General features: G+C 50.2%; 2 protein-coding genes across 2 annotated transcripts; both read left to right on the top strand.

Annotated features, from left to right (window-relative positions):
• The first annotated feature begins 26,330 nt into the window (after positions 1 to 26,330).
• LOC147412390 (olfactory receptor 14C36-like) lies at positions 26,331 to 27,299 on the top strand. The gene has a single exon (XM_086481380.1). It carries the CDS (start codon positions 26,331 to 26,333, stop codon positions 27,297 to 27,299), a length of 969 nt encoding a protein of 322 aa, XP_086337506.1.
• Positions 27,300 to 31,334: 4,035 nt separating this feature from the next.
• On the top strand, positions 31,335 to 31,877 carry LOC147412389 (olfactory receptor 6F1-like). Its single transcript, XM_086481379.1, has one exon. It carries the CDS (start codon positions 31,335 to 31,337, stop codon positions 31,875 to 31,877), a length of 543 nt encoding a protein of 180 aa, XP_086337505.1.
• The last annotated feature ends 27,627 nt before the right edge of the window (positions 31,878 to 59,504 follow it).

Genomic DNA, 59,504 nt, shown 5'->3' with positions numbered 1-59,504 from the left:
AGACAAAAGGCATTGTTCCCTGTTTCATTGGCCCATGTTACCCACATATTCTGTCGGATGTCAATTCTATGCAGAGCAGTTGTCATCGTCAGTAGACTGCAGGCTATCACTGTTTGTCTCCACATCCTTGTTTGTGTCCGGTATATATGGCCTCACCCACTTTGCTGGAACCCACAGTGGTCCATTACCTGTAAGTAAGCACATATATCCCCTACCCATTACTTTTAATTCTGCTGGTCCTTCCCATTTTCCTGTTTTTAAATCCTTATAGAGCACTAGGCCTCGTGTTTCTTCCTTCCAGCACGAACCCATTCCTCTGCCGTGCATTAACATAGGTGGCTCCTCACTGTTCCCTGCTAAACGTAAAAAATTCAAAACATACAATGCTTTCATTAATCGATCATTAGGTGACCAACCCTGGGTTCCTCCTTTTTGTTTTAACAACATCGCTTTTAGTGTCTGGTGAGAGCGTTCAACAATTGCCTGACCGGTAGGAGAGTGAGGTATACCTGTATGATGGTTAATACCCCAAAGATTGCAAAAGCGTGCCAAGCGAAGTGAAGCGTAAGCAGGTGCATTATCTGTCTTAATTTCAAGTGGAATACCTAAAACAGCGAAGCATGCATAAAGATGTCGCTCAACATGTCGTGTGGTTTCTCCAGTCTGTGCGGTAGCCCAAATTGCCATAGAGTAAGTATCTATACAAACATGCACATATTTCGAACGTCCAAATTCTGCAATATGAGTTACATCCATTTGCCATAGCTGAAGCGCATGCAATCCTCGTGGCTTGACACCTTGACCCAGACCAAAGCCTAATTTCTGACATGAAGCACAGGATTTAACTATACCTTGTGCATCTGCTAAGGGAATATGGAATTGTTTGTGAAGCACTTTAGCTGACTGATGGAAAAAATCACGAGACATGCGAGCTTGTTGAAATGCATCTACAGGTGGTCCTGCCCATACAGGCGCTACTAACTGATCAGCACGGTTATTTCCTACTGCCAAACCTTCATTAGCTAGATGACTACGAATACGCATGATAAAGTAAGGATCAGAACGCATGTTCAATAAATGCAGTAACTGACTTAACAATTTGCCTAAAATTGGATTAGATACTGTTTTTAACATAGCTCTCTCTAAACGACGCACTATACCTACTACATACAATGAATCAGAAACAATATTAACAGGTTGTTGCGTCCAGTTTGAAAATGTCCGTACCACCGCTTGTAGTTCAAGAGTCTGTAGTGAATCGTTTGAGTCTCCTTGGATGATGTGTTCCTCCCAGGTACCTGTAGGTGATTGCCATGTACTGACAGCCTTTTTTGATTTTCGTCCTGCATTGGTGAATATTGTAAGTCCTTCCACTGGAACCTCAGATAATTTTGGAGTTGAAACAAAATCTTGATTAGTTAAAAATGTTAACATTTTGTGAGCAGGAAATTGATCAGTTAATTGGCCTGAAAAGTCACATAATGATGTTTGTGATTCCATAGAATGTCGTAAATTCCAATCAAGCCAGACAGATGCTACTGGTAACACTATTATTTCTGGATCTTTCCCTGAAATCTCTAGTAGTCGTGATCGTCCTTTCATAATCAGAAGAGCAAGTAATTCAATTCTTGTTACAACAGTTTTATGTAATTGCCTAGGTAAGAAAAGCCATTCCAAAATTGATAAAGGGTCAGTTTTTGATTTGTCCCATTGCATAATAAAAGCAAATGGATATTTTCTGTTTTGACTAGAATTAACAACCATTAACAGAATTGGTTCGTTCTTTACAAATCTTGATCCATAATGAGATGTTAATTTTGCTGAAATTGTTTGTAATGCAGTTTTTTGAGATGGGCCGATTTCTCTAAACTCATTTGCATGATTGCTCGTTCCCAACAGTTGAATCAGAGGGCTTAAATCATCATTAGTAATTCCACAAATATTTCGTACCCACTGGGTGTCACCAACCAATCTTTGTACATCTGACAATGTTTTAATGTCTGTTTTCAATTCAATTTTCTGTGGCCTTATTTGGGATTCAGTTATAATCCATCCTAAATAGTACCATGGAGCTTTTTCTTGAATTTTTTCTGGAGCAATTTTCAATCCTTTTTCTCCTAATTGGGCGATGAGTTCAAATATGAGCATTTTTGTGTCCAGGTGTTCCCCAGCAATTAATATATCATCCATATAATGATATATCAAGTACTGTGGATACTTTTTCCGAATTGGTTCTAGCGCCCAGGCCACAAACATTTGAGACATTGTAGGTGAATTTTTCATGCCTTGTGGCAGCAAAATCCAATGATATCTTTTTGCTGGTTCAGCTCTATTCACAGAGGGTACTGTAAAGGCAAAACGTTCCGCATCATCTGGATGTAAAGATATTGTGAAAAAACAATCTTTTAAATCTATTACCAGTAAATTCCATTTTTCTGGAATCATGGATGGCAATGGTAAGCCTGGTTGTAAGGCTCCCATATCCTCCATTACTGCATTCATAGCTCGTAGGTCATGTAGCAATCTCCACTTTCCATTTTTCTTTGGTATTGTAAAAATTGGAGTGTTCCATGGACTTACTGACTGCACAATATGGCCTGCACACAATTGTTCTTGTACTAATTCCGAAATTTTGAGAAGCTTTTCACGGGTGAGCGGCCACTGATCAATCCACACTGGTGTCTTTGTTTTCCAATGTATCTTGAGGATAGGCTGCTCCCCAGTAGCCGCAACTAAAAAGGGTGAGTCACAATTTGTGCTTTCATTTGGCTTAGTAGGTCTCTACCTACCAGTGTAATTGATGTATTCATGACATAGGGCCTAGTAGATACCTGCGCCCCATCTGGAAATGTGAATAAAATTACTTCTTTGCTAATTCTAGTGGATTGTGTCCCTCCAATACCAAACACACCCAATTGAGAGCTAAGAGTTGGCCAAGTAGTGGGCCAATTGTGTGCAGCTATGATTGTAACATCAGCGCCAGGATCAATTAACATTTTTCTAGTTATTTTAAGTCCATCTGGTCCTGTCATCATTATCATCATTTCAGGTTTTGTCCGTTTTAGATCCAAAGCAAAGTATACGTCTGGTCGACCAATAGAGCTGAACCCTCCATCGTTGCGTTCGATGTCATTGGATGAAGGTACACAGGCATGGAAAGGCACTTGTTGAGCAATTTTGCCACCTTTTGGAATAAGAACAGGTGGAGTTAATGTATATACCATGATTTTAATTATCCCTGTGTAGTCTGCGTCAATAACTCCTGGTAATACAAAAATACCTTGACGTGATGTGGATGACCTGCCAATTAATAATGCTGATAGTCCCTTTCCTAATGGTCCCTTTAAATTTGTGTCTATTAAGGCTACTTCAGTATTGAAAAGTGTTGAATCTATTGTGGTTTCCAGATCCACTCCGGCACTTCCTGAGGTGGCAGCATGGAGGGAACTGATTCCGGATTTGATTTTTGAGTCAGAATTGGAGAGTGTGCAGGTAATCCCTGATTTACTGTCATCACACGAGGGAATAACGCGCTCGATTTCCAGTTTCCCTGCCTATGGCAGTCACGAGTGTGGTGATTATCCTTTTTGCAATTTACACACCAGTTTTTACCAGCGTGTTGAGCGTGCTGTTTACATTGGCTCACAAGGTGACCCATTTTTCCACAATTGAAACATTTCTTTTGCTTACTTCCTGCCATTCTATTAAAGAAGGGTCGAACTGCACTGTATACCACAGCAGCAAGCATAGATGCAGTACCAGTAGTGCGTTCTACAACTTCAAGCATATCCGCTACTTGAGCATCTCTAGGTAGTGTACTTAACACTCTTTTTGTTCTATCATTAGCATTTTCAAAAGCAAAAATTTTAAATACCTTTTCCTTCATTGCCTCATCCAAATCTGGATGACTTTTAATAACCTGATGTAAACGGTCAATGAAAGCAGAAAAGGTTTCTTGTGGATTCTGCTTAATATTGGCAAAGGAATATACTTTTCCTGGTTCCCTGATTGAAAACATTGCTTGGTAAGCTAACCGCTGTGATAATTGTAATGCCTCTCCTAAAAAACCTTGTTGTAAAGCCGCGTTTGCAAAAGGACCTTGGCCTGTTAGCATTTGTGCTTGTACCCCATACAATGGATCCCCTTGCTGCCTTGGTCGTGCAGCCTCCTGGTCACAGAGTTGTTGCCAGGCCTTGGAGAACATAAGCTGCTGAGAAGGGGACAAAAGAATGTTAGCAATCTGTTGTGAATCAAGTGGTAACAAAACACCTGCTGTAAAAATAGTTTGTAATAATTGCTGAGTATAACTAGATTGAAGCCCATATTGTGATACTGTTAAACGTGCTTTTTCAAAGATTTTCCAATCAAATGGTTCCCATTTTCTACCTCCTGCTTGATCTGTAACAATAGGAAAGGCAGACGGAAGAAAATTTCCTTCAATTAAAGCATCACGAATAACTCCTTTCCATCTTCATCCTGGTTCTTGTTCATTTAATAACGTATTTGAAAATGAAGTAGTTGGCACAGGCATTTCTGACAAAGGCACTGGTGGTGACGATGGTACAGCAAAAGAATTATTTTGAATAATAGTGTCCGGAGACTCTTGTGGATGTTTTTTATTATCATCTTCTCTAGTGTTCAATTCCGATAGCTTGTTCACGACTTACCGCAAAAGCTCATCAAACAGCTCTTTTTTTTTCTCTTTCGTTTTCCGGAAGAGAAAACTCTTCCTGTTGGCGAGAGGGGCGGGATTCTGGGTGGGATTCTGGGTGGGATTCCGGGTGGGTCGCTGTGATGCGGGGATAAGGGCGGGATTCTGGGCGGGTCACTGTGACACGGGGGTAAGGGTGGGATTCTGGGCGGGTCGCTGTGACGTCGCCATAAGGGCAGGATTCTGGGTGGGTCGTTGTGTCGTCAGGATAGGGGTGGGATTCGGGTGGGTCTGCTGGTTCTCGTACTTCCCCCTTTTCTTTGCCCACGCCCCCTGGTAGTTTTTCCACGTTCTCTTCTGAGTCCCTTCTCACTGCGATCGGGTCGGCGCCATTATGGCGCACCTCCTCCTCCGAGGGTGCGGTCCCCGCAGAGGCCCCACTAGCCCCCAAACTCGCTGTCTGTGTCTGATTAGCAGGGGTCAAGGGAGGTGGAACAGGAACAGAAATTCACGTAGAAAAGGTAGAAGTAGTAGTTGTTGGCAAAAAATCGCCTGAGGAGGGGGTAAAGGCAGCAAAGGCAGAAGCTGCAGCAGCCCTTTCAGCTTTCATACTATGCAACATCTCCATAAGCAATTTCCATAACGTGGCGTACTTGCTGCTTCTTTTGCTCTTGCTCCCCCCGAGCTTATATCTTCCCATAACTCTTTCCCTATGGCCTCCCACATAGCGAGTTCAAAAGCAACTCCCATGGAAGAGATTAAACTTCTATTCCATGCCCATAATAACAGCCCTTTAAGAGCCGAGGATTCATACTTGAGTCCTCTCACTAAGAGTATGTGCTGGAGCAGATTTAGGACAGCCTCCTGTTGCTTGTCCAACCCCATCTGTCTCCCCGACCGCTCACCTGGTGAGGGTGAGATTCCATAACCGTTTCACGATGAGGTGCGCACCTTCCTTTTCTCTCCTCCTTCCTGGTAACTATGTGACTCACCGCTTAGCGACTGGGCGGATCGCTGATACTCTTTGTATCTTTTTTTTTTTTTTTTTTTTTTAATTACTCCGCCGGGGCAGCAGATCTCTTTCGGTCGGCCTTCCACCCTCTTCCTCTCCAAGTATTGCAACTTTGTTCTGAGGAATCTGAGGGTCTCTGTTCGGGCACCACTTGCGGGAGCTGCGTGAGGACACTGACACGATCAATGTGATCTAACAAGTGAACCTTTATTTCCGTGTTTCCAGTGCAATTTATAACCCTCCACCACACCCAATAAATACTGATTGGCTTCATCGCAAATAACGGCCCATAGTCCAACCCGACTGGCCACATTGCGAGTCATGTTCAAGTCACGTTCACAGATGTTCACACCCATCTTCTTCAGGAATTAAAACTGCGTCATTAATGGCGGCTGTCTCTTCTCCTGCCCCTGTAAGATGTTCATGCCCCCTGCACCGCAAGTTGTTTACGCTTTCAGCAGTTCCGGTACGTCCCAGCTCGGATTCTCTGGAAAGGCTGGATTGTTCACATGTCCCTTATTTCATGAGTGTCCTCCCACACACACCAATCTTTGTCATTAAGATAAAGACTGGGAAATGACACTTGTTACATGACCTGAGGCAGATCAACGCTGTGATAGAAAGTATGGGAGCCTTACAACCCGGAGTCCCCTCTCCCACAATATTTCCATCAAATTGGCCGATAATAGTAATGGATCTAATTGTTTCTTTACAATTCCCCTCGCAAAGCAGGATTGTTTTCGCTTTGCTTTCTCCGTTCCAGCTATTAACAATAGTGCACCCACGCAATGCTGTCACTGGACTGTCTTGCCTCAGGGAATGAAGAACAGCCCTACTATCTGTCAAATGTGTGTGGCAAGGGCACTCTCTGGGGTTCGTGAACAGCCCCCGCAGATACTGGTGTATCATTCTATGGACGATATCTTGATTGCAGGGACTGAGTTGACAATTTAGAAGGAAGTGGTCAATGAAGCGTTGAAGGCCCTACAGTTTTATGGACTCCAGGTAGCACCTGAAAAAGTACAAGAGGAACCCCCTTGGCGCTACCTGGGGTGGAAAATAATGGAACGAACTGTAGAACCCCAGAAGGTGGTCTTGAAATGGGAAATCACAACGCTAAATGATCTGCCAAAAATCTTAGGTGCTGTCAATTGGGTTAATCACTACTGGGAATCAATAATGATACTTTACAGCCTTTGTTCATGTTGTTGAAGGGTGACCCTGCCTTGGATTCGCGACGTAGTCTAACAGTGGAAGCGCAACAAGCTTTAGCCCTTGTTGAACTTGCAATTCAGTCAAGGCAAGCGGGCCGACTAAGGGAGGGTCCTGGCCTCCAACTTTTTATTATAAACACATCCTCTCAACCCATGGCATTATTAGGACAATAGGTGGAGACTGAAGCAGACCCCCTCATCCTCATAGAGCGGATCTTCCTGCTACATCAGCCAACAAAGACCATTATAACCAGGGCAGAGATGTTTACAATGTTAATTTGTAAAGGGCGGAAACGGGCAGTACAATTACAAGGACAAGAAGTATTAATTCTCTATGTACCATTTACAAAAGACTGTCTGGGATGGAGAATGGCAAATAGTCTACCCCTTCAAACTGCGCTGCTGAATTTTACTGGAAATATCAGTATTCATTTCCTGTCACACAAATTATTCGTGTCTTTTAAAGACATGCACATCATCGCCCGACCCTGACGCAGCCCAGTTCCCGTACCTGGGCGCACAGTATTTACCGATGGCTCAGGAAAATGAGGACGAGCAGTGATAGTTTGGAAAGAAGGATGAAAATGGGAGAGGGAGATTCGTACAGTCTCAGGAACGTCCCAAATTGTAGAACTGGTTGCAGTTATTAAGGTGTTCCAAAGGTGGAGTGAACCTTTGAACATAGTCACTGACTCACAGTAGGTTTGCAGGCTCGTTCAAAGAATAAAAAAAGCTTCATTAAAAGATGTCAATAATGAGCAGTTATTTTCCCTGTTTAAACAACTATGGAGTTTGGTCAACAACCGGGTAAGTGATTTTTACGTACTACATATACGAGGCCGTACTACTTGACCTGGAGCTATAGCAGAAGGGAATTGGGAAGCAGACAGATTGACTGCCCTGGCCTGGGCGGCGCCTACACCACAAATCTTCAAACAAGCCCAATTATCACATGAATTTTTCTACCAATCTGCTAGAGCTCTTCAAAAACTACTTTGTTTCTCCTGCAATGATGCTCGTGCAATTGTGCGTATGTGTCCTGATTGTCAACAATTTGCGGCCGCAGGCCCAACTGGAGTTAACCCTCGAGGTCTCCAAGCGCTTAAATTATGGCCATCAGATGTGACACGTCTCAGAATTGGGAAGCCAGAAGTGGGTACGTGTTTCAGTTGATACCTATTCAGGGGCGATATGGGCAACAGCTGAATGCAGGGAAAAAAGCAAGGGACGTTCTTAGACACGGGACTGCTGCCTTTGCAGTATTAGGAATACCAGCAACTATAAAGACAGATAATGGTCCCAGATATAACAGCAAAAAGACACAAATGTTTTTACAAATGTGGGGTGTAAAACACGTCATGGGCATTCCACACTCTCCACAAGGACAAGCAATCGTTGAACACACTCACCAAATTGTAAAAAACATGCTGCAAAAACCAAAAGGGGGAATGCAGGGGGAAAGCCCGCAGATAAGCTTATGGAAGCTGGTCTGTGTCTTGAATTGTGTAGACCTTAGAAACGACATAGGGGACCAACAACCACCTCTAATTAAACATTTTTTAAGCCTAGGTTCCAGAATGTCAGATACACTAAACCCAAATGTGAAGGTCTGGGTGCGTTCCCTAGAGAGAGGGAAATGGGAAGGACCATTCATGTTAATAACGTGGGGTAGAGGGTATGCTTGTGTTTCCTCAGATGAAGGACCAGAGTGGATTCCAGTGCAGTGTGTAAGGCTGTGGCTTGAAAAAACAAAATATGGGGATGGCGATCTACCTAATCACGCTGCTGGGAGTGGAAGTGTTGATCACATCAATACAGACTATGGGACATATGATGAAGACGCTGACACCGACGCTGACACCCCAGAACAGCAGTAACATACGGGTATCTTTGGCTCATGCCTTGAACCAGACAGCCTTCTACGTCTTGATGGCACAACCAGAACAGCCTTTTCACACGTGCCTTGTTGGACTACACATAGATAATGTAGAAGTAATTGGGAAAGAAGTAACTGCATTACGAGGGTTGATAGGTGTGCATTGTAATGCAGCTAGCATCCTCATGGCTCCTTTGGCTACCTTATTAAACAATCGGGGCCTGAGGGAACGGTTGGAGATCTTAATCAAGGTTGGGTTATTGATTTTATGTATAATCACATGTATAATTTTAATATTACCATGTTTCTTATCTTGCATATAGGGAATGATCCTCTGAACGTTAGTAACTGTCTATACGGTAGAAAAACGAAAAGGGGGAATTAAGGAGGAACAAGGGATGGAAAGAGTTGACAGGATTCAGGCAGGTCCTGCCCTGAGCCTTGAAGAAGAATAAAGGAAGAGAACAGGGAAGTAAATAGGTGCAGACCGTTAGACTCGAGAAGAACACAAGCCGGCAGGACAGCACCCAACGGTGCTAGTGGTAGTGGCGCATGGACAATGCCCGTACACCAGTCACAGCTTACTTAGTGGTGGTTGTACTAGTAGAGAAAAGGATATAATGATGCTGTGGCAAACAATAAAGGTCTTCAGTTTCTCCCCAATAGGAGTCCGTGCCCTAAATCCGCCCCAGCTCAATGCTGTTTCCTGTCGGGGGCACTCGCCAGCCCAGCCAGCCCAGCCCTTCCCTCAATCTTGACTCCTTTCTGCCGTCTCCCCAGTCGAGCCCAGCAAAGCAGCTCTGCTAGGACTGGTGTCACAGAAGGAAACGGAGGCCACAGAGAACCTTCATCCAGCCGGCATGCTGAGGAGATCCCCAACCCAGGTACCTTGCAGACCCACGTGCCAAACTTGCTCCCCACGACAGCAGGAGACAACTGGCCTCAGGGATCCTCAGGAAGGTCCTTTTGACCCAGGGAAAGGGCAGCCTGACCCAAGCTGTCACCCACACCACAGGGTTTCTCTTTCCATGTCCCCCCTGCACACACACACGGTGCCCTGCTCTTCTCCCAGGACATCCCATCTCCCCACAGAGACTTTTCCCTACAGAGCTCATCTCTGCTGACCTGGATGGCCATTCCTGCACCCCCTCCCCAGGCTCCCCACAGACCCTGAACTGGTGGTGCTGCTCTGCAGAGACAGTGGGCTGTGGTGGCCAGGACCATGCTGGTGAGGATGAGAGGCAGACCCAGCTCAGGGTGGCTACTGCCCCTTCCACCTCTGCACACAGATGCTGTCCCTGCAGCTCCAGAAAAGAACTTGGAGAAAGGAACTCAGACAAACAAGTCGGTGCAGGGTCCTTTATTTGGTTTAAACACGCAGACAGCACAGCTCCTGATTTACACAAAGTCTCTGAGGCACACAAGGCAGGCAGAGACTGACATAGAAATAGGATGAAGAATGGCAACATTTTTGAGGACAGAATACTCCCTGAGCAAGCTAAACCCCAAAGAAACCAAATCAAACAACCCACCAAAGAGAGGCTGGGCCTGTAATGAGTTCCATTACTAGTGATATGCAGGGGAAGATGGGCAGTTCATTGGTGCTTCTGCAAAGCAACCAGTCATCAGTTTCCTGAGGGCATCCTTGAGCTCCTGGTTCCTCATGCTGTAGATGAGGGGGTTCACTGCTGGAGGAACCACCGAGTACAGAACTGCCAGCAGAAGGTTCAGGAGTGGGGAGGAGATGGAGGGGAGCTTCAGGTAGGCAAACATGCCAGTGCTGACAAACAGGGAGACCACTGCCAGGTGAGGGAGGCAGGTGGAAAAGGCTTTGTGGCGTCCCTGCTCCGAGGGGATCCTCAGCACGGCCCTGAAGATCTGCATGTAGGACACCACAATGAACACAAAACACCCAAAGCCTAAACAGATACCGACCACAAGTACCCCAACCTCCCTGAGGTAGGTGTCTGAGCAGGAGAGCTTGAGGATCTGGGGGATTTCACAGAAGAACTGGTCCACAGCATTGCCTCGGCAGAGGGGCAGTGAAAATGTATTGGCCGTGTGCAGCACAGCATAGGGAAAAGCAGTGCCCCAGGCAGCTGCTGCCATGTGGACACAAGCTCTGCTGCCCAGGAGGGTCCCGTAGTGCAGGGGTTTGCAGATGGCAACGTAGCGGTCGTAGGCCATGACGGTGAGAAGACAATACTCTGCTGTGATCAAGAAGACAAAGAGAAAAACCTGGGCAACACATCCTGCGTAGGAGATGGCCCTGGTGTTCCAGAGGGAATTGGCCATGGCTTTGGGGAGAGTGGTGGAGAGGGAGCCCAGATCAAGGAGGGAGAGGTTGAGGAGGAAGAAGTACATGGGGGTGTGCAGGCGGTGGTCGCAGGCTACAGCAGTGATGATGAGTCCGTTGCCCAGGAGGGCAGCCAGGTAGATGCCCAGGAAGAGCGCGAAGGTTAAAAGCTGCAGCTCCCGTGTGTCTGCAAACGGCAGGAGGAGGAACTGGGTGATGGAGCTGCCGTTGGACATTATTTCACTGCAGGAATAGGAGACTGTTGAAAGAGGAGAAGACATTGACAAGCGAGGACAGATTTCATTGAGCCAGTCTTATGCAATTTCTTTCTGATAACCCCCATAATGGCTTCTTTTTTAAGGGTAAATTCAGTCATTTCCTTTTTGTGAGGTCAGGATTGATGAGCAGGGGCTCTGCCCATGGGCTCCAGAGAAGTCAGACCTGTGCTATTGCAGAGGTGACAAACAGCCCGTGCATTCGGTAGGTGTTCCTGGCAATGGGTGCCTTCAGTCGAGTGACAGGCATTTGCCTCAGTGACCATGTGACAATTGTCCTTATTTATTGCAGTGTGATGGAGTCAGCACCCAGACCAGCTGTGTCTGAGAGGGAAGAGCCCAGGGAGGGACCCAGCCCTTCCAACTCTGCTCTCCTGAACAGCAAAGTCTGGGTCGGAATCACTCACGGCCAACACAGAACCTTTCTCACAGCCATTTTCCATCTCCAGGCTCTCTCCAGACATGGTAACAGCACCGTGCCTGTGGGGGAGAACGGGGCTGTCACTAGGTTCCCACCCTCCCCTGCTGAATTGCCCCGAGCACGAGGGAAGTGCACTTCAACCTCTTCACCTCAGGGATGTTCTGAGGTGCCGGAAAGACAGTGCCCAGCACCTCCCGTAGGGAGGATCAACTTGTTTCCAAGTCCCACACCCTGCATTGCCCACAGCCCCCCAGGATCAGTGACTCAAATGCATCTGAGATGCCTAACGCTCCCCCCACAACCCAGACCTTCCAAAAGCAAGAAAAGGAGCAGCAGGAATTGGAGAAAAAAATGCAGAGCAATACCCTGATCCTTCTGCAAATGGGGAACAGGAGAGGAAGACAGCTGGCACTCGGGAAAGCCTTCTCCTTACACAGCAGAGCACAGCACCTCCACGTTGGTGACATCCCAGGCCGGTTGCTCTCAGTCCCTTTTCTCTGCACTAGGAAGAGGTTTATGTGTCAGAAGACATGAACCTTTGCTGGGGATCTGTCCTTCCACTCACAGCTTCTCCCCACAGCTCCATGAGGAGCTCCCAGGGGCAGGATGAGTGCTGATGTAGGCTGGTGACAGAGTCCATGCCCAAGGTCACAGACCCCCATGGTGAAGACCCCCTGCTTGGAAGGGCAGCCCTGGTCACCCCTGGGTCCACACCCACCTTCACACGTTCAAGCCATCCCCACCAGGATTCACACCCCACAGCCATCCCCATAGAAGGCAGCCGTCACGCCCTGTCCCTCTCACACTGCACTAGGGAAGCCCTGCTCTGCAGCCCGTCTTCCTCTTCTCCATCACAGACAGATCCCAGAGGTTGGACACATTCAGGAGATCCTGCAAGGAACCACCGACACATCGCCCTGCACCCAGAGACTTACTGTGTCAGAGGCTGGGAAGAGTTCTCCTCCAGTGAGCTCTCACCCATCCTCCCACTCTCCCCTGTCTTTAACATCCCTTTGCCTTGCTCCTTTCTCCTTGGTGCCCACAGGCAGCCCCCTCAGCCCTGCTGCGCTTGGCAGAGCAGCTGCTGCTGGGCAGAGCTGTCTCCCTGCAGCTCTGCCTGCTTGCTAGGAGCTCTCTCTGTCCCAGGAGCTCAGCCCAGATCAGCAGCACAGGAACAGCCCAAGAACTTTTTAATTATCTCTCCGGTGGTTTAGTGTGAAGTTCATGGATCACAGAGACTGAGAGGAAGTTGAGGAAACCTCTGGAGGAGTCAAAGTCAGATGCAAACTCCAAAGTTTCTTGGAGCACTAATGGGTTCCACAGAGGGATGTTACTGACAAATCTTCCTTCTGGGCTGGTTGAAGAAGAAACCTGGATTCAGTGAGGACAGATAGGCAAAGGCAAGGTGAAGGTGGCTCTGATGCTGAGTAACCCTTGGTGTGCTTTATCAAGCCAAAAGAAAGCCCTGACTCCCCAGCCCCTGCAAGGCAGACCCTGTCCCTCACCCATTCCTCAGGGTTCTTCCTGGGGCAGGGTGATGTGGGGATGTGCAGTGCCAAGGGCAGGGCCAAGGTCCTCTGCTTCTGGGGTTGTTCTGGGTGGGCTGAGGAGGCACTGAGGGGCTGGTGCCATAAGGCTGAGGTGTCTTCTGGTAGGCCTTGGGGGCTGAGACAACAGCCCTAGCCAAGGGGAGAAAGACCTCGGCTCTCTTGGGGGCTTTGTGTCTTGCCAGAGCCCTTGACCATCTCCACCACAGGATGTCCTACAGTGTCCCACACCCGCGCTTGCCATTGCACCGTGCAGATCAGACTGTGCCCAGGAGAGGCCTGAGCAACACCTGAGGGACCTGTTCTCCCTTCCCAGAGGCTGGAGGTCAGGACCTGTAGCCTTCATGGAACACCCCCAGGTTTCCTCAGCATCAGAGCCACCTTGACCTTGCCTTTGCCTGCCTGGGACGAAGGGAGCTCCTGGCAAGAGGGCAGTGCTGCCGAGAGCTCTGCAGTGTCCCTCTCCTCCCAGAATCACAGAACCAAGGAGGCTGGAAGGCAGCCAGCCATCACCTTTTCTGGGCTTCCCCTTCATGCTTGGTTTTAGCCAGCAGCTCCTTTTTCAACCATGCCAGTCTCCTGCCACCTTTATGTGACCTCTAGCATGTCACGACGGAGCATTCTGGATCGAGAAGAGGAGATCCTTGTCATCAAACAGCTCTCTGCACCCATCTTCTCTGCAGCATTGTAGCCCATGGATTCTTCTAAGAAGTTCTCTCAGCAGGCCAAAGTCTGCTGTCCTGAGGTCCTGCTCTTTGCTTTCTTCCTTTTTCTCAGGATGGTCCACTCTACCTTCTTACCCCGGACTTTTCCATTCCTCACCAGCTCTTCTTTGTTTGTAAATGTTGTGGGTTTACCACAGCAAGAAATTAGCACTGTCCTGCCGCTTGCTCTCCTCCTTTTCCCAACATCAGTGGGACAAGGGATGAGGAAAGAAAGAGTAAAATCAAGAAATCTTGGGGGTTAAGATGGTCACTTGGGGTCATTGGCCAGATTATTTCTCCCCCCAACCTCTTGCACCCTCACCCCGCTATTCACTGCTGGGGCACAGTCAGAAACAGAGAAGGCCTTAACACTTTTCAAACACTTTTCAGAAACTGATAGGTCATTAGTGTGTTTTCAGCATTGTTTTGGTCAACAAAACTGAGACATAGCGCCATGGGAGCTTACATGAAGAGAAGTAAGCTCAGCCCAGCCAGACCCAGTCCAGTTTCCACCTGTTATTCCATCCCTTTTGTGTCATAGTCCGGTCCCACAGTATCCAAAAGACCCTCATATACAACCACCCCCTACCAATCACGCTGTTTACAGACAGCTATCATTGCTCTAACTATGGGCCACTCCTCTTAAATGTCCATGAAATTGTCCGTGAAGTGTCCACTGAGTTCATGTCATCCATAACTTCAGTTCTCTTAGGTATAGGGATTATGCAGGTTGGGAAAAGTGTGTTATGTGGAGTTACTGGTCACGACAACTTGCTCAGGTTGGATCAAGATAACTGGCTGGACAGCCGAGAACAGGGTAGTGGTGAACGTAGTTCCATCCAGATGGTGACACAAGCAGTGTCTCCCAGGGCTCAGTATTGGGGCCGGTCTTGTTCCACATCTTTATCAATGATCTGGATGAGGGGACTGAGTGCTCCCTGTGTGAGTTTGCAGATAGCATTAAGTTGGGTGGGTGTATTGAACTGCTTGGGTGTAGGAAGGACCTGCAGAAAGTTCTGGACAGACTGGATTGACAAGCTGAGGCCAATGCTATGATGTTTGAACACGACCATGTGCCGGGTCCTCAATTTGGGTTACAACAAACTTCGGAGGAGATATTCAAAACCCACCTGGACGCAGTCCAGTGTGACTTGTTGTGGGTGAACCTGTTTTAACAGGGGGGTTGGACTAGACGATCTCCAGAGGTCACTTCCAACCCTCACCTTTCTGTGATTCTGTGATTCTGTGACCTTGAGGAGAGGAGCCCGGGCATGATGAGGGAAGCCGCAGTAGCCAGTGGCAAATGCTGACCATGAATAAGGCCTGCTGCACACAGGGCTGTATTAGGGGGAGAGTGGCCACCCAGACAGGAGTTATCATGGCCCTTGACTGAGCACTGGTGTGGCCACATCTGGATTAGTGAGTCTGCATGTGGGGCACTCTGTTCTGGAGGAAAGGGAAGGAACTGGAGAAGCTCCAGACAGGAATTGCAGTATGGAGCTAGGGGCCTGTGTGGAGGGCTGAGGGACCTGAGCTTCTTTAGGCTGATGAAGTGCATGCCCAGGGCTCTATAATAACTGCTTGAAGGTTTCTTCCAGAGATGATGGAGCTTTTCTCCTGTAGTGGGAAGAGAAGGAAACCTCCACAAAGTGCCGTTCGGAAGGTTCAGACTGCATGTGAGGAAAAAGAAATCTCCCTCCAAGGGTAGCCTTGTGGTTGAAGTGATGCTCCATAGGGACTCTGGATTCAGCCCACGGCTTTGTGTTTCAAGGAACAGGCGGTGAGGGAGGAGAGACATCAGTAAAGGTCTAGAAATGCTGAGGGCAGAGCTGTGTGGGAAAGCAAGATGGGTGTGTGCAGCCGGCAAGGGAAGAGGGGCAGGCGTGGCAGAGTGCAGGACAGCCTGCAGCAGAGATGGCCGAGGGCTCTGGCAAGGCTCAAAGGCCCAACAGGAGCAAGGCCTTGGGCCCCTTGGCTATGGCAGTGGCCTCTGCCACCAAGGCCTCCCAGGCAGAACTTTCCGTTTCTCCTTGCCCGTTGCTTGGGGAAGGCGGGAGGGCTTGTCCAGTTTCCCTGCCTTTGGCACTGCTCCCCCTCACACCCCACTGCCCCCGGGAAGAGCCCTGAGCCCCCCGCGAGGGGCAGGATCTGCCTGCCCAGGGCCTGAGGGTCAGGGTTTGGACTTTCTGCTGGGTGAAACCAAGCCAGGGTTTTCTCAGCACTCCAGCCCCCTGCACAGGGCCTTTGCCTGCCTGCAAGCACAGCCTCCAGTTCTCTGCTCTAAGGAGTCCCTGGGGAGGCTTTGTCAGCAGTGGCCCTCAGTGGGGCCAATCAGTCATTCTAGGGACTTTGGGGTTTGCTTCTGACTTTGACGACTTGAGCAGTTTGCTCAGTTTCCTCTCAGTACCTGAGATTCCTTTTCTTAAGGCCAAATACCCCATGGGGCTCATTAAAAGACAGAAAGCTCTAAGGAGCTATTTCTCTAACTTTCATTTTCTTCAAGTCTTCGAGATTTCTACAGCTAATTGTAGTTCTTTCAGAATGTAGTTACAGAGGAAAATTGAATAGTGCACCTTATTGAAATTAATTTAAAAGTGTATTTTTAATAAATTGTCAGTTTAGAGAAGACGTGATAGTAGGATTCTGTAATTGATATAGATGCAGAATGTCTCCTCAGCAGGTCTGGACGGCTAGGAACAGCAGTCCCTTGAGGTCTGACACTGTACGGACAGCTTTGCTACTCACCTCCTCTACCTCCTCATTGCTGTGTTTGTTCAATGGGGATTTACATCCTCTCTTAGCTCAGACTTCTCCACTCAAGTCTGCAGACAAATGTCACATCTCCATTGCACCAGCTCCCACCTGCTTTCCTTAGAGAACTGCCTGCACACAGGCACAGAAGGACTTCTCCCATGTGCCAACAAAGAAAAGGAAAGCAGGACCAAGTCTCATCAACAATAAAACACACTCCTCAACCGTGTGCTAAGTACAAGGTGTTTCTAACGAGGTGCCTTAGACAAGGGATATTCCTATGAGAAATGTGTTAGATCAATAGATACACAAAGGTAGATATAAACATAATGAAAGAGTTGGCGAGAGAAAACTAGACTACTGAAATTCTGTTAGTCCCAGAAGCTCAAAGCAGCTGCGTTGGTGAGAGGTGTTTGAAAGTACAAAGAGTAAAGGAAAGAAAAGCCTGAAGAATAATGAAAAAGGCCTTTGCCTGGGCAGTTGGCTTCTGAAAAGATGACTTTACAAATGGTCGTTTTATCAGGACAGGTGAAAATACAAGAAAAGGCAGAGAAATCAAATACAGCGTGTGACAGGCAGAGTAGTGGTAATGCAGTTCCAGGGGAAGATCAGCATTGCTTTGGCAAAGACCCAGCTGGCCCCTGGCCTCACGCCTCCTCACCCACCATGGCCACCACCAGCACCAGCACAAGCCAGCTGCCTGCTCCTGCTGGGACTGACACAAAGCCTCCAGTGACATCCCCAGCAGCGGCACAAGCCTGCTGCACACTCCTGCCCTAGCAGCTCCTGAGCCATCAGGGACAGCAGGAGGAGCTGCACAAGGCAGGGGCTGCTCTTGACCTGTCCCCTGTGCAGCCACCTATGACGCCACCCAGCACGACCCATTTAGCTTAGTATCCCGTTTTAATGTGAAGCAAGAACAGCGTGGGTAGCACTGACCCAAATATTCTGAATTTTCCTTCCACAAAGGAACCTCAGAGCACTCCGGAGAGTCTGGCGGCTCTCAGCGACCCATGCAGTACTTTAGCCCTCCGGCAGCCTGTTCTGGGCAATAAAAGCCTTCATGTCTGAGCTGCGAGTGTAGTTCACTCACACGCACCTCACTCAAAAAACCAGAGGTGGGGAATGCTCCACTTGCACTTTTGACACTGACACTTCCTTACGGAGCCGGTTACCACGTCTGCCCCAGCCAACCGCAGCTTCTTCCGAGCAGTCATGGGGATGAGTTTTCCCCCAGAGAAGTTCTTCAGGCAGCTCAAGGGATGTTTTACTTCATTGCTGGGCGTCACATGTCAGTGATTCACTCCAAAGGTTACGAGCTGACCCCTGTTACACGCCCCACAAACGCAGACACTCCACAAGAAGCGGACACCTGACTAGGATGAAAGATTCCACAGTGAGGAATGATTAAGGCCCTTCCTGGAACCTCCTCTGTTACTCCTGAATTCGACGCCAAATGGAAGGAAGAACTAAGGCTAAAAACACGCTCTGCTACCAGTCGGCACATGCACGAAGTTTCAATGTAATAAAAAGCATTACAAAAGAAAGCTGACAAATCCTTCATGCAATTGGGATTGGAGAAGGAATATGACACTGACCAAAGCAGAGCTTTCCTCCACTATTTCTCATTCCAAAGATCCATTTCTTCCCAAAAAATGCATGAAGAAAGTGTAAAGAAGTAGCCACCTCAGTTCAATACAAAGATTAGAGTAGTCATAAAACCAAAAAAAAATCCAACAAAAAAATCCCCCCACACTCAAGGATTTCAGGAAATAGATACTGTCAGCAAGAAATCCATCCCTACAAACAGGAAGGCAGATACAGAAAATGACACTCTGGTTACACAGAACATGACATGACATTTTCTAAAGAAGAAACTTAAACATATTAAACATCAGTCGCTGAGATCAGCTGCTTGGGGTTGGGCGCGGCCAGCAGCGGATCTCGGTGTTCAGGAGCTTTCCTGAGGTTTTCCCGCTGTAGGGAAACACCAGGGGAGCGACGAGACCCGCCCAGAGCCGGCAGCTCTTGCGGGGAGAGGCAGAGGGGCTGTTGGCATGGCCAGAGCAACGGCTGTCCCCGGCTGTCACTGCCTGCCCACAACGGGAGCCTGTGGGGAGCAAAGGAGCGGAGCGAGCAGCTCCCGCGGCATTGTGCGGGGAGGGCGCTGAAGCTCCGCCAGTTGGAGAGGCCGAGGGCGCTCATCCTCCCTGACCCTCGAGGCAGAAGGGTGGGCACTCGTGGCAGAGCCAAGGCTGCAGCTCTGGCTGGACACTCTGCACCACCGGCCCCGGCGGGGACCAGTGCCTCCAGCCAGACGGAGCTGCTGAAGGGAGAGGCTGCGGTTCAGCCCTCAGCCTGGGGGAAGGGCCTAGACCTTCCTCCTGGGGAAGGGGTGGGGAACAAACGCAGCTGCAAAAGCTGTGCTCAGGTGGAGGACCTCCTGCGGCAGGCGGCTGAGCTGCAGGAGATGGTCACGAGGCTGCGGAGCACCAGGGAGGCAGACAAGGAGAGAGCTAGCTGGATGCAGGGGAACGCAGCAGCGGAACCACAGCCTCTGGCCAAAGAGCCTGAGGTTCTTCTACCAGCACACCCAAAACCGCTCCCTCTGGCCAAAGAGCCAAAACTCTGCCACTGGCACACCCAAAACAGGGGGAAGCCAACCCTAGTGCAGATTGCGAACTGGTGCAGGGAAGATGCAGAAGGAGGAAGAAGCCTTCCTCAAAGCCTGAGGTGCTCCTGCAGAACCACTTCATGGCTCTGCAGAATGAGGGGGGACATAGACAATGCCTCAGAGTTGGGGAAGGCGGATAGATTGGTTCCCTGAATTATAATCAGGGCAACCAAGAAAAAGTGTTGGGTAATAGTAGTGGGGGACTCTTTTTTGAGGGGTACTGAGGTGCTTGTTTGCCGACCCGCTGTCTAGAGAGGTTTGGTGTTTACTGGGGGCTGGGATTAGGGATGTCACAGAGAGACTACCAACCTGGTACCTCCCACAGAGCACTCTCCGTTGCTGCTGTTTCCTGTGGGTACCAGTGACACAACCAGAAGCAATCACAAGAGCATCAAGAGGGATTCCAGAGCCCTAGGAGAGGCAGTGAAGGACTCAGAGGCCCAGGTCTTCTTTTCCTCAGTCCTCCCAGTCACAGGAAAGGCACTTGAAAGAGCCACCAGATTCAGGAAAATCCATGAACGGCTGAAGGAATGCTGCCATAACCAGGGCTTTGGCTACTTGGACCACAGGAGTCCCTGTGAGAAGCCTGGTCTCCTGGCGGCTGATGGGGTATATGTCTCAGAGAAGGCGAGAACATCTTTGGACAAAGGCTAGCCCATCTAGGAAGGAGGATTTATGTTAGATTGGCTGGGGGAGGGGATCCTCAATCCATTCCGCTTCGATGCCAGTGCCAGAAATAGATGCCCTGGCCCTGGAGACGGATCGCACACCAGTGAGAGAGCACATCAAGTGTAAGAGAAGGAATTCCAGCCAGCAAGCACTCCAGCTGGGAAGTTGGCTTCACTGCGGGGAGGGGCCACACATAAATGCCTCTGTGCACCTCATGGAGCGTTGGGAACAAACAAGAGGAGTGAGAGGTGTGTGCACATCTACAAGGCTGTGATGTTACAGGCATCACTGAGACGTGGTGGGACAGCTCCTATGACTGGAGTGTAGGAACAGATGGGTGTAGGCTCTTGAGGAAAGACAGGCAGGGGTCCTGGAGGACAGCAGGATGACCATGAGCCAGCCATGTGCCCTTGTGTGGTACAGAGGGTATGATCTGTTGGCAGTTACAGAGACATGGTGGGACAGCTCACATGACTGGAATGTGGTCATGGATGGCTGTGTCCTTTTCAGGAAAGACAGGCCAACAAGGCGAGGTGGGGGAGTTGCTCTTTACGTGAGAGAGCAACTAGAATGTGTTGAGTTCTGGCCAGGGGTGGATGAGGAGCGAGCTGAGTTTGTGGGTGAGAACGAAGGGGCAGGCTAGCATGGGAGATATTGTTGTGGGTGTCTGTTACAGGCCACCTGACCAGGATGAGGAAGTGCATGAGGCCTTGTACAGGCAGCTGACAGCAGCCTCACAATCACAGGCCCTGGTTCTCATGGGGGTTTTTAACTCCCCAGATATCTACTGGAAGGCCTACACAGCCAGCCATTCACAGTCCAGGAGGTTCCTCTAGTGCATCGATGATAACTTCTTGATACAATTGGTGGATGAGCCAACAATGAGGGGAGCACTGCTGGATCTCCTCCTCACTAACAAGCCAGGTCTAGTTGAAGCAGTGAAGGTCAAGGGCAGCCTTGGCTGCAGCGACCATGAGATGATGGAGTTCAGGATCTGGTGTGATAGGAACAGAATAGCAAGCAAGATCACAACCTTGGACTTCAGCAGGTCCAACTTTGCCTTTTCAAGCAATTGCTTGTTGAAATCCCATAGAACACGGTACTAGAAGGTAAACAGGCCCAAAATAGTCGGTTTATGTTCAAGGACCAGTTCTTCTAAGCTCAAGAGGTGAGCATCCCAGTGGGTAGGAAATCAAGAAAAGGAACAGGAGACCCGCGTGGTTAAACAGGGAACTAATGGTCCAACTCAAGTGGAAGAAGAGAGTCTATAGATCCTGGAAAGGGGAATGGCCACTTGGGAGGACTGTAAGGCTCTTGGAAAGCTAAGGCCCCCTTGGAGTTTAGCCTTGCAATGAGGTCAAGGACAGCAGAAAGGGCTTCTTCAAATACACTAAAGATGAAACTAACACCAGAGGCAATGCAGACCCACCTTTGAATGAGGAGGGTGCACTGGTGACAGAGGTTATAAGGAAGGCGGAGCTACTGAATGCTTCTTTGCCTCTGTCTATACTGCTGGAGACTGTCCTCAGGAGTCCCAGACCCCTGAGGCCCCAGAGGAAGTCAGGAGAATTTGCCTTGGTTGATGAGGACTGGATTAGGGATCAGTTAAGCAAGCTGGACATACATAAATCCATGGGCCCTGAGGGGATGCACCCATGAGTGCTGAGGGAGCTGGCGGAAGTCATTGCTAGATCACTCTCCATCATCTTTGGTAAGTCGTGGGGAACAGGTGAGGTGCCTCAGGTCTGGAGGAAAGCAAATGTCACTCCAGGCTTCAAAAGGGAAAGAAGGAGGATTTGAGTAAGTACAGCTCTGTCAGCCTCACCTCCATCCCTGCAAGTGTTCAAGATGGGGTTGGAACGAGCCTTGAGCAACCTGGTCCCGTGGAAGTAATCCCGGCCATAGCAGGATGGTTGGAACTCGATGATATTTGAGGTCACCTTGAACCCAAACAATTACATGATTCTGTGATTCTGTTTCCATCATTGACTTGTGCAAAGTCACTGGGCATCAGCAACTTGTGTTTCTCTTCAATGTGGATCCATCTGTTACTTTTGGGAGAACAGAGGTGTCCTTTTCTTTGTTGCACACTTGTTCTTCTCAGTAAGGGGAGGTGATAAGTCTTGGGTCTCCAGATAATTGTGCAGAAATTATATGGGAACAGTGTTCCTGTCTCCTAATGCCTGTGCAATCAGGTGTGGAATTGTGGCATCAGAGGAGAGAAGTTGTTGGTGAGGAGATCCTGAGAGATGCCCTGAGGCAGCCAGTCCCTGGGTGTCAGGGTGTGTGGGCAGGTGCCTAGGGTGGTTATCACCTCCCAGTGCCTGGTCTTTGCAGCCTGAAAAGGCAGGTAATCCCGCTACATGGACACACTACCTAACAGAAGTGTGCCTTGCCTACTCCAGTGAAACCCATGAGCCACTGTTTGGTGCTGTCAGAAGAGCATGGTTGAGATATGGACCCAAGGCACCTCTGAGGATTCCATGATTGTGACACAGACATAACAATGGAGGACACCATGGTTGGGGTGGGAACCCAAACCACACTTGAAGGCATCGGGGATGAGATAGGGACCCAAGCCCCAACTCACTAGAGGAATCACCCCAGCAGATGTCCAGATGGGCTTGAGATCGAGGGGTGGACTTGTCCACTGAAGCCATTGCAGGTGTTATTCAGGAGCGTGACACATGCACCATAGTCAAGTGAGCCAAGTGAGCAAAGCCTCTCTGGTGTGAAGGATGGTGGCTGCGATATCAATCCAGAGAGGCCTCACAGATGGGTTATATCACACTGCCACGAACCTGCCCAGGCAAGCGCCATGTGCTTACTGTGGTGGAAGTGACAACCAGATGGTTGGTAACATGCCCCATGACCCAAACCACCCCCCAAAACACCATCCTGGGCCTTGAAGAGCAAGTGCTGAGGCACCCCAGAAAGACCTGAGGCTGACAGCAGGGTTCATTCTGAAACACCCTCAGAAGCCCCTGGGCCAGGGAACGTGGCAATGATTGGGTGTGCCACATCCCCTGTCACGCACCAGCCTCCGGAATGAGTGACCGAGAGAAGGGAATGTTAAGGGCAAGTGTGAGAGCAAAGGGGGTTGGGAAATACAAGGGGTGGGATGCAGCCTGGGCAGAAGCTGTTGCTGAAGATTTTTTGCACAGTGTCAAGGACTGCTCTGTTTCTGACTTTGCCCCACCAGTGAATAGACCGGAGTAGCGAGGCTGCAAGAGTTTGGGGGGAGACACAACCAGGCCAATGACCCCAAATGACCATCTCAAACCCCAATTCTTCTTGCTTTTTACTCTTCCTTTACCCCCATCCCACTGAGGTTGGACGAGGGAGGTGATCAAGCTGCAGGGTGGTGCCTAATTTCTTCCTGGGGTTAACTCACATCATCTATAAACAAGGAAGAGGTGATGAGGAATGGAAAAGTCCACCGTGAGAAGTTAGAGTTGAGGATCCTGAGAAAAGGGAAGAAGGCAAAAAGAGAAAAGACTCTGGCCTGCTGAGGGATCTCCTTGGAAGAATCTCATTGGCTACAGCCCTGCAGAGAAGACGGGTACAGAGCCTTGTTTGATGCTCAAGGATCTTCTTACCATGATCCAGAATGGTCCACCTATGACATGCTGGAGGTCACATAAAGGTGGCAGGAGACTGGCATGTCTGAGAAAGGAGCTGCTGGCTAAAACCAAGCATGAAGGCGAAGCCCAGAAAAGGTGGCGGCTGGCTGCCTTCCAGCCTCCTTGGTTCTGTGATTCTGGGAGGAGAGGGACACTGCAGAGCTCTTGGCAGCACTGCCCTCTTGCCAGGAGCTCCCTTCGTCCCAGGCAGGCAAAGGCAAGGGAAAGGTGGCTCTGATGCAGAGGAAACCTGGGGGTGTTCCATGAAGGCTACAGGTCCTGACCTCCAGCCTCTGGGAAGGGACAACATGTCCCTCAGGCGTTGCTCAGGCCTCTCCTGGGGACAGTCTGATCTGCACGGTGCAATGACAGGTACAGCTGTGGGACACTGTAGGACATCCTGTGGTGGAGACGCTCAAGGGCTCTGGAAAGACAAAAAGCCCCCAAGAGAGCCGAGGTCTTTCTCCCCTTGGCTAGGGCTGTTGTCTCAGCCCCTAAGGCCTACCAGAAGACTCCTTAATCTTTCAGCAACAGCACCTCAGTGCCTCCTCAGCCCACCCAGGACAACCCCAGAAGCAGAGGACCTTGGCCCTGCCCTTGGCACTGCACATCCCCACATCACCCTGCCCCAGGAAGAACCCTGAGGAATGGGTGAGGGACAGGGTCTGCCTTGCAGGGGCTGGGGAGTCAGGGCTTTCTTTTGGCTTGATAAAGCACACCAAGGGTTACTCAGCATCAGAGCCACCTTCACCTTGCCTTTGCCTATCTGTCCTCACTGAATCCAGGTTTCTCCTTCAACCAGCCCAGAAGGAAGATTTGTCAGTAACATCCCTCTGTGGAACCCATTAGTGCTCCAAGAAACTTTGGAGTTTGCATCTGACTTTGACTCCTCCAGAGGTTTCCTCAACTTCCTCTCAGTCTCTGTGATCCATGAACTTCACACTAAACCACCGGAGAGATAATTAAAAAGTTCTTGGGCTGTTGCTGTGCTGCTGATCTGGGCTGGGCTCCTGGGACAGAGAGAGCTCCTAGCAAGCAGGCAGAGCTGCAGGGAGACAGCTCTGCCCAGCAGCAGCTGCTCTGCCAAGCGCAGCAGGGCTGAGGGGGCTGCCTGTGGGCACCAAGGAGAAAGGAGCGGGGCAGAGAAAGGTTGAAGGCAGGGGAGAGTGGGAGGATGGCTGAGAGCTCACTGGAGGAGAACTCTTCCCAGCCTCTGACACAGTAAGTCTCTGGGTGCAGGGCGATGTGTCGGTGTTACCTTGCAGGATCTCCTGAATGTGTCCAACCTCTGGGATCTGTCTGTGCTGGAGAAGAGGAAGACGGGCTGCAGAGCAGGGCTTCCCTAGTGCAGTGTGAGAGGGACAGGGCGTGACGGCTGCCTTCTGGTGGGGATGGCTGTGGGGTGTGAATCCTGGTGGGGATGGCTTGAACGTGTGAAGGTGGGTGTGCAGTCAGGGGTGACCAGGGCTGCCCTTCCAAGCAGTGTGTCTTCACCATGGGGGTCTGTGACCTTGGGCATGGACTCTGTCACCAGCCTACATCAGCACTCATCCTGCCCCTGGGAGCTCCTCATGGAGCTGTGGGGAGAAGCTGTGAGTGGAAGGACAGATCCCCAGCAAAGACTGATCTCTTCTGACACATAAACCTCTTCCTAGTGCAGAGAAAAGGGACTGAGAGGAACCGGCCTGGGATGTCACCAACGTGGAGGTGCTGTGCTCTGCTGTGTAAGGAGAAGGCTTTCCCGAGTGCCAGCTGTCTTCCTCTCCTGTTCCCCATTTGCAGAAGGATCAGGGTATTGCTCTGCATTTTTTTCTCCAATTCCTGCTGCTCCTTTTCTTTCTTTTGGAAGGTCTGGGTTGTGGGGGGAGCGTTAGGCATCTCAGATGCATTTGAGTCACTGATCCTGGGGGGCTGTGGGCAATGCAGGGTGTGGGACTTGGAAACAAGTTGATCCTCCCTACAGGAGGTGCTGGGCACTGTCTTTCAGGCACCTCAGAACATCCCTGAGGTGAAGAGGTTGAAGTGCACTTCCCTCATGCTCGGGGCAATTCAGCAGGGGAGGGTGGGAACGTAGTGACAGCCCCGTTCTCCCCCACAGGCACGGTGCTGTTATCATGTCTGGAGAGAGCCTGGAGATGGAAAATGGCTGTCAGAAAGGTTCTGTGTTGGCCGTGAGTGATTCCGACCCAGACTTTGCTGTTCAGGAGAGCAGAGTTGGAAGGGCTGGGTCCCTCCCTGGGCTCTTCCCTCTCAGACACAGCAGGTCTGGGTGCTGCCCCCATCACACTGCAATAAATAGGGACAATTGTCACACAGTCACTGAGGCAAATACCTCTCACTGGACTGAAGGCACCCATTGCCAGGAACACCTACCGAATGCACGGGCTGTTTGACACCACTGCAATAGCACAGGTCTGACTTCTCTGGAGCCCATGGGCAGAGCCCCTGCTCGTCAATCGTGCACCTACAAAAAGGAACTGACCGATGTTCCTCGAAAAAAAGAAGTCATTTTGTGTGTTTTCTCTGAGAAATGCCATAAAACAGGCTCAGACAAAACTCTCCTCACTTGTCAATATCTTCTCCTCTTTCAACAGTCTCCCATTCCTGCGGTGAAACAATGACCAACGGCAGCTCCATCACAGAGTTCCTACTCTTGAGATTTGCAGACACGTGGGAGCTGCAGCTTTTAACCTTCGGGCTCTTCCTGGGCATCTACCTGGCTGCCCTCCTGGGCAATGGACTCATCATCACTGCTGTAGCCTGTGACCCCCACCTCCACACCCCCATGTACTTCTTCCTCCTCAACCTCTCCCTCCTCGACCTGGGCTCCCTCTCCACCACTCTCCCCAAAGCCATGGCCAATGCCCTCTGGAACACCAGGGCCATCTCCTACTCGGGATGTGTTGCACAGTTTTTTCTCTTTGTCTTCTTGTTCACAGCAGAGTTTTGTCTTCTCACCGTCATGGCCTATGACCGCTACGTTGCCATCTGCAAACCCCTGCACTACGGGACCCTCCTGGGCAGCAGAGCTTGTGTCCACATGGCAGCAGCTGCCTGGGGCAGTGGGTTTCTCAATGCTGTGCTGCACGCGGCCAGTACATTTTCACTGCCCCTCTGCCAGGGCAATGCTGTGGACCAGTTCTTCTGTGAAATCCCCCAGATCCTCAAGCTCTCCTGCTCAGACACCTACCTCAGGGAGGCTGGGCTACTTGTGGTCAGTGTCTGTTTAGGCTTTGGGTGTTTTGTGTTCATTGTGGTGTCCTACGTGCAGATCTTCAGGGCCGTGCTGAGGATCCCCTCGGAGCAGGGACGCCACAAAGCCTTTTCCACCTGCCTCCCACACCTGGCCGTGGTCTCCCTGTTCCTCAGCACTGCCTTTTTTTCCTACCTGAAGCCTCCCTCCATCTCCTCTCCATCCCTGAACCTCCTGCTGGCAGTTCTGTACTCGGTGGTGCCTCCAGCAGTGAACCCCCTCATCTATAGCATAAGGAACCAGGAGCTCAAGGACGCCCTGAGGAAAGTGATGACTGGTTGCTTTGCAGAAACAACAATGAACTGCCCATCTTCTTCTGCGTATCACTCATGATACAACACATTACTGGCGTAGCCTGTAGGTTTGGGAGGTTGTTTGATTTGCTTTCTTTGGTTTTAGCATTTCTTGGTTCTATTGAAGCTGTCCAGAAACCCTCTCCTTATCCTTCATCCTACTTACATATCCTTATCTCTCCATCTCTGAACCTGGTGATGGCAGTTCTGTACTTGGTGGTGCCTCCAGCACTGAACCCCCTCATCTACCACCTGAGGAATTAGGAGCTCAGGGATGCCCTGAGGAAACTGATTCCTTGCACATTGTTCAACAGTGATAAATTTTCTATCTCTCTCCAAAAATGATTCACAAAGTATCTGATTCCAGACTGCTTTGGGTTTTATTGTGTTTGGTATGGGTTTTGGAGTTTGCATTTTTTCCTTCACTTTTATTTGGAGATATTTTATTTTGTTTTAATATCTTAACATTCTTGTTATTTCTGTTATTGTCGTTGATATTGTTGTGTTAGTAGAGAAATGTTCATATTTGCATTACAAACCTGAGGCATGGACCTACTGCGGGACATCAGGTGCTCTTATAAATGTGTGTTTGACACAGGCTCAGAGTTAAGACCCTTCACAGCCTCTCTGAAAGTGTTTAAACCAAATAAAGGACCCTTCATCGACTTGTTTGTCTGAGTTCCTTTCTCCAAGATCATCTGTGGATGACGGGGGCAGCGTCTGTGTGCAGAGGTGGAGGGGGCAGTAGCCACCCTGAGCCGGGTCTGCCTCTCTGCCTCACCAGCATGGTCCTGGCCACCACAGCCCACTGTCTCTGCAGAGCAGCACCAGCAGTTCAGGGTCTGTGGGGAGCCTGGGGAGGGGGTGCAGGAATGGCCATCCAGGTCAGCAGAGATGAGCTCTGTAGGGAAAAGTCTCTGTGAGGAGATGGGATGTCCTGGGAGAAGAGCAGGGCACCGTGTGTGTGTGCAGGGGGGACAAGGAAAGAGAAACCCTTTGGTGTGGGTGACAGCTTGGGTCAGGCTGCCCTTTCCCTGGGTCCAAAGGACCTTCCTGAGGATCCCCGAGGCCAGTTGTCTCCTGCTGTTGTGGGGAGCAAGTTTGGCATGTGGGTCTGCAAAGTGCCCGGGGTGGGGATCTCCTCAGCATGCCGGCTGGATGAAGGTTCTCTGTGGCCTGTTTCTGTCTCTGGGACAGGAGGGAAGCGCAGAGCGGTGTGGAGATTGAGGGCACGAACTGTGATTGCGGATAAACTGAAGACCTTTATTGTTTGTTACAGCATCATTATATCCTTTTCTCTCCTAGCACACGCAGCACTAGGTAAGCTGTGACTGGTGTACGGGCATTGTCCACGCACCACTACCACTAGCACCATTGGGTGCTGTCGTGCAGGCTTGTGTTCTTCTCATATGTCAAGGTCTGCACCTCTTTCCTTCCCTGTTCTCTTCCTTTACTCTTGTTCAAGGCTCAGGGCAGGAGCTGCCTGAATCCTGTTAACTCTTTCCATCCCTTCTCTCCTTGTTCCTCCCCAATGCAACAGTGTCTGGCCGGCTTCCAAAGGTCACCTCTGCCTTAGTCCTACAAACATCCTCCAGGAGAGGAGCTGCCTGGAGAGCATGGGGGATCTCCAGGGACGGTTTGTGCCTGGGGTGGACAGTGACTGGAGCCCCACAAAACAAGGGATGAAAGATGGACACACCCGACCATACACAAATCAGCTCCCGCAAGGAATAGCACCTTTAAAGCCGCCACACCACCAGCAGCACATACACAACTGGGAAGACAGCGGGTCCCATCCCATTCCCCTCTCAGGCTGATCTGGGGTGAGGGTCATGAGGGGGCCTTGCATCCCCTGCAGCATCGACCCGTGGATTTGGTTCACTTTGCTCCTTCCCCCTGACATGTTTGTCAGTCCCGTGTTGCAGACTAAGAGATCTCTGTGGCTGCTGACGAGCCGCAGACATTCTCTGTCTCCCTGGGCACGGCTGAGTTGAACCGAGGTGTTGCGACGTGTTCCGATGGCTGCAGGGCCATTCGCAAGCCCCCGCATTGCTCCTGTCTTTGCGAACTCCCGCTTGTGCTCCGTGCTCGTGTTCACCTGCTGGGGAATGGCTCCTCTGCCCATGCTCAGCCTCACCATCTTGTGTGCCACCAGACCCTCTGTGCCCAGTGCACAGACTGTTTATTCTGGGGCATCATCCCTTTGCTGAGAGGAGCCCGCACGGGCACCAGCTACTATGAACCAGGAGCGGTGCTCTCTCCTCCGCTGCGCTGCTGAGCTCCTTCACAGGGACTGCTGTGGTTTATGCCTCCATGAGAGGAACCATCCCGAGGATAACCTCTGTGCAAAGCCACGATAAGGCCTTCTTCACCTGGGTATCCTTCGCCTGCATATCCTCTATTTCTTCACTCCCTATCGCAGAGGCTGGCGGCGTGTTTGACGACGCAGGGCCTGAACAGAATCTGTCTGCAAATTTGCAGGTTCCCCTAAGGAGGTGCCTTCAGGAGAAGAATAATTTTAGATTATTTGGGTGTCACCCAATGGAGTAAGAAGACACCAGCCTTTGAGTGTTTGAACCGACCCAGAAAATGGAAACTGGGACGGCCTCCTCTGATTCACCGGTTCACCACGCTCATACTGCTGGAGGTGACGGAGCTTGAGCTTTTGCTCAAATGCAGCCGGTGGTTCAACCTCAGAAAGTTTTCCAGGCGAGCCCAGCGCAGAGATTCCCCTGTGCCAGACTAGAGGCAAAGATCAAGCTGGGCATTTGGGATGTAAGACTAGCCTGAGCCCCAAGCTGAAACGTCGTCCAGACCTGGAGGACTACCCTATGCTGAACTTCCCATTTTGCTCCTTGTGTAATGCTACCCGTTCTGCCCTGGGACAGAGCCTGAGGGGACAGCACAGACTGTGGAGAACTTTCGTTTCACTGCTTCAAACCCACCAGCTCCTCCCTTCACTCTCTTCCCCTTGAGTTGTGAATCATCCTGTGTTTGGAGTCATCTGCTCTGCTCCTTTCTATGTCTAAAAACAACAGTAAAGATGAAGGGGAAAACATCGGTCGTTATTGTATAGACTTCTCTCGTGCTTCCTTCTGTTAGATGCATATTTTGATTTTAAAAAATAATAACTGAGTACCTCAGAGATTTGAGACTTGTACAGTGAGTGTCACCGACTTGGCTGCAGGTGCCTGTGAGAACTTGGTTCCCCGAGGCTCCCTCTATACTCAATGGAGACAAGAGAAAACGCTAGAGGCTGGGTCCTCCCAGCCTATGAGTGGCATGCAAAAGAAAGCTTACAAATCTCTTCCAGACACCTTGCTCTGCCTTTAGGTCAGGACATTTGAGGGTAATAGCAATGAGCAGCTGTTTGGAAACAACTGCATTTGAGTGCAGGCGGATGTCAGATGAGACTGTGTGGAACCATAAAAAATTTCAGTCGCTATTTAGAGTACTAAGGAAGACAATTATTCCCCCGTCACCCCCCTGCCCTTTCCTGAAGAAACAGAGTGCAAGAAGCTATGGAAGAAAGCGGAGGATTACAGAAAAGATACTTGCTATTACTTATTTTGAAATCAACATATTCTCGGCGATTCCTAGCCCCAAAAGGCAAGTATTGAAAAGTAGAAAGAACAGCTTTCAACATACAGATTTGATCTGATTTCATTTCTTTTGATTGTTCAATGTTTGTGCAATAGAAGAGGAGAGTTTGGCACATAGGTGTGACAGAGGTTTGCAACAGGTCTGAGAGAATGAATTTGGGATTACCCAGGAATGGGGTGAAATAGCTAACAGCCTCTCTAAAATGTGTTCTGGAAAAGAAAATCCTTTGTGAGTGTTTGGAAAGGGTAGATAAGAGAGAACAAATTCTGTGAGGACTGCCACTGAAATGCGAAACAGAAAAATTGGGGTGGGAGAAATGCTTGAAGGACTGCTCTGTCTGTGTCATCTAGGAAGACTGCAAGAAAGGAAAGCAGCAGAGAAGGAAGGATCGAACTTTTCAGCCAGACGGTGAAATTATCACAGTCATTTTTTTGCCAGGTTCCTGTCTCGTCAGGATGAACTGAAATTGAGCATGGGAGCAGAAAACAAAACTGCAGTTACTGAGTTCATCCTAGAGGGTTTCTCAGGGCTTCATCAAAGACTACAGCTATTTCTCTCTCTGGTCCTTCTGCTCGTCTACCTGACAACAGTGGTGGCGAACACGACCATCATTTTCCTCGTGTGTAGGGAGTACCCCCTGCAAACCCCCATGTACTTTTTCATCAGCAACCTGGCCTTCCTGGAGATCTGGTTTACATCCTCCACAAGCATCAAACTCGTTGTGATCCTGGCTTCTGGGAGGAGAAGAATCTCCCTAAGCAGCTGCTTTGCCCAATCCTATTTCTATTTTGCCCTGGGTGGTACAGAGTTGGCTCTTCTGGCTGTCATGGCCTTTGACCGCTATGTTGCCATCTGCCAGCCTTTGTGTTACGCTGCCATCATGAAGCCTCAGCTCTGCATCCGCCTGGTTGTTGCGGCTTGGGTCACAGGCATCACACTCTTGAGCTACCGTCTGGTCCTCCTCCACACGCTGACTTTCTGTGGCTCCAACAAGATCCACCATTTTTTTTGGTGACAACTCCCCCGTATTCAAATTGTCCTGCTCTGACACCAGCCTGCTTTGGAAACTAGACTCTCTTTTAATATCATTTGTCATACTGGGTTCCTTAGGTTTAACTCTGGCATTTTACATGGGCATCCTTCTCTGTATTCTACACCTTCCAGCAGCCTCTGGGAGGAAAAAAGCTTTTGCTACGTGTTCTTCCCGTCTCACCACCTTGGCCATTGCGTATGGGAGCTGCATTGCCCTCTACGTGTGTCCTTCAGAAGATGTTTCCTTGCAGACAAACAGAATCGTAGCTTTGCTGAACACTGTCCTCTACCCGTTCTTAAATCCATTCATCTACAGCCTTAGAAGCAAGGCTGTGATGCTGGCCCTGAACAAAACCACTGCCCGTGCAACAGTACAGCTTTTCCTCTCGTCATGATGCCTTTCTGGACAGCGATTCCAGTGACCTGCTGTCACCTCTTAAATAATACCAATGCATGTGTTTATGACCTCCAAACTCAGATGCCTCAGGAGGCTGATGCTCTTGTGGGATTCTGTTAGGTCAAGGGATAAGAAGCTCATCTGCCCAGCCAAAGAAGGCACTACCATTGGCAGGAGGAGTGACTCAGTTAATGCCCTGCTCCAGCTCTCCCAGACCCATCCCAGGAGAGCCACCAGCTCATCCAGAGCCCTTCTCTGCAAACTAAGAAGAGCACAGAGGCACAGAGGCAGGTGGGAACCCAAATCACAGGCTCCTGAGGCATGAACAAGCTGTCCCAGCTCCTTCCAGGGCTGCCCTGGGAGAGCGTTCAGCCCCGTTGTCCAGGTGTGAAACCCACCAAGACGAGTCGCTGAGAGCAGCTTCTTGGATCACCACTTGGATTAAGGGGACTGTTGCCTGGAGGTGCAGGACACTTTATGGGATGCAGGGCAGGAGCATTTTCGGATTGCACCGGACTTACTCCGGGAAGTTTAGGGGAGGACCCTGGCCAGTGCAATCTGTTCTGTCTTCTCGTTAAACTTTATCTCTATCTCCTTCCTGGGTGAGTCGATGTCTCCTCTGCATGAGCCTGTGAGCACAGGGGTGTGAGTGCAGCAACTGGCGCAGGACCAGGGGGTCAGACAGCCCTTGTGTCATTAGTGCCAGCAACTGAGAGACTGGAGCGACTGGACATCAGAGTTTGTGTGGGTGCTTGTGTGTGAGAGAGAGAGAGAGAGAGATGAAGGTGGTCTGTACCAGCATCTGGAGCGGGATTGAGGCCTCAGGGACTCCTATGTCCCAGTGCCTGCAACTGGGGAGGCTGGTATCCAGGGGCAGCTACTGAGGAGACCCAGTGTCTGAGCCCAAGTGCTGGAGGGAGCCACCCTGCACAGGGATATCTATAGAATAATTCCATCGGGAGGGGCCGACAACCATCATCTAGTCCAACTGCCTGACCACCTCACGTCTCACCAAAAGATAAATGGTGTTCTGCAGGGCATTGCCCAAATGCCTCTTAAACACTGACAGGCTTGGGGTGTTGACCTCCTCTCTAGGAAGCCTCTTGCAGGGTTTGACCACCCTCTTGGTAAAGAAATGCTTCCTAATGTCCAGCCTAAACCTCTCCTGGTGCAGCTTTGAGCCCTTCCCACGTGCCCTGTCACAGGATACCAGGGAGGAGAGCTCAGCACCTCCCTCTCCACGTCCCCTCCTCAGGAAGCTGTCGAGAGCAATGAGCTCACTCCTCAGCCTCTTTTTCTCCAAGTTACACAAAGCCCCTCTCCTTAGCCGTTCCTCATAGGACATGCCTTCCAGCCCAGCTTTGTTGCCTCCTCTGAGCACCTTCAAGTGTCTTAACATCCTTGAGAATCGTGGGGCCCAGAAGGGGACACAGTACTCGAGGTGAGGTCACACCGACATGAATGCAGTGGGATGATCCAGGGACGGCACAAAGCCTTTTCCACCTGCCTCCCTCACCTGGCCGTGGTCTCCCCGTTTGTCAGCACCGCCGTGTTTGCCCACCTGAAGCCCCCCTCCGTCTTCTCCCCATTCCTGGATCTCTTGGTTGCAGCGCTTCACTCGGTGGTGCCTCCAGCAGCGAACCCCCTCATCTGCAGCATGAGGAACCAGGAGCTCAGGGATGCTGTGTGCAAACTGATGGCTGGCTGTTATTCGGAAGCAAGGAACTGCTCATCTTCCTCTGCATAGCGGTCGTCATGTCTGATAAATAATTTTGGCCCAAACCAGGTTTTTAAACAAAGTTTCCAATTTATTAAGCGAATAGAGACAAGCCAACAGCGCTGGGTGCGCCGGGAGTCTCTGCTCTATCAGGACGCACACTGAGTCTTTTATATTCTTGGCGCGTTTTTCTCCTGTTGGATCCTTTGAAAGTCTCAGGGTCCCATCTTTCGGTGGGCTTTTCTGAGCAGCAGTGACATCAGCTCTACGCTGTTTTTTTATTTCTTTTTTTTTTCCCTTTTCTTTTTCTCTAAAAGGCGGTTACATTGTTCGAAGTGAGAAACACACTTGTCTATATTCACAAATTCTCAATTTGCTTCAAACATCCATCACAACCACGATACAGGTCGCAGTGGTTACAAACTACATCACACAGGGCACAACAATCACATTTATCACACTGTGTTCTATTTTGGCACGAATCATGCCTATGTTTTCCACAATTCCCCCCTTTGTTTTTGTTTGTCTCATTGATTCGCGTCTTGGTTTCCAATTCGGTAACGGCTTTCCGTGCTGCAGTCAAATCTGGGGTTGTTTCGGTCTCCAATTCCTTTAATGGCGTTCCACCATTCTTTGTTTCCGGTGGCGTACTTTGCACCACTGATCGTATCAATCGAATAAAACGTGGAATTAAACAAGGGATAAGTAATAACCCCCCAAATATTCCCAGGAGTACAACACCCACTTTGGTAATCCAATCACCGTTGAAGAATGACATCCATGATCCTAAATTTCCGATGTTAAATCCATTCCACGTTTGCACTGGGACATGGGCTATCTTCTTCATGTCTCTAACCAGTTCATCTATAGCCCTTCCTTCGTCATCTATTTGTATACAACAATTGGTAAGATTAAGTTTTCCACAAACTCCCCCTTTCCTGTGCCAACAGGTAGTCCAATGCTGAACGATTTTGGTAGATTGCAGTTCTCATTTTTGTATTTCGTTTTGCAAGTAGACTTAAGGCGTCTCTGGTTTTGTTTACTACTGTCTCAACTACTGCTTGTAGCCGTATAATCCTGTTTAGCACATATATCGGAGTTCGGTAGCCCCAAGACCCATCCTCTGCCCGTGTAGCTGGATCGTAATAGGCTATTATTCTCTCTGGAGGCCATTCATTATCCTTCCAATTCCCAATTTGTAAATCTCTCTTGTATCTCTCAAACTCAGCAGATTCTGTGTACACTGGAACCCCCAATCGTTCTCCCTCACCTATTGGCAACAGGAAGAAGCTAGGTCTAATTGTACCAACTGTACATGACCCAACCCAATTCTTTGGTAAAGATGCAAATGCTAATTTTCCACAGATCCAACAATGTCCTGCCGGTGCAGGCCAACCATTTGGTACATTGTTCCCATTTGTCCAGTTGGCCATTTGTGGATTTATCTCCATTGAGTTCCCCCATTTATCCCAGTCCTTCCTCGTTTTAGTCCACTTATATCCTCCTTCACAAATTAAATTTCCTACCGGTTCCCCTCCTTTAGCTAGGTGTTGGAAGCAGCTTCTCCCTATTATATTAGTTTGTAATATCCACTGTTGTTTTCTATCCTGACTATTTACCTTCCAGATCCTAGGGTCAGTTATATTGCTCTCTAAAGCTTCCCAAGGCCAGTGTTCTCCCTGATTTGTCCCTCCACACACATAACAATTAGTTACTCTTAGTGCTTTCGCGATATTTTCGGCAAGGTTGACAAACAGATTTCTAGCAACTGTGGGAATTTCATATTTGACTCCTGTTTCTATTTCATGATGAAACGAGTTGAATAACAAACGATGTTGTACGGTTTGTTTCCCTCTTTCATGATAAATTATTCGGACTTGGGCTCCTGGGTCATAACCGGAGGCCCATATCTTGATTCCGAAATCTGTTACCTTTGTCTTTATTCTCCAAGACCAAAGATCTATAATCGTTAGATTGACCAGCGTGCAGTTATAAAGTCCACAAGTTGGGCTCACCTTTATCTTTTCTAATTTAGCTTTCAGAGAGGGACAGTGATATTCATAACCCCAGCTGGCGGTGGCCCAACACACAGCCTCCCACGTGTTCCCACATCAGTGGCCTCCGTGGACCCCAGATGCCAAATAAGAATTTCCAGGATTCATACACATGTATTTTTCAGTTTTCCCATATTGTCTTCTTTGATTTATATTTCCACAGTCAGCTGAGAAAGAGTCCCGATCCACCGCCTGGCAGACATCAAAAATGACTGATACCGATGAACGAAGGCCATAAACCTGACGACTCACTGCTCAAGTTTTCCATCCATCGTATTTTCCTTTATCTTTCCCTTTCTTTATCCACCCTTCTGTTTTCAATTCTATCCAATATGGGGTTGGAAGTATTTCAGGATCATAGCACATGATCTTGTTGGTTGAAGGATCCTCACGGAGTTTATATTTGGTTTGATTATACGCACAGTCACCCATCATTTGTCCTTTACATTCCTAGGGGGTAGGGTAGATCAATGTATGGGAGACCGTATCACCTTGCATCGTTACAGCGATACACTCACTACGAGGGTCGGAAAGAGTGTCCACACCTTCCCACAGGGTTCCAATCAGGACCCATATCAAGAGAGGCCCGGTCAGGATCATAATGCTCAGCGGTCACCGCCCCAGCTGCAGCACCGATTCCCTCCGGTCTTGCCCTCTCCAGTTTCTACCAAGGTGTGCCTTTCTTTTCCTTTGTGAGTAATAGGAATTATTCCATTCAACACTGGACTTTCCATACAATCAACACTAACAAAGGTTTGGGTGAAGTGGGGAAAGTGGACTCCTTTAACTTATTAAAAAAATGGTTTTCTGCACGTTGAATTTTTATAACTTCCATTAGAATTTACCCTTTTACGGAAGTCAATATGAATTTCCCTCAGTCGTTACATCAAGCTCTTTTAAAGGTAAGTTTGGGATCACCAGGTTCAGTTACGACCCTCCACTCCTTCATAGGTCCCTTTACTCTTGAGGCACGTGTCTAAATACTTAAATGCTTCCTATTATTGATCGATTGTGTGCACTTATTTTTAGAGACCTCCTTTATTTATTAACTATACCCTACTTTTTTCTATTATTACTCTGTTAGTCCGACAGCAAAAAATATTTCCTTCTTCTTAATATTTCTAATTGATTGATGTGTTTACACTTAACACACAAAGGAGACAATGTATTTGCTAAATATACTCCCTGTGACCCATTAAACTGGATGATGTGTTTCCCACCATAATAATAATGACAAATAAGATACAGGCTATATCGACGACAGATGGGACAAGGCTGAGTACTAGCCCGACTTGGGGTTCTGTTGTCCTGCGTCGTTAATTGGGGTGTTCCTCCCATGCAACAATGGCTCCGAACTAAAAGTTCCTTCTGCTTTGGGGTCTGTAAAAACACACATCGATTTTCTACTGGTCAATTTATAATTTATAATACAATCTTTGTTGAGTCCGCCTGACGGTTATCCTGGTTTCTCCGAGTTCAGATGTTACGTTCCACTCCTTCACTGGACCTTTTACCCGCGACACGTGTGTCCCTCCTTTTCCAGCAGTTCTCACGGCTGTCGCTGCAGTTAGTAAACCAAGAAAAGGTCTTTCCCAAAGGGGAGATCAATTCTTTTCTTTCCATGTTTTTATTAGGACTTTATCTCCCGGCTTAAGTTGATGGATGGCAAAGGATCCCAAAGGTGGCGTTTGAGCCATTATTCCTATTTCCCTTAGTTCTTTTACTCTCTCCCCAATGGCAACTGTGTATTTTTGCAAATCATAGTCTTCAATAATATTGCTTCCCAGGGGCATCCCCTGAGAGTATGGCATTCCATACAACATTTCGTAAGAGGATAATCCAGTCTCACGATGCGGTTTTGTTCTTACGTTCGAGAGTGCTAATGGCAAACGTTTTGTCCAAGGCATTTGGGTCTCGATCGTTAGTTTAGCCAATTGTTGTTTTATTGTTTGATTCATCCTCTCTCCTTTTCCCGAGCTCCGTGGGTGCCAAGGAGTATGGGATTCCCACTGAATACCCAATGATTGACACAATAGTTTTATTACTTTAGAAGTGAAGTGTGTGCCTTGGTCAGAATCAATGTCCTGGATTGTTCCATATCTCGGTATTAAGTGTTCTAATAAAATTTTCACTTCCATCTGTGCTGTTGCTCGGGCGACAGGGTAGGCTTCTACCCTTTGTGTTAAATGATCCACTATTGCCAATAAATATTTTATCCTCCCTACTTTAGGTAATTCTGTGAAGTCCATTTGTACTTTCCCAAAGGGTCTATACGCTGTTTTTCTTCCCCCCATAGCCACTTGTCGAAATACTTTCTTGTTTATCTTTTGACGAGTTAAGCAGCCTTGTGTGATTTGTTTTGCTATTTCAAAAATTCCCGTACAACCACATTGTTTGAGAAAATGGTCACTTAATGCTTTTGTACCCCAATGTGGTTTTATATGTAATAGTTTCAATATTTGCCTGGCATACGCCTTCGGCAACATTTCTCGCCCGTCAGGGAAAAATCCGTTTTCCTTGTTCTGGTTTAGCTCCTATTCCCTCCAATTTTGTTTGTTCCTCGGGGGTAAACTTTTTCTCTCTCTCTTCTTGTTTTTCTTCACTGGTATTTTCTTTTGTCTGTACTACATTAATTCTGACAATCTGAGTTCTCAGGGCTGCTTTCTGGGCCTCTTTAGCTGCTCAATTGTTTCCTCTGGTTCTGTAGTCTAATCCTTTTTGGTGTCCCCTCACATGTACTACTGCTATTTCTTTCGGTTCCCTTAATGCCCTTGAAGTCCTTACTATTAATTCTTGATGTATAAGATTTCTTCCTAGAGTATCAATTAAACCTCTTTCTTCCGAAATCTTTCCAAAGGTGTGGACTACCCCATATACATATTTAGAATCTGTAAAGATGGTTCCACTTTTTCCTTTTAACAACTCTAGGGCCCTACACAGGGCGTACAGCTCACAGGCCTGAGCTGACCCTGGTGGATTCAAAGGTCCTGATTCTATAGGTTCCAGGTTCTTATTAATTATTGCACACCCCGATTTTCTCTTTCCCCCCACCACTCGGGAGGAGCCATCTATAAATATTCTTTCTCCCTTTTTTAACTCGTTATCTCCTAAATCTGGTCTCACCTTCGCCTGCATCTCAATTACTTCCAAACAGTTGTGGTGCAGTTTCTCTGGTGGTTCCCCAAATAAAAATTGTGCTGGACTCTGTGCAGAGGTTACCCTTAGTTCCAAGTCGGGGGAATCAATTAATATCGCTTCATATTTTAAGATTCGGCTCTCCCTTAACCATTTTTCCGCTTTTTGTACCAAGACACCTCTGACATGATGTGGAGCATACACCTTTAAAGGAGTGCTAAAGATAATTTTTCTGGCTGCTTCTATCAATAACGCTGTGGCAACTAAAGCTTGGAGACAAGCAGGCCATCCTCTACTTGCTGGATCAAGTAGCTTAGAATAGTATCCCACGGGTTTTTTAACTCCTGCCCAATCCTGAGTAAGGACCCCGTATGCTGTTCGATTTGAGGTATTCACAAAAAGATAGAAAGGTTTCTCCAGGTCTGGTGGACTTAAGACAGGTGCTTGCGGTAATGCTTTTTTTATTTCCTCAAATTTCTGGTCATCTTCTGTAAACCCCTTGAGTTGGTTCTTAGTCAACTTCTCATACAGAAATTCCACTTTCGCGCTGTAACTTTCAATCCATGGTCTACAACATCCTAATAAACCTAATACCTGCTGAATTTCCTTTTTTGTTCTTGGGGGGTCTCAAGGATATGATCCCAGATACCCTGTCAGGGTCCAGCTTCGTTTTCCCTTCACTCCACCAATGTCCTAAATACCTTACCTCCTGTCCCACAAAGTGTAATTTTGACCAGGATACTTTTAAAACTTCCCTCCTAAGACATTTAGTAATTTAACGGTGGCCTCTCGGGTTCCTTCTTCAGTTTCTCCTGCTATTAATAAATCATCCACATATTGTAATAGCTTTACCTCCCCGGGTAATGTGAAATCCTGTAATATCTTCTCTAGAGTCTGTCCAAATAAACTTGGTGACTCCGTGAACCCTTGTGGTAATACAGTCCACCTCAATTGTTGTTTTCGTCTTGTTTCGGGGTCCTCCCGCTCAAAAGCGAAATAGTCTCTAGATCCTTCATCTAGACGACAGGCCCAAAAGGCATCCTTTAAATCTGTTACACTGTACCGAGTGTGTTTGGGGGATATATGGCTCAGTAAAGCGTAAGGATTTGCTACTGCAGGGAATTTAGTGACTGTTCGCTGATTCACAGCTCTCAGACCTTGTACCGTTCTGTATGACCCATCCTCTTTCTTTACAGGGAGGATGGGCGTGTTATGGGGTGACATACACGGCTCCAAGGCGCCTTTTTCTAAAAGTCTATCAACTACTGGCTTTAATCCTTTCCGACCCTCCATTGGTATAGGATATTGTTTGACTCTGATTGGGCGACACGGATCCGTTATCTGAATGTTTATGGGGGCCACGTCTATTTTTCCGGCCTCCCCTTCCCTATACCACACTGAGGGGTCTATAAACTTTTCATCTTCTTGTGTCAAAAGGTATAGTTTGATCTGTAATTTGTCCCCTTGGCTCTGAATACTCAAATTGAGTTTCAAAATCAGATCCCTTCCTAATAGGTTATATTCCGCCTCAGGGAGTGAAAGTAAATCATGAAGGCAGATTTTTTTCTTCTGCTTCTATTTCTACATCTTTCAAAACGGGAACTTTAAAAGGCTCCCCTTTTGCCCCTATTACCGAGACATGATTCTTTTCTTTCTCTACTCCTTTTGGAAGTCTTTGGATAGTGGACTTTTCAACTCCTGTATCTACTAAAAATAAAACTTCCTCTTTGTGGGGACCAATCAATATTTTTCTCAAGGGCTCTGTTGATGTTGAAGTCCCCAGAAGGTATAACCCCTGACACCCCTATTCCTCTTGAAACATTCTCTCATCTCGTTCTCGTTTACGGCAGTTCTTTTTAACATGTCCCTTCTTATTACAGCAGTAACAGACGGGGACTGTGGACCTTTCTCGATGAGGTTGTTCCCGGGGTGTCTGCTCTATTCTTTTTCCTTTTTTTTTTTCTCCAGAAGGAGCTTCATTCTTCTGACTTTCTCTTACTGCTGCTACAAAGATCTTTGCTTTCGTTTTCTGCTTTTCTTCATCCCTCCTGACATAGACTTTCTGGGCTTCCCTAAGTAATTCTTCTAATCCCCTTCCTTGCCAGTCTTCTAGTTTCTCTAATTTCCTTCTTATACCTCCCCAGGATTTGGCCACCAACTGTGTTCTAAGAAGCGCGGTCCCAGCCACTGTATTCAAATCAATTCCAGAATACATTTGTAGGCTTTTTCTTAACCTCTCTAACCATTCTGTTGGGGATTCATCTTTTCCCTGTTGTTCATTAAATGCTTTGTTAATATTTTGTCCCCGAGGCACCGCTTCTCTTATTCCTTGTATAATTAACGCTCTTAAATCCCTCATGTTTTGTCTCCCTTGGGGTTGTTGGTGATCCCAGTGGGGAATCCACGTTCGGCCATTTCTGATCCCCCGGGGGTCCTCCTTGATTTTGTCTTTCCCAAATTCTCATTCCAGCTTGTCTAATCATTCCTCTTGCTTCAGCGGTGAATAAGATCCCCAAAATGGACTGTATTTCCTCCCAGGTCTAAGTATTGGGACCTAAGAATTGACCCAGTTTTTCAGCTACCCCGAGGGGATCATCTAATAGGGTTCCCATCTCTTTCTTAAAATTTCTGACGTCTGTAGTGTTCAACGGGACTGCTACGAATCCGATGCCTCCCTGATTACCTCCAAGGGGCACCTCTCGTAAGGGATAGAGAGAGGCTTCCTCAGATGCTGCAGTTCTGCTTCTCGTACGTGCAGCCGGAGGCCTCTCCGCTTCCGATGCTGTGGGTGGTGACAACACTACAGCCCCCGAAGGGGGGGAGCCACCAGAAGAGGGGGAGGGGGAACCGCCGCCGCAGCCGCCGCAGCCACCGCAGCCGCTGGGGATGGATTATTAAAATATGGAGGCGGCAGATTATCCAGTGGTTCCCAAGTATCATCTTTTTCCTTCTCATTTATATCTTCCTCCTTCTCCTCAAACTTCTCGTCTGTTTTTAATGTAAGTATTGAAGCGGGAAGGGGACGTGAAGTCCTGATCCATAACTTTGCGTCATCACTCTCCTCCTGACTCCAAGGTTCCTTTGAGTTAACATATGTATTTAAAGCCTGGCAAATCCAGTCCTCAAAGGATCCAAAACCAAGCCAAAAGACATGTGGTCTTAAAGGTTCCTTTGGCCGTTCAACCATGCAATATTGAACCAATTTTAATTTACTTGTTCCTCTTCTGGGGCCCCTTTGATTCCAGTTCATGATCATGGTTCCTAACGGACTTTCTGGTGGCATATCTGGTAATTTGCTCCCTTTTTTCCGGTCTCAGGTCTTTGACTTTATCTGACCCATCCAGGAATTCTACTGTGGCAATTCCTACGGCCCTTGGTCACCAGTAAAAGTGTCTTGCAGGGGGTTTTGGGGACCTATTACCCACCCACGAATCCTATAGGAATCGCTTCGGTCCTTCACCGGCCAAGTCCCTCGCGGGAGATTGGAACCGTGGTTAAAAGACCTCCACAATTGCTTTGGAACCAGGTTCCGTCTCAGCCACACTCTCACACACACAGGCGACCGAATCCCACCCAACCGAACGGCATACATTTATTTACAGCTCCGCCGTCTTCGTTCGGATCTTCGCACACGGAATTACGGGCAAAATAAACTGCTGCAGCTGGCAAGGGAGCTCATAAAAATCAAATTCTTTGCTTATCTCTGTTCGGGTTCAGAATGGTGTTAGTCTTGACCCGACCCAATTAGGAGCCACCCTATGGTGGGGCGCCCCTCCTAAATCAAGTCAGAATTCAGGAACTAAGACCATCCCGGACGAGCCCCCAAATTGTGATAAATCATTTTGTCCCAAACCAAGGTTTTAAACAAAGTTTCTGATTTATGAGGTGAATAGAGATAAGCCAGCAGCGCTGGGTGCGCCCTGGTAGAGCAGAGACTCCCGGCGCACCCAGCGCTGTTGGCTTGTCTCTATTCGTTTAATAAATCGGAAACTTTGTGTAAAAACCTGGTTTGGGACAAAATGATTTATCGCAGTGTGGGAGACCAATACTGTCATCTTTTGACCCAATGTCAACTTACGGGCTTCTTGGATGTTCAGTACCACCGCTGCTACTGCTCTTAAGCAGCTAGGCCAATCCCTGCTTGCATCACCAAGTTGCTTGGAAAAGTACGCTACTGCCCTGTGGTACGGTCCCGGGTTTTGAGCTAGGACCCCTAGGGCTGTTCCCTGCTTCTCATGAGAGAACGGCCAGAAAGGCTTGGTAATACCTGGTAACCCCCAAGCAGGGGCCTCCATCAGCCTTTTCTTTAGCTGGTGGAATGCTCTTCCTGCTTCTTTATTCCAGACAAGGTTCTTTTGATTCGATTTCAACAGTTCATAAAGTGGCTTTACCACGAGTCCGCAGTTATAGATCCATAGGCGACACCACCCCGTCGTTCCTAGAAACGTACGGAGCTCTTTAGGTGTCTGCAGTCGGGGGGTCTGACAGATAACCTCCTTCCTTGTGGCTCCCAGGGTCCGCTGGCCTGCCGTTATCTCATAGCCAAGGTCAGTCCCTTGTTGCTGGGCTGTTTGGGCTTTCTGTGGAGAGACTCGATAGCCATTAAGTCCAAGAAAATTTAACAGACTAATTGTCCACACTACACAAGGTTCTTTCATCTCGGTGGCTGTCAGCAGATCATCTACATACTGTCATATTATTCCAGCTCCGTGTGGCCGTTCCCATTGTTCCAGGTCTCTGGCTAACTGGTTTCTAAAAATAGTGGGGCTGTTCTTAAGTCCCTGAGGTAACACTGTCCATGTTAGCTGTGTCTTCCTTCCAGAGTCTGGGTTTTCCCACTCAAATGCAAAGAGCAACTGGCTTTCTGGACTCAAGGACAGGCAAAAGAAGGCGTCCTTTAGGTCCGATACGGTAAACCAAGCCAATTCGGGAACTAATTTAGTCAGCAACGGATATGGGTTTGCTACAACTGGGTGCAGATCCTCAACAACTTTATTAATAGCTCTGGGATCCTGTACTATTCCATAATTACCATCTGGCTTTTTGACCAGTAAAATGGGAGGGTTACATTCCGATTCACACTCTGTTAGTAGCCCGTACTTGATGAATCGGTTGATTACAGGTCGAACCCCTTCGCTATCGTCCATTCTAAGGGGGTACTGTTTAATCCTTAGGGGTTGTGCCCCCGGTCTGAGTTTAACTATTATTGGAGAAGCATTTTTCACTTTTCCGGGTGTTTCTGAGGCCCATACCCCTGGATTCACTTGGTTCTGGACCTCCTCAGGTATTTCTGAGCCAATGGGGGTATTTAGGAGGTCTAGACTCATAATTTCGATTCATTGGTCATTTCCCACTCGGAGCTCTACCTTTCCTTTTTCAAATTTCATTTCTGCCTCTAATTGTTCTAATGAGTCTCACCCTAATAGTGGTTTGGGCGAAGGAGGCGTATACAAAAATTTGTGTATCCCCAATTGTTTTCCCAACTTGAATTTAAGAGGGTTTAAAAAATAGGCCTTTTCACTCTGGCCAAAGTAACCCTTACCATTACAAAGCCGTCGTCTATGGTTGTCAAAGCTTGATTTAAAACTGAAAATGATGCCCCGGTATCAACTAGAAATTCCATGCCCTGTTCTTGTTTCCCTGGCTTTAATGTAACCAGTGGATCCGCCAGGGTAGGTTCCCCAGGTCCCCGTCAGTCCTCCTTAACACGTACCTGTATCCTTCCCTTCCCTCCCTGTCTCTCTGGACATTCGCTCTTCCAATGTCCCTTCCGTCTGCGCCATGCACACCGATCCTTCCCTAAAGCACTCTTGGGTCCCCCACTTTTGAAGCCTCTACTTTCTGGTAGCGCCGCCAACAGTGCCTGCCTATTTTCCCCTATCGCTAAACCCTCTCCATGCTTCGTCTGATAAAGTTTCCGAGTTTCTCTTTTCTCTTGTTCTCAATTTCTGCAACTTCCTTCGGATATCACTTGCTGATTGTCCAATAAACAGACACTAACTGCTGGATTCCTCTCTCTGACCCTGGGTCTAAGGGGATGTGTCTCCTCGAGGGGGTTTCCTTTGGACCTTGCCGAACAGCACATGAGGCTGACCAACTGATTGCTTTAGGGATGGCTCGCTCCATTCCCTTTATGATCCAGTCCCAGTTTCATGTGGGCCCCTCTATTAGGTCCCACCGTGGGTCCTGTAAGGCAAAGTGTTCTTTAACGTTCTCTCCTGTCCCTTTAAGATGATCACTGCCCAAATCTTGGGCCTTTTTTAAAATTAACTGCTTTTCTGTTTCAGTCATATGATCTAATAACCATTGAATATCGCTCCAATCGGGATTGTGTTGTTTTATTGGGAACGGGAAGTGTCTTGTCACCCCCACGGAATCATTTCGGTGGCTTTTCGCCACTCCTTTCCATGTTTTGAGATCAAAGGAGGAGAAGGGAACTTGTATTAAGATAGGATCTCCCCCTGGTCCTACTGCTTGCCTTAAGGGTGCTGGCAACACTGCCTGCTCTTTCTTACTCCGGGTGTGAGAAGATACTGGACTACTTGGAGGGATTCCAGAATCGGAATCCTCACTTTCACTCTTCCCTTGTTGTGCCCCTCGCCAAGTCCAGCCTGTTTCTGGTGGTTTATAATACTCTGGTAGATCCCCCGTTTCAGGATTTCTTCTTTTCCCCGGCTTTGTACACCTCTGCCCTATGCTACATGCCCAACAACACCTCTTCAACTCTCCTTTCCCTTCTCTCTTGTTCTCCTTTCCTAAAGCTAGCGCCATGGGGTCCCGCGGGACCGTCAGTCCACAGTCAGTATAGTACTCGGGGTGATTTCGGAGGGTGAAAAACATCTCCACATATGAAACTTCATCCCACTTCCCTTCTCTCCTCAAAAACAACATCAGCTGCAACAAGGTGTTATAATTTAGCGTCCCGTTAAAGGGCCACTTCTCCCCATCATCTGATTTATACAAGGGCCGTCACTGATTACAATACTTTATTAAGGTCCTTTTACTCACACCCTCACCTGATGGTCCCCCTAGATCCTTCCAATGAGCCAAAACGCGGCCTAAAGGGCTCCTTTTTAGCATTCCGCCACTTTGTCCATGACCCACATCAACAACAATAAAATCCATCCCAGAGCGAGTACTTGCCTCACAAACAAACAACAAAGCCAGCAAAATATTCGGGTTCCGTTCTGACACCGGACCCGAGGAATTCTGGAGTTCACCCACGCAATTCAGTATTTCTCTCCGAATGCCACCAGTAATACTTGGTTGAAGCAGAATCTAAACCTTGTCACACGCTTCGTTCGTCTCCGGCCGCTCTCCTCGCGGAGAACACGGAACCGCGGGTCAGAACTCCGCGCTCGCTCCGCGGCCGTGCCGCGTCTCACTCACCCAGCGCACGCCCTCGGCCACTCACAAAAAAGCCCTTTCTAGTTCTGGCTCTTGCGTTACAAAATACCGATCCGAGCAGTCGTCAAAGGCACGATCAGCATAAATCATAAACCATTTGCCATTTGCCACAGCTCCACGCCGACCGATATCGACGGGATTATAATACACGGTACCAGATGTTACATTTGGTGACAGTAAAGAGTGGACCACTCCCGTAGCCAGGGCTAGGAGACCCAGGACCGGACCTAGGATACCAACAGTCAAGGACCAGAATTCACCCTGCTACCACCTTATGGGGACTCAAACCCCAACCCCAGGGGCGAGCACCAAGGCTCTTTACCTCGTGTAGGACGTCCCCTCGTGACTTATAGGTATCCCCTTACTTACTTAGAACATACCCGGTCCGCCGATGATGGGGTTTGGGTGCCCCCACGGTGACCTGGATGAGAGGGGGGTCCTCCCAAGAAAATCTCAGGGGTGCCCGGAGGAGTCCCGTCCTCAGCAGGTCCCGCAGCCGGACAGAGAAGGTCCCAGCTGGGTCGCCAAAATGAAGCGCGGAAACGAATCGCGTAACTGGCAGAGAGTTCTAAAGCCGGTGTGTTTGTTACAGCGCTGGGTGCAAGGGGGGTCGCTCCTCCTCGCGTGCCCACCGAGTCACATCCTAAAACTCTATTTATTACGTCAAAACATGCATATTCACGAGTTAGTGCAATTAGTTCAGGGAATAGCTGGGAATATTATAATTGTTTCTCGGAAATTATTATAATACGTTTCCTCCTCTCGGCACACGAGTGTTGTCGTCTGGTGGTCGTCCTTTTGGGGGCTTTCGGAGGAAGGCTCAGAGTCTTCTTCATCGTGTACGTCTCACCTTTGGTGCAGGATCCCGGACCGGCTTAACTCCAAACCGCAGAACCAGGCTGAACCTGACGATGGCTTCACCAAGACAATCGAGTCCTTCTTTCTCAGCCAAGCTGTTCCTACTCTCTCAAACATTTCAAGGCTGCTTCTCCTCCCTTATCCTGTGCAAAGTCCAGCCAGATCATTTCTACTTTCTACTAAGCTATGCTAAATTAGCTCTTTGCTCCCCAGAGCAAGTCCCCCCCCCCTTTTCTTTCACCTTCGCAACTTCTTTCGCTATATACCGCCATTCCCTTGGAGAGTTTTAGTAAAGTATCTTCCACTCTCAACGTTTTGTCCGAGTTTGTGTCTCTTCCGTTCTTCGTATGTACCTCCAGTACGTCCACACATCCATAGGGAACACTGTAACGTGCAGGATATCATCAACCCCGACAGAATAAACACAATTATACTAACGAAGGGTTGCTTCAGCCAATTAAAGTTAGGCAGCCGTGATGTTTTTCCCAAAGTCCCGAAAATCCCAGGGAGGTGTCATCCAAGGTCACCTGGTGTAGCACCTTTTTTTTCTGTTTCCAGGTTTGTTCCAAGTCAACAGGTATTCCCTGACTCCCATCGACGTACGTCCAACAGCTATTACTCAGTACCTACTCCTCCTCCCTTGCTATATAGCAAATCCAACGCTGATCCGTTTCGTGGTGTCATTTTTTGAGACGCTTCCTGTTTCTCTTCGCTGTGCTCTTACGGCATCCGCAGTGGAATTCACGGCCGTCTCCAAGGTGGCCGAGAGGTTCACCACAGCTTTTTCCACTTCCCTTACCCCTCGCCACGGCAAAAACCATCGAGCAAAACTATGGGAAGAGCTGGGGCCTTCTATAAGCGGGTTTGGGGGAGATCGGACTCGTCTCAAATATGACCTTGCTGTTCCTTGTCCCGGTTGGTTCATCCTGGTAATATTTGGGTATGCAGGTCCCATGGCGCACTGACCTTTCCATCCTATGGGGAAAGCTTTCCGTGCCTTCTTACCACATAACCAAGGAGTGGGCCACCCTTTGGGACCGGTAGAGTCATTCCTCCTAGCCTGAATGTTGTTCCACGCGTCGGCACCCCCGGATTTCCAATAGGAAGTACGTTTCGGCTACTTTCCTACAGTTACTCTTTCTCCACCGTCCTTGTCAGCTGCGTTTCCTCCGCTGTTGGAACTAAGGGATTCTTGGGAACCTCTCTGGGCACACGGGAACGCCTGTGCTCGAGTCGGATGGTTCACCGGGATCTAACGCCCATCGCAGAGCTTTAGTCGATATTTCCACGTGTTCTGAAACAATCTTTGAGGCAGTAGGAACAGCTTGGCTGAGAAAGAAGGACTTTCCTGGTGGGAAAGGCTCTCAGTACTTCAGAACTGTTGGGGAAGGCTGCACCTACTGAGGGGAACCCACGTGCCGGATTTTCAGGTAATGGTGCACAAATCCAACGGGAAGACCACTGAAAGTTGTCAACCTCCTTCCTTAACAGTTGCAAGCAGACATTTTGACCCCGCACGGTGGCAACGCTTACCACTGACAACACCCACCCGTCTCTAACCCTCCTTTCGCCTGTACTGTTTGAGTTTAGATGGTCCTACGAGCTCCGAGGTCCACCCTTGGCGAGGCGCTTCCTTCACACGGGCGTGGCGAATCCAGGCGCTTTGCTCCCTGATCCCGGTTGCCGTGAAAGAGGCGGGAAGCACTCGGTACCGTCCTTCCCCCTGCGGCTCCCAAGTTTTCTCTGTAGGAGGCTTAACACAGGCGTAGTCTCCAGGCTGTACGTCAGGCACTGGCCCATCCAAACCCCTGCATCGGGTTCCAAACTCCCCTTTTCCACTTTTACGGAGCCGTTTCCCTAATGCCACCACGTAGGAAGTCAGCAGTTCTTCACCAATTTGTGAAGGGGTCCCCCTTTGTGCCCCATAGGGTCGCCCGTAGAGGATTTCAAACGGGCTGAGCCCTTCCTTAGCCCAGGGTCTAGCTCGTACCCGTAGCATTGCCCGGGGTAGAGATCGTGGCCAGGCCAAACTGGTTTCTTGTCCTAATTTAACAACCTGTTGCTTAATCAGCCGATCCATTTTCTCCACTGGATTGCGGCCGGTCTGGAGTGCGTCGTCGCCGACCTGTCCCTAGATGGTGGCTTAGTTGTCGCGCAGCTTCGGAGATGAAGCGCGGCCCTCTATCCGAGGACATCACCGCTGGGACTCCCAACCCGGAGACGATTCCTTGTAGCAACACCTTGGGCACCCCTCGAGCTTTGGCTGTCCTGCACGGGAAAGCTTCTGGCCAGCCTGAGAAGGCATCACTTAGCCCAAACGAGTAGTTATACCCCGCTTTTCTAGGAAGTTCCGCGAAATCAATTTGCCAACGTTGTCCCGGGCAATTCCCTTTCCCATTTCTGGCTTGGGGACAATTTTTGGATTAGCCTGGAGGCAAAGGTCGCGTTGCTGAGCCACTCGCCTGGCAGCGGGGTATAAATTCCGTGTCTGATAAGGTATTTGTGTAACGCCTCCGCCCCGCAGCGGCCCTTCTTGTGCTCCTCGCGGATCAGCGGCCAAACCACCCAAGAGGGGACTACGAGTTTCCCGTGGGATGTTACAGCCCGCCCGTCCTCGCTGGATGCTCCTTCCAAAGCTGTGATTGACTTTCGATCCTCCTTAGTGTATTCTGGCTTATTTTCTGGGGTTATCTGTCCGTCTGGGATTAGTGCTCCCTCTCCCTTTACCGTTTCTTTAGCTGCCTGTTTTGCCTCCCTTGTCCGCCAGTTCCTTTCCCCTTCCCAATTCCGTGCTCACGTTCTGGCGGGCCCTGATGGGCACAATCGCCACCTTTTCAGGAAGCTGGACCGCGTTCCAAAGCCTTAAAATTCCCTCCGCGCCCTCGATACTCTTCCCTCGGGAGTTCACCAGCCCTCGCTCCTTCCAAACTGCTCCCTGGGCGTACGTAGAATCGGCCCAAATATCCACAGCCTTTCCTTCGGCCCACGCCAGGGCCCGAGCGAGGGCTGACCTCGGCCTTTTGCGCTGAGGTGTCGGCCCGTAGCGGTCCAGATTCCATTACCTGTCGAGCAGCGGTGACGGCGTACCCAAAACGTCGGGTTTTCCGCCCAGAACGTGGCTGCTCCCGTCTGTGAACCGGTGCTCTACCCCACCCGCGGGGGGGGGGGGGCACCTTTGAGGTCGACGCGGCTCGAGTACGCGGCCCCAGTCGTCTCGAGGCAGCCGTGGCCCGCTGGCTCCCCAGTCTTCCCACCAAGAAAGGAAGCGGGGTTGACCACGTCAGCGGTCACGATCTCAACATCGTCCCGACGGTGGTTCCCGTCGTTCCAAACCTTTCGCTCCCGAAGGCGGCAGGGCTGGTCTCGAAACCTTGTGGCAACGCCGTCCGCCCGAGCTGGGTCTTCCGACCACGCTGAGGGTTTTCCCGCTCGGACGCAAAGATGTCCTGACCGGCTTCGTGGAGTGGGAGGCAAAAGAAGGCACCTTTTACACTTAAAACCAAGTTAAATCAGGAGTTGAGGCGATTAGCGAGGTATATGGACTGGCAACCGCGGGGTACAGATCCTCTGTTATCTGGTGAACGGCCCTCAGGTCTTGGGGTGTTCGATAGGATCCATCCGGGTTTCGGACCGGGAGGATGGGGGTATTGAACCCCAAAAATTCTAGGAATCGCTCTATTTTCGGGCCAATCCCTTCCCTTTCTTCTTCCCTTCAGCGGGTTTTGTTTGATTCTCACCGCTCTCTGTCCGTCCTCCGAATTTATTATTATTGGTTGGGCATTCTTGGCACGTCCTGGGGCATCAGTCGCCCAAACCCCGGGGCAGACCTGATCAACGATCTCCTCGTCGATTTGTCCTTCTCTGGGAATAGTCACCGAAGACAAGCTCATTATTTGTACGTATTGGTCATCGTTTACACCCAGAGTATTCTCACCCTTCTTGAATTTTATCGTGGCCTCCAGCTCTTCCAGTAGGTCCCAACAGGGAATTCGGGGAGCTTGGCACGTACAAACATTTACGGATGCCTACCTGCTTGCCCAGTTTATATTTTAATGGTTCCCACCAAAAAAAAATAAGCTTTTTCGCTCTGGCCAGTCGCTCCTTTTACCACGATTTGGTCATTTCCTAAAGGCGTTAAAGCTCGATTCAAAACTCAGCATGCTGCCGCCGCATCGGCTCGAAACTCCGTTTTTTTTTTCCTTGGGTTTCTCCTCATTTCATCGTAATCCATGGATCCCCCTCGTCAGTCCGCCTTGTCTCGGGGTTATCGCGCCACCCGCTCTGGACATTCCCTTTTCCAGTGACCAGTCCTTTTCCACAGCACACGTTGATCCCTGCTCAGGGGGCGCCGGTCCGCGTCCCATCCTGGATTTAGGTTCCCATCCTCTCTCTTCTTGCCTAGGCTCTGCTTCGCGTTGTCCTTGCTGTTGCTAAACCCCCTCCAAGCCTCTTCCAGTAACACTTCCACGTTTCGACCATCCGCCGGACGTCATGTTTGTCATTTACGTCTGGCATCGCTCCGGGATTGTCCTAGAAACAGGGACACCGGGGGTCGTACTCCCGCTCCTGACCCGGGCTCCAGGGGTGTGTAACGACGCGTCGTATCTCTTAACCTATCCAGAAATTCGGGAGGGGACTCAGAGGGACCTCGTTTCACTGCACGTAGCACTGCCCAGTTTATAGGCTTTGGAATTCCTTCCTCCATTCCTTCCACTACCCGTCCGCGACACGCTCGCCGTCTCTCCACGTCAGCTGGTCGATTAGGGTCCCAGTTTGGGTCCTGCAGGGGGAAGAACTCTTTAACATCGCTCCTGATATTCTTGCGCCGAATCCCCGGCAGGTTTTATAACCAGCTGCGTTCCTGTTTCGCTTGAGCTGTCCAGTAACAGCGGCACGTCAGTCCAGTCGGGCCTGTACTGGTTTGTTAGAAACCGGAGATTTTGAGTAACGCCTGCTGGGCCACCGCGGTATTTGCGGGCAGCGCCTTTCCCTTCCTTCCGAGCGTTACGGGAAAATGGTATTTTGACTCTTCCTCTTTCTCCGTCTGGTCCGACTCCATCCCGGAAAGGAGCTCGGAGAATTGTTTCTGTTACCTGCCTTCTCCGGGTTCGGGAAGATAGCGGGCTGTCTGGTGGGATGGAGGGAGGATGTGGAGGGGTACGGACGCTTTCCAAGGCCTCATCTCGCCCTTGCGGCCGCTGGGGGGGCCAAAATAGATCCCTCAGATCTTGTTCTGATCCGCGGTTACTCCGACTTTTCTCTCTGTACACCTTTGGCCAACGCTACGAGCCCAACAGCCTCTTTTTAGTTGATTTTTGTTGTCCTTTATTGTTTCCTTTTTGAACGCGGGGTCTCGTGGGGGTACGCATCCGCAGTCCCTTTGCCACTCAGGATTATCCCGGAGAACAAAGAACACACCCGCGTCCGTTACCTCATCCCGTTTCCCTTCTCTCCTCAGAAACAACCTTAACTGCAAGAGCGCGCCGTAGTCGAACGTGCCGCCTTCCTCGGGCCGCTTTGCCCCGTCTTCCAGCTCTTACAGCGGCCACCGTGGATGGCGACACTTCGTTTTCTTCTTTTCCGTGCCCCCTTGTCCCGCTCCATCCGTCCGACGCGCCAGAACACATCCCAAAGGGGATCTGTCATGAAGTTCGCTCTTTCCTCCACCCCCTTTTTTCAAACCCGAACCCTTCGCTTATCTTTTCCTGCCTTCTCCGCACAACTCTGCTTTCCCCGGACCAGCTTCACTACTTATCCACGCCCCCGTATCCCACAGAAGGATCAAGGAAGGGCACGGCATTCCTTATTCACGCCTCAAGTTCTAACAGCCGCTTCGCTCTTCTCCGGCCGCCGAGGCGGGTCCCGCGGAGAACGCTCCTCACTCGCTTCCTACGTCTCGCTCCCTCGTACGCTCAGAATGTCCGGACAGTTTTGAGAGTAAAGACAGGAATTATAATCGCAAAAAAGCTTCAACTGACACGTAAAGTCATTCACAAACACCTCAGGTTGATCCCCGGGCACATCATACCGTTATTTCCCCCTTTTGTTGCCAGGTAATGGAGTCCACCTACTCATCCAGGGCACGGGCGAGCCGACTTCCCCGGACAAGAGTCCTATCCGAGATTCCCTGGCCAGATTGGGAAAGTTGAGTTATTTAACCTTCCCAATTAAACCCCTTCTAAGCAAATATTGGAAAGACGACACGATGGCGAGAGGCCCGCTTCCCCTTCTCCTGCTTCCAGTCGTTAGCAGGGCCGCCCTTTTTGTTCTTGTTTAGAGACTATACTAATAAAATTATTATTATCTTACTGATCAAGATCTCTGATATGCAAATTAGGACGGGGAGGAGGCGAGGGTCTTCACCTTAACGTTCCTCAGTTCCTCTGGTTTCATCCCATCAGAAGACACGCCAAGAACGGGCACTTTCCCTCCCTGTCCCTGTCTCCCTGCCTCCCTGTTCTGTGGTTTGGGGAATTTGACAATGAGCTGCAGCTTTAGCTTCGACCACCTCCCCAAAGCAGCGGTTGTTTCTGAGCAAAAAGTGAGGTTTGGGGGATTTCTTACTACAATGTAAACTAAAATCATCAATACGTGGCGTTAGTTATTCCTTAAAGCGATCAAGTCGTTCGTTAAAAGCAATTAGTTGTCAATGAAAGTAATTATCTATTCAAAACGTAAACTTGATTCCAACAAAGTGAGGATTTGGACCCTAAAAAGGAGAGTTTAGGCCCCGACCTGGGGATGTGGGCCCTAAAAAGGAGGGTTTGGGTCCCACAAAGGAGGGTTTGGACTCTAAAAAGGACGGTTTGGGCCCTGAAGTGGGGATTTGGACACTAAAAATGGGGTTTGGGCCCTAAAAAGGAGGGTTTGGGCCCTAAAAAGGAGGATTTGGGCCCTAAAAAGGAGGGTTTGGTACCTAAAAAGGAGAGTTTGGGCCCTGAACTGGAGATTGGACCCTAAAATAAGGCTTTGGGCCTTAAAAAGAAAAGGGTTTGGGCCCTGAAGTGGGGATTTGGACCCTAATATAACGGTTTAGGCCCTAAAAAGGAGGGTTTGGACCCTAAAAAGGAGGGTTTGGACCCTAAAAAGGAGGGTGTAGGCCCTAAACTGGGGATATGGCCCCTAAAAAGGAGGGTTTGGGTCCCATAAAGGAGGGTTTCAGCCCTGAAGTGGGGATTTAGAGGATGGTTTGGACCCTAATCCAAAGGGTTTGTGCCCTATAGTGGGGATTTGGATTCTAAAAAGGAGGGTTTGGGCCCTAAAAAGGAGGATTTGTGCCCTAAAAATGACGATTTGGACCCTGAAGTGGGCATTTAGAGCTGAAAAAGAAGGGTTTGGGGCCTGAACTGGGGATTTGGACACTAAAACAGAAGGTTTGAACCCTAAAAAAGAGGGTTTGGGCCTTAAAAAGGAGGGTTTGGGCCTTAAAAAGGAGGGTTTGGGCCCTGAAGTGAGGATTTGGACCCTAAAATAAGATTTTGGGCCCTAAAAAGGAGGGTTTGGGCCCTAAAACGGAGGGTTTGGGCCCTCAACTGGGGATTTGGACCCAAAAATAAGGGTTTGAGCCTTAAAAAACGGAGGGTTTGGACCCTGAACTAAGGATTTGGACCCTAAAACACAGTGTTCGGGCCCTAAAACAGAGGGTTTGGGCCCTGAAGTGAGGATTTGGACCCTAAAATAAGGGTTTGGACCCTAAGAAGGAGGGTTTGGGCCCTGAACTGGGGATTTGGACCCTAAAACAGAGAGTTTGGACCCTAAAAAGGAGGGTTTGGGCCCTGAACTGAGGATTTGGACCATAAAAAGGAGAGTTTGAACCATAAAAAAAGAGAGTTTGGGCCCTAAAAAGGACGGTTTGGACCCTAAAATGAGATTTTGAGCCTTAAAAAGGAGATTTGGGGCCTTAAGAAGGAGGGTTTCAGCCCAGAAGTGAGGATTTGGACGCTAAAATAAGGGTTTGGGCGCTAAAAAGGAGGGGGTTGACCCTGAAGTGGAAATTTGTATCCAAAAAAAGGAGGGTTTGGGCAACAAAATCACAGATTTGGGCTCTGAAACGGCATTTGGACCCTTAAAAGTTGGGTTTGGAGCCTTAAAAGGTGGGTTGGTGACCTAAAATGAGGGTTTGGGCCCTAAAAAGGAGGATTTGGGCCCTAAAAAGGAGGATTTGGGCCCTAAAAATGACCTTTTGGACTCTGAAGTGGGCATTTAGAGCTGAAAAAGGGTTTGGGGCCTGAACTGGGGATTTGGACCCTAAAAATGGGGTTTGGGCCCTAAAAAGGAGGGTTTGGGCCCTGAAGTGAGGATTTGGACCCTAAAAATGGGGTTTGGGCCCTAAAAAGGAGGGTTTGGGCCCTAAAAAGGAGGGTTTGGGCCCTAAAAATGGGGTTTGGGCCCTAAAAAGGAGCGTTTGGGCCCTGAACTGGGGATTTGGACCCTAAAAATGGGGTTTGGGCCCTAAAAAGGAGGGTTTGGGCCCTCAACTGGGGATTTGGACCCAAAAATAAGGGTTTGAGCCTTAAAAAAGGAGGGTTTGGGCCCTGAACTAAGGATTTGGACCCTAAAACACAGTGTTCGGGCCCTAAAACAGAGGGTTTGGACCCTGAACTGGGGATTTGGACCATAAAACAGAGAGTTTGGACCCTAAAAAGGAGGATTTAGGCCCTAAAAAGGAGGGTTTGGGCCTTGTAGCGGGGTGTCACGTCTGGCGGGTCCCACGTCACCCCGTGCCACCTCCTGGTGCCCGCTGGGGTGGGGGACAAAGCGCCGAGCACCCAGGGGTGGTGGGACATGGGGGAGAAGAACGCGGGTGGCCCCAAGGAGGATTCGGGGAGGTGACAGCGACCCCCCCCAAGTCGAGAGGAGCCAAGTGACCTCCTGGTCAAGGACACGGCCACATCCTGGGAGAGCAACCTCTGGCTTCGTGGCTGGTGACCTCAGCACCAACGGCCAAGGACAGGACGGTCTTGAAGGACACCACGGGATCGAGATGGTTCCCCCCCCCCCCCCAGAAGAACCACACCCCCACGGAGGACCCACGGTGGAGCAGGAACACCCCATGGGGGCTGAATGCCATGGAGAACCCGTGGTGGCCCAGGGACAGCTCCGAAGAACCACAACCCATGGAAAACCCGTGGTGGCCCAGCCCCACCACGAAGCCCATGGAGAACCCATGGTGGAGCAAGGACATCCCAGAAGACCCACAGCTCATGGAGAACCCATGGTGACCCAGCCCCACCACGAAGCCCATGGAGAACCCGTGGTGGAGCAGGAACATCCCAGAAGAGCCACAACCCATGGAGAACCCATGGTGGCCCAGCCCCACCACGAAGCCCATGGAGAACCCATGGTGGAGCAAGGACATCCCAGAAGACCCACAGCTCATGGAGAACCCGTGGTGGCCCAGCCCCACCACGAAGCCCATGGAGAACCCGTGGTGGAGCAAGGACATCCCAAAAGACCCACGGCCCAAGGAGAACCCGTGGTGGCCCAGCCCCACCATGAAGCCCCTGGAGAACCCGTGGTGGAGCAGGAACATCCCAGAAGACCCACAACCCTGGAGAACCCATGGGGGAGCACGGACATCCCAGAAGACCCACAGCCCATGGAGAACCCGTGGTGGGGCAGGAACATCCCAGAAGAACCACAGGCCATGGAGAACCCATGGTGGCCCAGCTCCACCACGAAGCCCATGGAGAACCCGTGGTGGAGCAAGGACATCCCAGAAGACCCACGGCCCAAGGAGAACCCGTGGTGGCCCAGCCCCACCACAAAGCCCATGGAGAACCCGTGGTGGGGCAGGAACATCCCAGAAGAACCACAGGCCATGGAGAACCCGTGGTGGCCCAGCCCCACCACGAAGCCCATGGAGAACCCGTGGTGGAGCAGGAACATCCCAGAAGACCCACGGCCCATGGAGAACCCATGGGTGGAGCAAGGACATCCCAGAAGACCCACAGTCCATGGAGAACCCGTGGTGGCCCAGCTCCACCACGAAGCCCATGGAGAACCCGTGGTGGAGCAAGGACATCCCAGAAGAGCCACAGCCCATGGAGAACCCGTGGTGGAGCAAGGACATCCCAGAAGAGTCACAACCCATGGAAAACCCGTGGTGGCCCAGCCCCACCACGAAGCCCATGGAGAACCCGTGGTGGAGCAAGGACATCCCAGAAGACCCACGGCCCAAGGAGAACCTGTGGTGGCCCAGCCCCACCACGAAGCCCATGGAAAACCTGTGGTGGAGCAGGAACATCCCAAAAGACCCACAACCCTGGAGAACCCCTGGGGGAGCACGGACATCCCAGTAGACCCACAGCCCATGGAGAACCCGTGGTAGCCCAGCCCCACCACGAAGCCCCTGGAGAACCCGTGGTGGCCCAGGGACACCCCCACAAGACACCCCCCCCCCCAACCCCTGGACAACCCATGAGCGACCCCTCCCCCCGCCCCCCCCAAAAAAGTCCCAACCCCCCCCCCCCAAATCCCCCCCCTCAAATGGCCCCCGAACCCCCCTGAGATGCCACCACGGCGAGGAACCGCCCCCCCCCCCCCCCCCCAAACAAAACCACGTGGGACCAAACCCGGAGGGAGGGGGGGAAGGGGGGGGGGCGGGGTCTCCCCTTTAATAGGACCTGGGGGGAGGGGGGGTGTTACAAATTTGGGGGTGCCCCCCCTCAAAACCCCCCCCCCCCCCGACCCCCCCCCGACCCCCCCCCCACGTCCGTCCACCGGGGGGCAGCACCGAGGGTCCGAGCTGAGGACGAGAAGAAGGTCAGTGGGGGGGGGGGAGGGGGACAGCGAACCCCCCCCCCCCAAAATGGAGCTTGGGGGGAGGGTGGGGCTTGGGGACCCCCCCCCCCAAAATGGGGGGGACCCCCCCCAAAAGATTTGGGCGGGGGGGGGGGCGTTATCTGAGGGGTGTGTCCCCCCCTTGAAAATGGGTGGAATTCCAACACCCCCCCCCCAAAATTGATCCTAAAATTGGGGGGGGGGGGGGGCAGGGGACCATGTGACCCCCCCCCAAAAATGGGGGAAAAGAAGAGGGACCCCCCCAAAAAAAATTGGGGGGGGAGGTGTCATCTGGGGTGGCTCCCCCCTCCATTGAAAAGAAGGGGGGGGGACCATAACCCCCCCCCCAAATTAATTGGGGGGACCCCAAAATGGGGGGGGGGGCATCAGGGGATTATGTGACCCCCCCAAAACGGGGGACACAAGGGGGGGACCCCCCCAAAAAAAATTGCGGGGGGGGTCAGAAGCGTGTCGTGGCCTCCCCCCCCCCCCCCATCTAAAAGGGATGCGACCCTGACCCCCCCCCCCCCCCAAATAATTGGGAGGACCCCAAAATGCGCAGGGGGGGGGGGGGGTCAGGGGATCATGTGATGCCCCCCCCCAAAATGGGGGGGGGGGGGGTGTCAGGGGGACCCCCAAAATAAGGGGGGGGGGGGGGGAGATCCCAAAGCCTTTTCAGTCTAAAATGGGGCGGGGGGAGGGGGGGGCGCCCCCTTTTTGGGGCCTGCAGGGGGGAGGGGGGGGGAGTTGGGTTCCCCCATGAGTGCCACCCCCCCCCCCCCCCATTTTTGGGGTGCCCCCCCCCGCCCCCCCAGACCCGCCCCTACCTCAGTTGTCGTAGTTGTCGCGGTAGGAGGGGAAGCGCTCGCCGTAACCCCCCTGGGTCCTGGGGGGGGGGCGGGGGGGGGGGGGTCAGCACCCATGGGTGCCCCCCCCCACACCCAGAACCCCCCCCCAGCACCCAAAACCACCCCCCCACACCCATGGGTGCCCCCCCCAGCACCCAAAACCACCCCCCCCACACCCATGGGTGCCCCCCCCACACCCAGAACCCCCCCCCAGCACCCATGGGTGCCCCCCCAGCACCCAAAAACACCCACCACCCCCCCCCCAGCACCCATGGGTGCCCCCCCAGCACCCAAAAACACACACCCCCCCCAGCACCAATTTTTGGGGGGCCCCCCCCCAGCACGAATTTTTGGGGGGCCCCCCCCCCAGGCCCCCCCCAGCACCCATAACCCCCCCCCAGCACCCATGGGA

Source organism: Leptosomus discolor, unplaced genomic scaffold (assembly GCF_034619465.1).
Source record: "Leptosomus discolor isolate bLepDis1 unplaced genomic scaffold, bLepDis1.hap2 HAP2_SCAFFOLD_41, whole genome shotgun sequence".
In the NCBI taxonomy this organism is placed as follows: domain Eukaryota; kingdom Metazoa; phylum Chordata; class Aves; order Leptosomiformes; family Leptosomidae; genus Leptosomus; species Leptosomus discolor.
Note: the sequence above shows the minus strand (reverse complement) of the source record. Positions and strands in the feature narration are given on the sequence as shown.

Coding starts and splice junctions, on each gene's coding strand:
- LOC147412390 (XM_086481380.1), top strand. CDS start 26,331: ATGACCAACGGCAGCTCCATCACAGAGTTCCTACTCTTGAGATTTGCA.
- LOC147412389 (XM_086481379.1), top strand. CDS start 31,335: ATGGGAGCAGAAAACAAAACTGCAGTTACTGAGTTCATCCTAGAGGGT.